The sequence below is a fragment of the Camelus ferus genome, chromosome 34 (genome assembly GCF_009834535.1).
Source record: "Camelus ferus isolate YT-003-E chromosome 34, BCGSAC_Cfer_1.0, whole genome shotgun sequence".
Taxonomy (NCBI): domain Eukaryota; kingdom Metazoa; phylum Chordata; class Mammalia; order Artiodactyla; family Camelidae; genus Camelus; species Camelus ferus.
The window spans coordinates 15,983,986-16,041,789 of NC_045729.1; the positions used below are offsets into that span (position 1 = coordinate 15,983,986).

Below are 57,804 nucleotides of genomic sequence, written 5' to 3' on the forward strand. Positions count from 1 at the left end.
ATCTTGTTTTATATGTGTTTCTGTTTAAAGACACCTTATTTAATCCATATTGTTGATTCATGAACATTGACCTCTTCTCCAAAAGCACTGTGATTCATACTTGAGTGAGATTAACTAACACATATTTTCTCTGTGAGGCACCTCTCAGCCTTCAGCACTATGCTTGGGAGTCATTTTAAACAGCAAAATCACCTACAAAAAGCACAAAAATGTGAACTTGGCACTAAACAGACTGTGCAAAGGACACTTCCTTACAGGATGAAAGATGAAACAAGAAGTCGACCTTGATTGACAGCTGAGTACGCACATGTCTGGTGATTCAAAATTTTTGCCATCCTGTGCGTAGCTGGGAGTGACTGTGAATATTGATTTGGGGGTTACAAATAAATTTAAGTGAATAGGAGATCACAAATACTGGAGTCCATGAATAACAAAGATACTGTATTTGCTAAGATCCTTGTATATTCTGTATATTTTCTGGATGGAGAGGTTAGGACAGAAGTGCATATTGGTTAAGGACCTGGGCTTGAAGACACAGATTTATGTCTGCCACTTGTGATGGACAAATCACTTAATCACACTGTATTAGTCTCTTTACCTAGTAAGCAGGGTAATAATAGTAGATACCTGTTGCACACAAGCATGTAGAATGGCACCCAGTACTTAATAAATGCTAGTCATTACTGCAACTCAACCAACAGGGGCAGGAGTCCTAATCATACATACAAACATTTAAGTATAGCGTATAGGCAGCTGTTATGTTGGTATCAGAAGTTTAAGGTTTTCTCTCCTGACACTTAAATATTGGATGAGAAAGTCAATGACCTTTCTGTATCTCAGCATATTTTTAAATAAAAATGGGGATAATACTACATACTAGGCGAGATTGCTGTGAGAAATAAACGGAATAGCGTAAGTGAAAGCATTTTGTAATCTGAAAGGCGCTATGTAAATATCAGGTAATATCATTATTGTTACACAGAATGTTTACTGTTGAAATCAATGACTAACAACTTAGTTGCTTCACATATCACCTTTTTAAAAAATTAATAATTTTTTGTTGTTTTTGTTTTGGGGAGAGGTAATTACGTTCATTTATTTACTTATTTATTTTAATAGAGGTGCTGGGGATTGGACCCAGGACCTCCAGTATGCAAAGCATGTGAGCTAGCATCGAGATACACTCTCCCCTCTAGAACTTTTGAATTGTGTAGCTCCTGCCCCCTAGTGGTACGCAGAGATGAATTCCCACCAAGACATTTTACATTTTCTTAAAGAACACTCCATCCTTGTAAAGAAAAAAGGAAATGATCATTCACTTAACAAACAAAAAAATGTATGGAGTTCCTACTATAGTCTGGAAACTATGATAAATTCTGGATAAATACAAACATGTTTCTTGCCCTTGGAAAACAGACATACCTAGAAACAGTCGAATGTAATGTGATAAGAACTTAAACTGAAATATAAAAAATGTTGTGGGAGCACAGAGGAGGGAGTCACTAGTTCTATTTAGGGAAGATGAGGAAAGCTTCTCAGATAAATTGATATTTAAATTATATCTGAAGGCATTTTACCAAAGAATGAATGGGAAGGGCATTTCGGTCTGTGCAAATATGTTGGTGTGTTTGGAAAATAATAGCAGTGTAATCAGATCAGCTAGAGAAGACATCGAAGGTGAGAGTGAGGAAGAGGGGGTGAGGGAAGTGGCTCTAGATGAGTCTGGAAGGAAAAGTTGGGGCAGATTATGAAGATGCATCTAGTTAAGGTGATTAGACTTCATTGTGTAGCCAGTGGTGCATTTGTAAGATAACTGTTTCAAAAAGCAGAGCATAATGCACATAACAATCTTAGTACATGTCCTAATTATCAAAAATACTCTAGGTCTTTCTTCATTACTATTTTTTTAACTGTAAAATGGTGAGCAATGTTAGATCCTTTTTTACTTTTTCACTGAGTCAAGATGCATTCATGGGTCTTAAAATCAATTTTGTGTGTTGAGAACAACATAAAATAGAATAAAAACATAATAAAAACTATAAATTGCCATCACTTTTAGTAAGGGTATCATTTTTGGAAAACTTTTTTTTTTCACTGATACATATTTGTGTATATATGGGTACACTGGGTTCTAATATAAAATATGCCCTTACTGTGGGTAATGATTTTTTAAAAAGACTCAAAAAAAAAAAAAAAAACTACTAAGTAATGTCTAAAGGATTCTCCTAAATTAAAGTTCCTACACTTCTATTATCTTCCAATGATTGACTGATTCTTCTGAAGTAAATCTCATTAATTTAACTTACAGGTAGTTGGAAAAGGTTCTAGGTAGTCTTTCAATGGAATGTATGAATTGTTAAAAAGTTTGAGGTCTACCTACATGTACTGACATAAAAAGGTGTCTTGATGTATTGTTAAGTAAAAAGCAAAATGTGCACAGGCTGTATAACATGATGCCATTTGTGAAAATTCATAGACTCACACATACACCCATAATGCATAATGCATAGAAAATGACAGAAAGAATATACAAAAAATTGTTTACAGTAGTTAAGTCAATGAAGAATGAAAGGAGGGTGGATCCTAAGGAGCAGGGTGGTGGACTCTGAAATTTTTAATATAAATTTTATTTAGTTATAACTCATATAATAAAATGCATGCCTTTTGAGTACACGTTTTCTTGAGTCTTGACTAATATACATACTTTGTGTAACCAACACCACAATCAAGATAAAGGATATTTCCATCACTCACTCTTCCCTCAAATAGCCTTGTATCTCTTCCTATTCAATTCTTCATTCTCTTTGGCATTAGGCAACCACTTAATTTCTGTTACTGCAGATTAGTCTTTTTAAGAACTTCATATACATGGAGTCATACAGAATATATTCTTTTGGGCCTGACTTTTTGTTGTCTTGTTCAGTATAATGTTTTTGAGATCTATCCATATTATTGTGGGTAATACTAGTTTAAGTTTTTAAACTGCCATCCCTGAGTATTCGTATTTGACCCTCTCTACTGCTATACTGTTTATCTTATTACTGTCGTATGTCAGTATGACTGTGTTCTATTACAGGGATACACCAAAGTTTGTTTATCAGTTCACCTATTGATAGACATTTAGGGCGGTTTCTTGGTTTTCACCATCTACAATTTACAAAACTGCTATGAACATTTGCATGTATGTCTTTTTGTGAACATATATTTTACTTTCTCTTGGGTAAATATCTTGGAGTAAAATGCTGGGTCATATGATAAATGTGTGTTTAACTTTTAAGAAAATACAAAGCTTAGTTTTCCAAAATGGTTGTGCCATTTTAATTCCCCACTAGCAATGTATGAATTTTGCTCCACATTCTTGACAGCATTTTGTCGTTGTCATTTTTTTTAAGCCATTCTACTAGCTGTGTCGTATTCTCATTGTAGTTTCAAATATATAAAATATATATAGCATAAAATTGTTAATAATATAAAGATGTGGAAATTTCACTTTTCATTTTATACGCTTTTAAACTCTGAAGTTTTTTGCAAAGTATATGTAGGGTCTGAAATTGGGGGATTTGGGGAAATGCCCAAGTTAGATGATTAGACTGAAACAGAAATTTTGTATTATTCAACAATTATTATTGCCTATTATGTGAAGGGCCTCACGCTGGGTGCTAAAAAAGCAAAGTTCCTGCCTTTATGGAGTTTATGGTTTAGTGGGAGATATTCGAAGAATAATAACGCATTAGGTAAAACAAAAAGGTGTAACAGAAGCAAGCAAGTGGAAGCATTAGAGAAAGTTCATCTAAAGCACTTGACAAAGTCACAAGAGGAGGTATTATCCGAGCTGATTATGTGAACATATTAATTAGTTTGCCAAACTGACAGGATAGGGTAGAGAGTTTAAGGTAGAAGATTTAATGCATGAAAGGGATGAAGACTATGAAGAGCATGGACTATTCAGGAAACCATAAGCAGTGCAGGATTACTGAAATTTTAAGTGAAAGTTTATTTTAAAAAAAATCTTGAATCCTTTTCTATGGCCTTAATATCTATACTTACTTATTTACTATCTCAAAGCATCCTATCCTAATGGACAAGCCATTAACAATTTTCTGTTGATAGACATTCATGTCGTTTCCATTTTTTTCACGATTACAAACAATGGTGTAATAAAGATTATTGTATACACTTTCTTGCACATTAATAAATTAATAAAATTAATAAAGTAATAAAAATTTCTCTAAAATAGCTATTAGTGGATTTGCTAAATTGAAGGTAATGATGTACAGAATTTTGATCAATTCTGCTAAACTTCTCTTCAGAAATGAGGTACAAATTTACAATCCTGCCAACAGTGTATGAGAGTATCTGCTTGCCCATATCCTTAGAAGGGCTAGATATTATAAATCCTTTTGAATTTTAACACATCACTTTGTCATGCACAGTAGACAAACTAGAGACAGGTTTTCAACTAGTCAACATAAAAAAGTGGTGAAGTCCTCCACTGTTGTTGTCATTTCGTATCTCGGTTTTCCAGTTGCTGTCCGTGCTAATCAAATCATTAACGTGACAGTGTTGTGGCAAATTTACATTTGGAGCCTACAAGGAACATATTTATGGAGAGAGTTCAGTAGGATTTATTATTATTATAGAACTGGGAGCAAGTAACAGCTATTAAATAAATGCTTTCCCAATTGGTTAGGAATTGAGTAGATCCCATTTACAGTTTAACATGGTCAAAATTTCCAAAAAGTTAACCAGAATACACACGGAAAGTGTGGCAGATTATTTCAACAGGTACCGTTCTGGAAACTCCTAGATAAAAAGATGCTATTATAAGGCGATATATCAGGCTGGGCATTTTTGACGTTTAGACTCTGGAAGGTTAAAATCCACGTTTACAACTGGGTCATACACTTCCTGTAGGTAGTCAACTTGGGTTTACCGACGGATGGGTACCCCTTTTCTGCAAGGAAACTAGGGTTAAGAAATGACTCTTAGAAGAAAAAAATTCGCCAGACTTCAAGATGGTCGTCGTCTTCCCAAAGGACCGCGCGCACCTGCCGCGGAGCAAGATGGCGCGTCTCCTCATCACTTCTCCGGGATGGAGATTTCCTTAACGTGAATTACGCACTTGGAGGGCATCCCTGCCATTACCCAAGATGGTGAGTCGCGCAATCTCACCGTTTCCAGGTTTCAACATGGCTCCCTCAAACTGCGCCACCGGAGCTTAATCTCAGGAACCAAGCTCAACTCGCGCGGAAGTAGCGTCAGCGGAAGTTGTTGCGTAACGCGACGCCCCGCCCCCACTCCCGCCCCCGTTCCGACGCCCCGCCCCCGGCGGCGCTGAGAGCAGAGCCAAGATGGCGGCCGAGCTGGAGTACGAGTCTGTGCTGTGTGTGAAGCCCGACGTCAGCGTCTACCGAATTCCGCCCCGGGCCTCCAACCGCGGTTACAGGTACTGACTCCGAGGCACTACGGCGCACGCGTGCCGGTCGGGGATGACACTTCCCTCCTCGGGTAGCACGCTGCCTATCCCTGCCACTGCCAGCTCTGGGTTGTCACCTTGCTAGCTTCCCCACCTGGATTATTATCGCCCTGGTCTGCTCTGCCCCGATTCTGGACTGCCATCATCCTTGTTTCCTCCGCTTAACAAAAAAGTTACCCTCCTGCGTCCTCCCACTCCTCCTCCCCCGGACCCTCTAGGTTCCCCATCTGCTCCCCATCATTCACGTCCAGTCTTGCCAGCTCCACCGCCGGTCACCTTTCGTTCGCTCTTCCCTGCGTCCTTCAGCTTGTCACCCTCATCTCCCCTTCCCTCCCTCGCCGTTTCACACACGCTTCCAAGACCCCGTGCGCATCTGTGGGTAATCATAGTGTTCTTGGCTCCTCTCGGGATGAGCTCATTTTTCTTTTGTGCTGTTCAGTCTTGCCACCAAATATCGTCTTCCATCGTATGGTTTTCCCTTCAGCTCTTTTGCCAGTGAGCAAAGGTTAAGATCCTAAGTTTTCCAACACTTGTCCAGTCCGTTACTTTTCAGTGTCTTTTCTCTGTGGCTCTGTAGTATTTGCTGCCTCCCTTCTCTCTTAACTTCTCCTATAGCCTTTGCTTCTAGAGTTAACGCAGCATTTTCTTTGTAGGGTTAACAAACCACCTTGTAATCCCATGACTGTGAGGGTCTTTGGATGCTGTAGGAAGTTGTGAAGTCATGCAGTCCAAAGAGTTAACATAACTCAGTGGGTTACATGTTTAAAAATACGAGCATGTGCCCTGGCAACTTAACAGCGATATGATTTGGGACAAATTTCTTAACCTCTCCAAGCCTAAGTTTTCTCATCTGTAAAATACGAAAACAAAGTTGGTAATAAAACCTGCTCTAGCTGTGTATCCTGTAGAAGTTTTTGGAGGGGTTATTAAAATCATGTAATAAGTGTGAAAAAAGAATCTAAAATGAATTTCCTATAAAGAATTTAGGAAAGAGTAAAGCAGTATATAAATATAAGATGCTGTTTTTATTTCTCTGACTCACATCACCATCATGATTTTCCTCTTGGCATTTATTATTACCTTCTCTGAAAAGTTATCCTCTCCTTATGTCCATTATTTTGCCTCCTTACTAGAGGTTCCTTCATGAATCAGTATCTCTGTGCTTACTGACCTGTGCACTAGACCCTGGGGGTTGTACCCTTTGGCACAGAGGTAGTCCTAATTTCAGGCTTTCCATCGGATTCCCAAATTGCTGATGAATAGGAATCTACATATTTTTGGATGGTAGTCGCAGGTACTAATATGTGTGAGTCAGCTGAGACATCTTCTTCCTTGGGAAGCCCTCCTGGATCTTCCATCCTGGCTTAGGTGTGGTCTCCGTGCGCTTCTGTAGCACCTGCTCCTTCTGCGTTGTAATAGATTGTTTGGTCTCCCATGCCTTCAGACTAGACTCTGAACACCTTGAGGTCTTTTTAAACTTTGTATTCCCAGGGTCTAGCACAGTTTCTGGCACATAATGAGGATTCTGTAAATGTTGACTGAAAGAAGAAATTAGTAGATTACACTTAATTATAAAAATTAGCATTGATTGAACTGTTAAATAAGGTAAAAAATAGCTCATGACGTCCAACTTTAGGAGCTAAGACATCCTAAGGGATATGATACACATTGAAGTGGCATTCTGTTCTTTTTCTTCCACTTCATGCATTTTTTTTTTTTTTAATGAATGTACCGGGGATTGAACTCAGGACCTCATGCATGCTGAGCTCCCCACTCTACAGCTGAGCTGGACCCAGCCCCACTTGAGGCTTTTTAAAAGACCTTTTTCTCTTGCCCATCTACAGCCTCTATCTTCACTTCCGGGTTTATCCACAGCCTTTATCCTTGTGTCAGTAACTGCACTGAGCCATCAAAGTGATTTCTTAATTTTCCTCTTTTACTCTTTTTCTCATTATCATTCTGTGTTTCCCATGCTTATTATTGGCATCTTATGCTATAAAAGGATTTTTACATCAGTCACTCTTCGCTTAGTACAGTCAGTGGAGAGAGCAGAACTGAGTTTGAGTCGTGATTCTCATTGATTTGTTGGGTTACTTTTGGCAAGTCACTTAACTCTTTTGAACTTTAGTTTCCTCATTTACAAAAATGGATATACTGTTACTAACTTTGCAAGATCCTCTCACTTAATTTTTACCAGAATGGGCATAATTCCTGGCACATAATAGATGCTTGATAAATAGCACTTTTCTGTGTTTTTGTCTGTGTCAGTCTATTCTGTTGTTTACCAGAACCCATTTTATATTATGAGCATGATTTACACTCCAGGCTGCCATTAAAGGAAAAACTCAACTTTATAGGAAGCAGGAGAGAGAAATGCTTTCTTTGAGTGACTAATAAGCTCAGAGGGAGTAACTGACTTTGATTCTCCTAGTGTATGTAAGCTGTTGCTTCCCAGACTCTCAGTGACCAGACTTACGGAAGGAAAATTTAGGTTGATGCCAAACTTATAAGTGGTTAGAAAATGGTTTCCCAATCTGTAAAACTGTTTATTTAAATTCATTATTACCTGCTTCCCCAGCTAAATCAGTATTAAACTCAATAGTGTGTTTTAATGTAATGAACAGAATGCTGGACTTTGAAGTTAGGGATCATTCCTTACTGTGCTATTGTCCTTTTCTTCATCTGGAGAGAGATGTTAGGCCTTTCATGCCTATTTCATACGACAGGCTGTAAGAATTTATTGCCAAGTAGATGAAAATTTCTGAGGTCAGTTTTGAAGACCAGTAAAACCAAGATTTCCTCAGGCTAGGTCTGGGGTGTGGGAGAGGAATTAAGGCTCAGGATGGAGGGAAACTGCTACCATGAGCATCCATTCACCTACTGAGAATTTGTTACACATTGGCCACTAGATACACAAATAAGCCAAGGAACCTGTCCAGAGAAACACATCTAGGCAGGCTTGTTCCTAATATTTTCAGTAGACCATTTATACTCTGTCTAGCTGGTGGTGGTATAGTGGAATAAGTAACAGCTCATTTAAAAAATCTAATAGACAGGGACCGTCTAGGGCGCTCTCGTCTGGATCAGATTCAGGTATTGAAGGTCTGTGACGCAGGGCATCAAGAGAGAAGGGCATGACAAAGATTTATCTTATAAATCCTATTCAGAACCTGTGCTAATTAAAATTTTCATTTCATCCTTTTCACCTTTTGCCTTCCATCTTGTTCAGCTTTTTAAACTTTTGGTGTACTTTACTGTTACCTTCCTAACCTGCAAGTATTAGTCTTCAGGCTCCCAAGGGATGAGTTGTCAGTAACTTTTACTTTGCCCTCCCTTTTCCACGCTGCTGGCAAAACAGAATCACAAGTGCAGTGTTTTGTAAAATTGGTCATAATGTCTTAGGTTAAACAATGTCTTAAATAATGTCTTAGGTTTCATTCAAATTCACTTATAACACAAATTTTAAGCATTCAGTGTTTTGTAATGTTTCCATGGACATTTGTATCACTAGTCCACATGTCTTTCCTGCATTCCAGTCATACATTCAAATGCATACTCGGTTACACATCTCAGACTCAACGTATCTGAAACTGAACTCCCAGTCTTTCTTCCCAGACATGTTCTACCTGTAGCCTTCCTCATCTCAGTTATCGGCAACTGCTCTGTTCAAGCTAGAAACCTTGGAGTCATCGTTGACTTAATCTCTGATTTCTCTCTCTCTTCTGCCTCACATCCAGTCTGTTAGAAAATCCTGCCGCCTTTACTTTAAATATATCCACAGTCCAGCCACTTCTGCTACTCCGTCTTCCTGGTCACCACCATGAGTCTCCTAGATTACTCTTAACTAATCCCCCTGCTTCAGCACATTCCTACACCCCATCTATTCGCAGCAAAGTAATCCTTTTAAATAAAAGGGAGGTCAGGTCACACCCTGCTTCAACCTGTAATGCCTCCTCTTTCACTCAGAGTAAAAGCCAGAGTCCTTACAGTGGCCTCCAAGGCCCTGTGTGATCAGCTACTCCCCCGCCTCATCTGTCACTTTAATCACCATGGCCTCCTTTCTTTGCACTCGCTGTTTCCTACACCTGGAATGCTTCCCCCCCAGAGATCTACATGGGTAACCCTCACTTCCTTCACATTTTTGCTCACATTTCACCCTGTAAATAAGCCTCCCCTGACCACCCTCTTGAGTGCCGCAGCCTGTTCGCCTTCCCACTGCCTTCCGCATCTCCCTGTTCTGCCTCTGCATTTTCTTTTTACCTTAAGCGCTTACCACTGTCTGAGATATTAATTCACTTATTTTTTTTAATTATCTATCTTCTGTTAGAATGTAAGCTTCATGAGGGCTTTATTTTGTTCCCTCACATATCCCAAGCGCCTGGAATAGTGCCTTCGGCTTAATGCACACTCTGTAAATATTGGTTGAATTCAGTGAAAGGTAAAATGTTCAGGGCTTTGGGAAGGCTTCTGTTACCCGGCGTATTTCATTTAGTGGACTTCATTGTTCCTTGATCAGTAAAACACTATTATGTAAATTACCATCTACAGTATGAAAATAGTGTCATTATGATACACTTTTAATTGCTTTTATTTGTACTTTTACATCTTTTTATTGATGCTTATTGGACTTCAGAATCCTCAAGTGGTAACATTTCTTCTCTGTGTTTTGGACTGTGTGTAACGTGAGGCGTCTGTGTAGAGGGGGTCGTGGGCTACTCTTTTTGATTACTTAATAGGTAGAAGGAGTAACGATCCAGAACAGGGAATTAGAAACATGGCAAGTGATTATGGGTAGGTTTTTAGTGTATTAAAGATGTGGACCTGAGGCCTGAGGCTTCCCATTTTCCTACCCTAGGGCATCTGACTGGAAATTAGACCAGCCTGATTGGACTGGTCGCCTCCGAATCACTTCAAAAGGGAAGATTGCTTACATCAAACTCGAGGATAGAGTTTCAGGTAACTTGTGCTGCTGACCCTCTAACATATTAAGGTGTTGATTTGGTGTTCCTTTCAAAGCACCTTCAAACTGGGGACTAGAGGGGAAATACTTGTTAACTGAGTTTCAGATTTTTGCTTCCTTTGCTCACGGAAGTCTTTTTCTTACCTGTCAGGGGAGCTCTTTGCTCAGGCACCAGTAGAACAGTATCCTGGCATTGCCGTGGAGACAGTGACAGATTCCAGCCGCTACTTTGTAATCCGGATCCAGGATGGTACTGGTAAGGATCAGGGACTTGAGTGGGATGAGCCTAGGGAAGTAGTTAATGCATTTCAGTGAAGGCGCGTCCCCATGCATTTATGTCATTTCTGTTTACTAAATTTTCTCCCTTTTCTTTAAATTTAACTATAGTTGCTAAGAGGGAAGGATTAACATGTTGTTTATAATAGATATGAATACAAGTTCAAAATGTGGTATTAAAGGTAGATATAAATCAATCAAAATGTGTATCTAACCAAAGAATTGGCACATACTGCCTGCTGATTGTTCCTGGTGATGTTTGCTGGGACTGTCTTAAATCACCTGTGTTTATGGTGATCAGTATCTTTTCTCCATAGTCTGTGTCAGAGGTTGGCAAACTTTTTCTGTGAAGACACAGACAATAAATATTTCAGGTTCCGTGGGCTGAATGGTCTCTATTGCACCTATTCAGCTCTTTTGCTCTAGGGTAAAAGCTGCCGTGGATGACACGTAAACACAGTGGTGTGTTTGTGCTCTAGTAAAACTTGATTGACAAAAACAAGCTGTGGCAGCGTTTGGCCCACGGGCTGTCTGCAGTTTGCGGACCCCCGGTCTGTGAGACAGCGCTACGCGCTCACGGACTTGATCCGGCTAGGGTAACTGCTGTGTTTTCGTTGGGCAGAGTGCGCTGCTGGGTGCTTCCTGCTCTGAGGATTCCTGTCTTTCTCACAGGGCGAAGTGCCTTCATTGGCATTGGCTTCTCAGATCGGGGCGATGCCTTCGACTTTAACGTCTCTTTGCAAGATCACTTCAAGTGAGTGACGCTGGTCCTTAGTTGCCAGGTTAAGTGTTTGGGACTGCTGCTGCTCAGTTGAGTGGGCGCTCTCTTACCTCCTGGCTTCTTTATTTGATAACTAGTTCGTCACGGACATAGATCTTCCCCTCCACTCTGTTTTCTGGCACTGTGTTTGTACCCATCCTTTCCTTGTAGCTGGGGTGTGTTTCTGATCCCTGTGCAGCCGTTGGAGATGATGCCTTTGTTTCTGCCTCTGGAGACGGGCCCTTGCTTCTAGGGGGCAGAGGGGGGCGTGGCAGTACCGCAGGGCTGCGCGTGAGCTGTGTGGGGAGCTCTGTGCGTCTTGTGCCTGGGCGGCTGACGCGTCCTGTGCCCCTTGCGGCATTTCTTCAGCCCGTTTGATTTTGGCTCCGCTGCGGTGGACGGCGGCCTGTACACTGTCAGCCTCCCACCTCGGGCAGGCGTGCCTCTGCGCTTCTGCCTCGGGACTTTCTGACATTGTGGAAGGCCCCCAGTTAGCGAGGGGGCAGCCTGGAAGGACCGAGGAGTTAACGGCACCTTGGGGACAGCCCTCAAGTGCAGGGGTGGGGACTTGTGGCTCGGTGCCCTCTTGGAGGGGCAGGTTTAACCTGCGTCTCGTGTGGTTCCTCGTGGTGTTGAGCCCCGGTTGCCCTCTCTCTTGCTTTCTTTTCTCACGTTTCATGTTCCCTTTCTCTGCTTTCTGGAATCATGTTTCACATAAATTAGCTACATTCAAATTTGTCAGACCCTATTTTCAGGGAATCCCAATTAAAATAACTTTCTCTTTTACTGAAGGTGGGTAAAGCAGGAATCTGAGATTTCCAAAGAGTCTCAGGAAATGGATGCTCGTCCCAAGCTGGATCTGGGCTTCAAGGAAGGCCAGACCATCAAGTTGAGTATTGGGGTGAGTATGGTTCCCCCACCTGTCCTTGTATTTCCGTAAACCAATGACTTCTCTTTTGCTTTCTCTTGCTCTCCTCCTTTTTTTCTTTTGTAGAACATTACAACCAAGAAAGGAGGTGCTTCTAAGCCCAAGACTTCAGGGACCGGGGGTCTAAGCTTACTGCCGCCCCCACCGGGAGGCAGAGTCACCATTCCCCCGCCGTCGTCCTCAGTTGCTATCAGCAATCATGTCACTCCACCACCCATTCCGAAATCTACTCATGGAGGTAGCGATGCAGGTGAGTCTCTCCAGGGCTTTTTAAAAATTTTACCGTTTTTCATTTTGTTTTTTGGGGGGTTGGTAATTAAGTATTTACTTATTTATCTATTTATTTATTTTTCTAACTGTTTATCTATCTATTTGACTATTTATCTTGACTGTCTGTCTCTCTGTCTATCTGTTTGTCTATGGAGGTACTGGGGATTGAACCCAGGATCTTGTCTCTACCATTGAGCTAGGTCCTCCCTCCTCTCTAGTGCTTTAACTTTGAGAAATCATATCTTGGGGTTTAATTGGGTAGCACCCATTTGCCGAGGAGAGTATTGTGGGTTTGCTATTAAATGGGCACTTTGTACTGACAGGTGATTTTGGCGGCCTCTAGCGAGGGCTTAAAGCTTTCCTAGGGAGCCGAGAGTCGTGGTTTCTGGTGGGTTCTCTGGCAGAAATTGGGTAGTTAGTAAGAAGGCTGTTTCCTTTGTTGTGCCTTGCTGAAATGCTAGGAGGCCTGAGAGTCAGACGGACTAAGATTGTGGTCATGGTGCTGCTACTTTATGTCTGAATGTGTTTGGTAACATCGTTTAAGATCTTTGAGTCTTCCATGTCCTTGCCTGCAAGAAGGAGACGTAAAACCACCCCAGGACCGTGAGGGTGGAATGAGGTGACGGCACCGAGCACAGGGCTTGTGATATAGAAGCCATTCAGCATGTGTTGTTTCTTCATCCTTTCCATTTCTTCCCAGGGGCAGTCGAGAGGAAGTGAGACAGCATCTGATTTACGAGTACATTTTCGTTTTTCCTTACTGTCTGGTGGGATAAAAGAATAGATAAAGTTATTTCCACTTAAAGAACGCAAACCTAGAACTTGGGAGGGAATTTTCCTAAGATTAGAGAATCAAGCGTTAGAATCTAGGAGTTTTAACTTTTCTCTTTAATTAATTAACTATAATTTAATTTAATGTAACTTAAGGTTTAAATTATATCATTAGTCATTTATAATTGATGGCTGAGAGCCAGCTTTCTCTTTCTGGAGTTTTTGAGGTGTAAGTGGTTATAGTCTACTTCTTTTGGTAAGTGTTGCCAGAAGGCACTGAGGATCATATCTAAGGTTTATTTATTTACATTTTTTTAATTAAACCTTTTATTTTGAGGTAATTGTAGATTCACATGCAGTTGTAAAAAAAATAGTACAAAGAAATCCCACGTACCTTTTACCTCGTTAACCTCAGTGGGACCATTTTGCAAAACGGTAATCGAATAGCCCCGCTAGGAGACTGACATTGATACCGTTCACTGGTCTCACTTGGATTTCGTCATCTCTGTGTATTCTCATTGGTGTGTATGTGTATTTACAGCTGACTCTTGAACAACGCAGGGTTTAGGCGCACTGACCCCCACCGTGCAGTCGAAAATCTGTGTCTGGCTTCACAGCCGACATCTGCAGGTTCAGTCATCCACAGATCTTGTCATACTGTACTGCGTGTTTACCGGAAAAAACCCATATATAGCGGACCCCCACAGTTCAAACCCATGTCGTTCAAGGGTCAGCTGCTGTTCTCTGCAGTTCTATTGTGTGCGGATTCCTGGATCCACCCCCGTCCCCGTGGTGAGGGTGCTGAACAGCTCCACCACTGCAAGGGTCCCTGGTCACCTTTTTATAACTGTACCTCCCCAGCCCCGTCCCCCCACCCCCAGTCCCTAACCCTTGCTGCTCAGTCACTAGTCTGTTCCCCATCTCTAATTTTGTCCCTTCAGGACTGTTATGTAAATGAAGTCATGTGGTGCATAACCTCTGGGGTTGACTTTTTCCACAGCCTGAGTCCCTTGAGACTCTCGAGTTGTGTGTATCAGCAGCTCGCTCCCGTTGACTGCTGAGTGCTGCTCCACGCGTGGATGTACCACGGTATCTTCAGTCATCACCTGTGGAAGAACGTCTGGGCTGTTTCTAGTTTTTGGCTATTATAGATAAAGCTGCTGTGAACATTTATGTACAGATTTTTGTGTGAATGTAAGTTTTCATTTCTAAAATTTTTGTAATGTTTCCCCTTTTCTTTTTCCTTTTCTCACCTCGTGTTCAGATATCCTTTTAGACTTGGATTCTCCTGCTCCCGTCACAGCACCGGCAGCAGCTCCAGTTTCCGCAAGCAGTGACCTGTGGGGGGACTTCAGCACCGCACCCAGGTATTAGCACAGGGGAGCCAGCCTGCTCCCAGCCGCCAACGGGGTCTGCGTGCGGCCAGGTGAAATCTCTGGCGTGGGGAAGCAGGGCACTCGCAGGGCATTTGGAGCCTTCGGTAGGAATTCTGGGTGAGGAGGTGGAGGAGCGCTGGGGCGGGGGGATCAGAAGGCTGCAGGGAGAAGCCTGATGGGTGTTGCAGGCCCGGGTGAGCAGGCTGCTGTGAGGCGTAGTTTCAGGGATTCTGAACAGAGATTTCCCGCAAACCGGTGAGAACAGCATTCCTGTCCTAATACGCCTTCGGCCTTCTCTCTGTTCTCCTGCCTTGCAGCTCTGTTCCAAACCAGGCGCCACAGCCATCCAACTGGGTCCAGTTCTGAAAAGCAGCGACCGGACATTAAGGACAGACTTGAAGAACAGAGATGACCTGAGGGCGCCAATCTGTGAGGGGAGTTAGGAACCCCTTCCCTCCCCAGAACCAAAATTACTGGACAATCTTTGTCACAGCTGCTCCATTGCGTTCAGGCCGGTTCGTGTCCCTCCCTTACAATCGTCCTCCGCTGTACAGCCGAGAAAGCATTTCTTACCTCCTGCTCACTGTCAAGGCGGGGGAAGAGCGGGTCTTATCGCGCTTGTGGCTGACCGCAGGGCTCGGAGGGCCAGGGTCTCTTTGAGGGGGATTGACCTCTAACATCTGTAACATTCTTCTCCGTCTTTAAATTCGTTACCTGATTTTCAGAATCATCTCATGACCCTGTGCGCCTCTTTGCGAAGCCCTGTTTAGCGATTTCAGGGGAGACAAACACCTTGAGACCTTCTTTTCCATTAACCCAAGACTCTAAACATGCACAGACCTCGGTGTTTACAGCCTGAGAATTTTGATAGGGGCGGGCATGAACAAAGACCCGTTTCCTGGGTCTCTGCCGTAGGGCGACCCTCAGGCTCGTCCTCTTCGGGGAGCATCCTGTGCGGGTGCAGCCCTGTTGCCCTCGTGCGCTTACATGTCTCTTCCTACGATAAGAGGGTTGTGTTTGCTGCATAGTGCACCATCTTTGATCAGCGGGGGTCTCGGATGATGGGGCTTCGAGGGTCTGTGTTTTCCCAGTTACATTCAAAGAAGCATTTACAGTCTTGCAACTCCGTCCGGTGGCTGGTGGCTGCATTTGAAGCACGGCGTTACGTTGTAACAGCCCCATCATCTGACCTAACGTTGAAGGGTTTAGGATTTTTAACCTGATTTGTAGAGCAGAGAGGTTGAAAGCACTTAACTCTTGTTCGGTACCCACATTGCCTTGCTGCCTGAGTGTCTGGCCCCTTTCCATGGACGTTTATTTTTTCAGTCCACTAGCTCCTCAGTGGAAAGCTGCTATGACATGTATTGTCACTTCTGAAGGGAGCTGAAGAGCCATGGCTTTGGCTGTGATAAGTTTTACCCAAATGATGGCTTTGACACCCAGGGCATCTCAAAGGCAAGTTGCTCTCCCACCACTTTCCCTTCCCCCATCCCGCCATTCCTTTTACAGTGCTGTGAAGGAGTTCCCGTTCCTAGGTGAATGGGCACCATCTATCTTGTTTGTTAATGGGGAATTTTGAGGGTAAAATGGGAAGACACCATTTCTTCCCTTAGCTCGTGTTTGGATGTGTACACTCTGGCTGAAGGGAGTCCTTACGTTTAGTTTCAAAATAGATTCTCTCGCTCTTGGATTTCCTTCTTGACTCTTTTTAACTTTGGGTCCATTTTCTTTTTTCCGTTGCTTCCCGTTTCAGGCAGCTCTATTCTTACAGAGCCATGGCAGGACATTTTAAAATTCCAATAGAAAACACTAAAAGGAAAGTCTGTAGAATCACTAGTGACTAACTACTGGGAACCTATTTTCTCAGCCTTCCTCTATGTTGTGTTCTTTGTATTCTCAAGATGATAATATATTATGTATTTGAATTGCTGAAAAACTGAAAATGAAGTTTAAGATATATGTATATAAAGCGTATGCTGTATTGGTGCAATAATGGTAATTAAAAATATGAAAAAAGGTAGTGTCTCTTTTATCTTTTAATTTACCTGTTTCATTACCTTTTTTTTAAGAATTTAATTGACCCAATAGAGATGGGCCAGTAGGCAATAAAAGGACATTTTGTATCTATTATTTTGTTTTAAGAAATAGAGCTTTTAAAAGGTCAGACCTCTGTGCTCATGGTTCTGAGCCCGCAGAGTGCTCCTTGTGGAGAGCACTTGTATTTATTATTCATTTGCTGGTACAGTTAATTTCATTTGCTTCAAATTATCTTCACAACCTAGGCCGCCTCTCACATCCTACAACCCTGCTCAGCGTACGTGAAGGGAACAGTGTACGAGGTAGAACTAAAGTGGGAGGCGTGGGCTTTGGAAGCCAGAAGGATCTCAGGATTCTCATTCAGTGATTGTCACGGAGATGTATCAGAACGATGTATGTTTGTTTGTTTGAATTTAAAGTACTGTGTACTGCTCTCTCCAGGGTCTAACTTCCCCCTTGGCCCTCCCGGGGAAGGACTTGGATGGCTTCCCGACCCGGGACCTGAGGTTGTGAGGCACTGTCACCGACAGAGCGTATCCTCGACCTCAGGTTTTGTTTGGTGGAAAATGCAAACAGTGATTTTCCCAGCTCAGCCCCCTCAGTGAGGCTCTGACACCTGCCTTCTTCACGGCTGTAACGTGAGCCCTTATTCCCCCTCTCGCCTCCGGCCTGATAAGCCAGGTAGTCGGCTTCCTCTAGCTGCCTGATTCAGCTTGTGTGTTGCCACCAGAATAATCTCCCTGAAACCAAGCCCTGCTCACGCCCCTTCCTCCCCCACTGATTGTCTCTTGATTTTCCTTTGCTTGCAGATTAAAGTCCAAAGTACCATTTCATCCTCAACTCCCAGTTTCCCCCTTCACTCGGTAGGCTCCAGCGCACTAGGGTGCTGGTCATTCTTCAGGTGCTGCCAGCGCCGTGGGCACTGAATGCTTGCAGTTCCCTCTGCCTGGAATGCCTTCCCTTCTGTCCCGGCTCGTTGAAACTACCCCCCTCCAGGAAAGCTAGCTTAAGTGCTGCTATGCCCGCAGTCTGAGAGACGGTCTCCTTGTTTTGTTTGGGTTGCTGTTGAAATTCCCTTCCTTAGTAGTTCGTAATCTCTTTGATACGAGGACCACGTCTTCATTTTTACCTACTCAACAATACTTCCTGTGTACCTTTCTAGATGGTAGATGCTCCTTAAATACTGGTTGAATTAACAATGATTTCAGCGGAGAGAGACTGGAAATGAGTAAGCTGGGTGTTTTCCTTTTATTACTCAGCCTCGTTTTGGTTGTTCCTAGCTGCAGGACGGAAGTACCCCTCATATGCTTTGTCATAGTTGCGGAAGGTCTCATTTATATACTCCAGAGTCAGTGAACATTCGAGACCAAGAGAGGAGTGATGAAGACAAATTTTACTTTGGTCCATAGACTCTATGGCCTGAGAAAAGGAAAACGGGGCATCATGGAGCGCAGCGGCTGATAAATTTGGTAGCTTACTGTCTCACTGTAATGATCACAACTGGCTAAGACTACAGTGCACTCTGGTTATGTTTTAGTTTTCTCTTTTTTTTCTTTTTTTAGCCATTTCTGTTACTGCCTCTTAACTGTACATGAGGAAATTACATACGGTCTGTGACTGGAGACCTCATCCTTGGGAGCTCCCCAGCAGCCACATGCTCTTTTGAGAAGGAAAGGGAAAAGGGAGAATTACATTTACTCGCAGGTCCCTGAAGCCTGGGGAATGGATAGGCTTGTTACGGTTTTCACAGCAACCGTGGTTGAAACCACATGGCATTTACTTCAGAATTTTGCAAGAATTGTCATTTTCGGCCCCTTTTTGAAAGTTATCAAGATACGGGGGTGGCATGTTTTGTAAAAAGCTCTAGTATACTCGAATTGCCTACCTCTGAGTCAGGAGTAAAATTTATCCACTGAGACCTCATGTCAAGCTAAGATTAGTGTCACCCCGTCAGTTAAACACAATAATGCATTAACACCCCCTATGGATGTTTTTGCTTGCTTTTCACAGTTCTCTTTTTTTGTACTATGTGTGCTCTAGCGCTGCACCTATGAAAGGAAGAAAAGAAGGTCATTGAATCAGTTTCTGGTGTATGCTTTATCTGGCTGCATATCCGCATGGGACCACTAGAGGGCGGGCTCCCCCGCAACTCCAGCGCAGCCTAGGAAATACCGCTCAGCTTTCCCGGCTGGAGAGGCACAAATTTTGCTCTGCCGCTTACTGGCTTTTTGACCTTGGACTACGTAACTTTCGTTTGCCTCAGTTTCCTCGCATTGCAAAATGAAGATCAGAGTGTCTACTTTATACATTAATTGTGAGAATAAAATAAGCTGAGAAGCCCTCCTTCCCTTTCTACCTCCCTATCTCTATCACAGTATTGTGTGCTGATAACACTTTAACTTTGATTGCATACAAAAATTTTACCCTTTGTATTCCTCCTTTTATGTTTCTTTCTTTCTTTTTTTCTTTTTGCCCATGAAGTTGATGTCCTCTGGTTCCCACCTCTCTGCCCTTTATTGTCACTTTTTTTTTTTTTTTTTGCCTATAGAGTCTGTAAATCTGTTCATTATATATATATTTTGTGGGGGGAGGGGAGGAAAGAAAAGAGCAGCTTTATTGCCTTGCCTGGCAAAGGGAGTCACAGCAGGCTAATGCCTTAAAGACTGTGAGCCCATCTTAGGATTGGGGTCTTGAGAGGTTTTATTGAAAAACTGGACGGAACAGAAAAGGTGGTAACAATCAGGGCGTTTTACAGGGAGCTCCATTCATCTTAACTTCCATGGATCTTCAGGAGGAACTCCGGAGGGTCTGTCCATTCTTCTGAGATTATCAGCCTGTTATTTCCTTCCTGGAGCAGAGCCTCTGGGTGAATGTTATCCTCAGTAAAGTATGAATCAGAGAACAGTTTTGCATCAGGGAAGTCTGTTTGTTCATTATATTTTTAACCATTACTCTCTAAAGCTTATCAAAGTAATTAGAGCAATTTAAAATTCAAATAATCCCAGAAGGTTTATAACTGAAAATTATGGAAGTCTTGATTATTATTCTTTGTGGGAGTTTAATGGAGGCATCATAAACCAGCAATGGAAAAACAACAGTTTTGATTCTTCCAATAACTGATACCAACTTATCCCTCTTTTTAAGAGCAGGGTCAGAGGAAGAAAAATATGGCAGTTGGTTTTCTTAGTTCTTTTCAATAAACACCAGTCCTTTCCAATAACTGGTTGTCAAGTCCAGCCACTGGAATGCTGGTCCGAGGGCCTTTCGGGGCTGCTGATGCTGCCCCGTCTGCTTGCCTGCCACACTTCGTGGGCTTCCACTTCTTGGGAGCACCTGGTGTCTGTGTTGTGTGCTCTCTGTGCGTGCGGTCCCGGCCCCTGCTCCGGGTTATGATGGGCCCGCACACAGTGCTCTCTCGTCTCCATTCAGTGATTCTATCTCATCCCTTCTGGATATGTTCCTTCCTCTTTAACTGAAGTGTCTCTCACAAGCTAGACCACTGACACCTCTTTTTGATCATCTCAGTGTCCTCGGTACCTCCTATCAGGAAGCATTTCTAAGTCCCTTTCTTGCTCTCCTGGAACAGGGGGTGGTAAGGGTCTCAGGGTCTGTCACTATTGCCATCTCAGCACAGGGTACTTCTCGGAGCATCAAGCCAGGAGAAACCCCACTGAGAATGGGTACTTCGCCTTGCGTTCCAGATTTACTCAACTCTCCGAGAAACTGATTGCAGCAATAACTCTGATTGGTCCACACCTTCTTGTAGAATTTGTAGCTTCTACACTGACCCTGGGCTTGACAATGAGAAATGATTTGACCAATGAAAGACAACCTAATGTGAAGCAAGCCCAGATTTGAAACATGCGTGTGCACTGGACTTGCCCTCTTGCTTCTCCTGGACCCCTGCTGGAGGATGAAAGGCCACACGGAGCCGACGTCAGCTGTCCCATTTGGGGTCATCTTAGCTGCATGCATGTCAATCTGGCATCTGACCATAGAGACATGAACTGAAATCAGCCACACCTGACTCGAACCAGAACTATCCAGCTGAGCACAGCCTAACTTGCCAAACTCTCAGGAATTTGAGCTAAATAAATTCCACAAATGGTGGTTGTCTTAAGCTACCAGGATTTGAGATGGTTAGCAAAAGGTAATTGATACTCTTACAAGTAATTCTATTTTGTAAAAAAAAAAAGAAGAAACGTAACAAAATAGAAACAGAGTCATAGATAGAACAAACAGGTGATCTTCAGAGAGTTGGGGTTGAAGGAGATTCAGCTTTCTTATAAATTTCTTTTTTCTTTAGGAGATTTTAGTAGGCTTATTTTTATTATTGGCCAATGAAAAGACTTAAGACACAGGTTACAGAGAAAACAAGAAGTATGAGATTGACAACCTGAGAAGGATTAGAATGGAATCTAAACATGTTGTGACTTAAGTGGACAGCCGTACCCTTAAAAGGAAAGGTAAGTATGCCTTTGACTGTAAAAGAAACACAGATTTTGCGTCCGATCCCAGTTTCCTAAGGATATTACCTTCCGTAGGTGATCAGTCAGTAGCCTGGAAGTCTGGGTGTTATCTGCCCACGTGGAAAGAGTCCTTTGGCTACTGTCCTTGACCACAGCCTAGCATCCAGGGAGCCACAGCAGCACTCCGGGAAGAAGGGCAGACCTTTGCTGTTGGGCTGGACGTGCTCACCTGTGGGCACTTGTTGTTTACTTGGGTTTTCTGCCCTCCGACAAGCATATTGCCACAGATCTGAGTTCTTTACTTACTCCACCAAAAGGAGAAGCTGTGGGTCCTCCCTGAGTCACTGGATTGTTGCCGTGGTTGTCATCCTGTTTGTCTACACTGGTTTCATCACCACTGTAGCTGGTGTGCATCATTCCTTTTTCTGCCTCTTGCAGATGCTTTTTTTAGTGTAGTCCAGTCATAATTTCCATACTAGAAACGTTCGTTTGTTTGTTTTTTTTCCAATTTGCTTTCCTTATTTATTCATTAATTTGTATTTCTTTCTTTCTTTTTCTTTCTTTAATGGAGGTACTGGGGATTGAACCCAGGACCTCTACGCGTGCTAAGCACACGCTCTACCACTGGGCTAATCCCTCCCCCCCAGGTGTGTTCTTACTCCCTGTGAGTCTGTGCTTTTCGCTCCTCTGTCAGTTGGTGTTTATTAGGGGCTTCTTACCTGATGAAATGCCCTTCTTTTCTCAGAGGAACTATAATCCAGTGGTTAACAGAACGGCTTCCCCGCCGCGCTCTCTAGACCTGAATTCCAGTCCTAGCGTTCTCTCCGGGGGAACTCAGGCAAGTTTTTACCTTTTCAAAGACTTGGATATGCTATTTGTAAAAGTGGGGAAATAATAGTACATACTTCATTTTGTGAAGATCATACAAGTTAATTTCTGTTTGGTATTAGAACAGTGCCTGGCATGTCAACAAATGTGAGCTATCACTGCTTTCGAGGTTTTTTCTTATAATGCGCCAAGGTCATGGCTGGCATCAGCTGGTACGCATATTCTCCCAGGTGTATTGCTTGGGTTACTTTCATGAACTCTTTTTTAACTAACAGGATTTTTTTATCCTTCCCACCAAGCTCTCTGTAGCAGTCTAAATCTTTGTGTATGTGTCCTTTTGAAAAAATAAAGTATTTCATTTTTTGATCAATCCTTGAAGTATTTCCAACTTTGGAAACTATTAATACAGTCTACCTTTTTCATTAATTTCAAGGGCACATGAAAAAGTCTTAGTGCCATCCAACGTGTGTGTGACTCTCCTTTCTTCATTTAATGTAAGAGTTCTGTTGTATCCATGGTCTTTTAATGAATTATTTTACATTAATATGTTCTTTAATTATGGCCAAGTATAATTTGGTCATCAAAAAAGAAATGATGGTTTAAAAGAACTAGGTGTTACTAAATGTGCTAAAAATACTCATTTTGTAATTTTAATTTTTTGTTTTCTTAGGGTTTTATAAATTATGCCCTTTAGAAAAATATATACATCAAAATCCCCATATTGTATCTGTAGTTATTTGATGCTACGTACATAAAATATGACACTTTCCTTGGTCCAAAATTGCACTAACCAGAATTCTGTTATGGGCACTTCAACACAGCTTGAGGAAAATGGCACAATATGATCTTGTGGTGCCTTCTGAATCATCAGAAAGATTAAATTATGCTTCATATATATTCGTTTTTACTGTGTTTCTTTGAAAACTCTCAATCTTTACTCATGAGTCATTGGACTAATTTCTTTGACCTGTTAATTTGAAGTCTTATTGCATTGCTTCAGTTCATGAGCTTCAAACATTACTCTTGGTTGGCTTTTTACTTCCAAGTAACTTCAGTGATCCTGCTGTCACTACTATTAGAGGCATTCTGGTCTCATTTGCGTGACTTCAGTATAAGAACATTTGTGCAAAAGAAACTATTTTCCTGCACAGTAATAACAGCAATGATGGTGACTATTCCTACAGCACAACATACACTGGAATGGCCAATGATAGCTTTCAAAGTTTCTTAAAATAATTTGCCTAATTTTATTTTTATGACCCCCTCATTGAGGATGGGGCGAAGAAAGAACAGAATTGTGTTTAGGGATAAATTTCAAGTGTTGACATGCAGTGTCAGGAGTGGCGGGTGTGGCAGACACCTAAAGGTCCAGTGAAAGATCTGCATAATGAGTCCAACTCAACCTGTAAGACCTTCTTGTTAGGGACTGGTCTACGAAGCATCCATTCTTGTCAGCCACTCCTTTCTCTAGCCTTTTCTCACTGTGTTTACCAATGTTGACCTCCTGCAAACTCAGTCTTGCTTAGTTTTTGTGTTGACCTGAGCAATCATACAGGACATCGGCTCCTCTAATTTGTAGGGCTGAAAAGAATTTTGCTGCTCAAAGACTTGATATCTCTAGCACAAGTTATTTGCCATGTCTATGAATTTTGAAGTTCTTTACCCTGTCTTCATAATACACTCCCCCCTCACATCAATATACCCATTTTCATCCATTTCATGTGATTAGGGTTCTGCCCCAGTTTTTCTGCCCTTAAGTCTGGCTCTGGTTTCTCGTTGAGTTTTAGATCCTGTGCTGGAAACTGCTCAATTGGCACTCAGTCCTCTCCTTTCCAATCCCCTCCTTTGGCTGTTCTCTGTACCTGAAAACATGTTTTTTATCAAGACTCTCAGTGTTATTACTTGTCTGATTTCAAATATGACCAGTGGCTTGAACATTCTCTGGCTGAGTCCTGCTGACTCCGGATTTTGATTTCCTCAGAGACTGATAATATTTTCAATCATGACTAAGTTAGATGTGCTTTCTGGACATTGTATAATTGACTCCTCATTCTTATTCCTGTGCTATAATGCACTCAAAAGAGAGGTTACCTTTGCCATTGTAATCTTTTAATTTCTAGTACTGACTTATGTACTCTTGCCAGTTTGGGTAGTGTGGAACAATAGGGAGATTGCAAACTCTGAAGTTATAAAAGCCTATTGTCAAAATATGCACAGGATGACGATTCAAATAGTGCAAAAGTGTTCATGATGGAGAGCAGGTCTCTCACACCATCCTTCTCTACCCTAGCCCTATAGTCCTATCGTGCAGAGGTGAATTGTTTTAGCTGTGGGTTTTTTGTCTTGTTTTGTTTTTTGATTTTTACTTTCTGGTGATTTTTTCTCCCCGTGACTCTAAATAACACTAGTATCTCCATTTCTGAATATTATAATCTAGTACTCCTTGCTCCCCTAATTCTTTTTCATTTTCTATTTTCACCTTCTTTCACATTTTGATAATTAAATAGTGATTATTATTATTATTACCTTTAGTTATTAATTGATTGGTTACTTTTGTACCTCTAAATAATATTTTTGTTCATTTATTTTTTGTGTTGTATCTCTACTGAAATGAAAATGGTTGCTCCTACACTCCCCTCACCTTTCTTTTCACTTGTACTTCTTACCTTTTGTCAGCCACACTTTTGATTTTACCTTGTCAAGTTTGTTAACCTTTACAAGTTCCTGTGTTTTGTACAGAGGCTGACTCTAGGCAGAAAACTTCTAGATGATCATGAGTCTCTTGGGTCAAAGGATGGGCTAAGATTATGTTTGCTTCTCTGGGTCCTACGTCTCAATTCTGATTTGTTTAAAAGAGATGGCTCCTATCACTAAGGTCAAATGGAGTCTATTTGCTTAGATTCCAGAAGTTAGTTTAACTAAAGCCACATTTTGATTTGCTTCCTGAATTGGACTCTACTTACTCATATAGCTTCTTTTCCTGGTATTGCTAATTACTTTTTCTTGGATAATTTGTTTCTGTTAAACTCTTGTTTTTCAGCTCTTCCTGTTAGCCTATCTATTACATGGTGCTCAACTTTAATCTGGTTTTCTCAGAGCCTTCCTCTGCTCCTTGGTACTGGACACATGGTTCTCTGCACCTGTTTGCAGAGCTCATCTATGGATGTCCCTTCCTGGCTCTCCTGGTTTAGATCGTTTTTGTTTTTGTTTTTAATACTGTTGTCTTTTTGTTGTTATTACAGTAGGTATAATTCTGTATACAAACTTAGGTGCGCAATTAATACCACATTCTTTTCCAAATGTTAAAATTTTATTAATTTTTTTAAAAAATTGAGATATCATTTATTTATGGCATTATGTAAGTTTCACATGTACAACACTGTATTTCAACTTCTGTATACACTACAGCATCCTCACCACTAAAAGTTTAGTTTCCAGCCGGTAACATACAGTTGACCCCCCTTACCTATTTTACCCTTCCCCTCTGGTAACCACTACCCTCTTTTCTGTATCTATGTGTTTGTTTTTGTTTGGTTTGGTTTCTTTCTTTCTTTCTTTAACATATGAGTGAAATCATACAGTATTTGTCTCTCTCCATTTAACTTACTTCATTTAGTGTGACACCTCAAGATTCATCAGTGTTGTCACAAATGGCAAGATTTCATTTTTTACGGCTTAGTAGTATTCCATTACATATACACATTTAAAAAATTTTTCTTTTTTTTAAATTGAAGTATAGTCAGTTTACTATGTTGTGTCAATTTCTGGTGTACAATATAATGTTTCAGTCATACATATACATACATATATTCCTTTTCATATTCTTTTTCATTATAGGTTACAAGATAATGAATATAGCTCCCTGTGCTATACAATATAAACATATTATTTATCTATTTCACATATAGTAGTTAGTATCTGCAAATCTCGATCTCCCAGTTTATCCCTCCACTACGTCTTTCCCCCCTGGGAACCATAAGTTTGTTTTCTATGTCTGTGAGTCTGTTTGTTTTATAAATAAGTTCTTTTGTGTCTTTTTTTTTTTTTTCCCTAGAGTCCACATATAAGTGATATCATATGATATTTGTCTTTCTCTTTTTGGCTTACTTCGCTTAGAATGACGATCTCTAGGTCCATCCATGTTGCTGCAAATAGCATTATAACAGCATTATTTTATTCTTTTTTTTATGGCTGAGGAGCATTCCATTGTATATATATACCACAACTTCTTTATCCAGTCATCTGTCAATGGACATTTGGGATGTTTCCATGTCTTGGCTATTGTATATAGTGTTGCTATGAACATTGGGGTGCATGTATCTTTTCAAATTAGAGTTCTCTCTGGATATATGCTGGATCATATGGTAAGTCTATTTTTAGCTTTTTGAGGAACCTTCATACTGTTTTCCATAACGTCTGCACCAAACAGCAATCCCAACAACAGTATAGGAGGGTTCCCTTTTCTCCAACATTTATCACTTGTGGACTTTTCTGGCCATTCTGACTGGTGTGAGGTGACACTTCACTGTAGTTTTGATTTGTGTTTCTCTGATAGTCAGTGATATATAGCATTTTTTCATATACCTATTGGCCATTTGTATGTCTTCATTGGCAAATTACTTGTTTAGGTCTTCTGTCCATTTTTGGATTGGGTTGTTTATTTTTTTGTTTTTAAGTTGTATGAGCTGTTTATATATTCTGGAAATTAAGCCCTTGTCAGTCATATCATTTGCAAATATTTTCTCCCATTCTGTAGGTTGTCTTTTTGTTTTTGTCTTGGTTTCCTTTGCTATGCAAAAGCTTACAAGTTTAATTAGGTCCCATTTGTTTATTTTTGCTTTTATTTCTATTGCCTGGGTAGACTGCCCTAGGAGAACATTGCTAAGATTTTTGTCAGAAAATGTTTTACCTATATTTTCTCCTAAAAGGTTTATAGTGTCTTGTCTTATGTTTAAGCCTTTAAACTATTTTGATTTTGGTTTTGTGTATGGGGTGAGAGGGGTGTTCTGTGCTGAGCCCTGGGGGGATAGCTGGTTAAGAAGTGTTTCACTGTTTGCTACAGTCCTTGACCTTAAGCTCCACTGGCCACCAAAGCCAGGCAATAGAGGAGTGTATCCCATGGGTGAAGTGATAAAGTCTTGGTGCCAGATGTGTGTTCAAGCTCGTTCTAGAAAGACAATGGTGACTCAGATGGCACCTGCTGGTCTCCCTGGGCTCTGAGGAGGATAGAAGTCTGTCCCAGTTGTGTGCTCAATTAAAAGCCTGACCCTCAGGCAGCAGCTCTTAAAGTTTGCCAATAGGCCTCTTTCTGGGAAGGAATGGGAGATAAGCATTTCTGTCTCTTGCTTCTGTGTTGGCTTTGGTGGGGTGGGGAGTAGCGCACAGTTTATTGAGAACTCTTTCTTTGTCTGCTGCGGTCCTGAGGGACCCATAAATGCAAACCTCGGTGACCACCAGAGACGAGCAGTCAAAGGTTGTATCCTTTGGATGGCAGCCACGAAAATCAGGGAGCCAGATATGTGCGCAAGCTCCTTCCAGGAGATGCTGGCAACCTGGACTAGGGCAACTTCACATTCCCTCTTCCTTTGCCTTAACAAGTCTATTTTCTCCCATCGGAAGATTTGGGGACTTAATCAAAGCTCCACCACCTTTTCCTCAACTCCTCAACAAAAGTTCTGTGTCTTTACAAACATTGCTGTGTAGATTTAAAGCTTTTGCTTATTGCTCCTACTGTCTTTTGTCATTTTTCATACAACTTACTCAGTTCCGAGAACTTTCTAGGGCAGGTTTACCTTAAGAACATAACTGCCTTTGAAAATTCAGTTCTCAGGGGAGGGTACAGCTCAGTGGTAGAGTGCATGCTGATTATGCATGACGTCCTATGTTCAATCCCTAATGCCTCCATTATAGAAAAAAAAAGAAGAAAATATAATATTCAGGAAAAGAAAACCTTGAGGAAAGTTCTGTTTTTTATTAGGTTCAATTATTATTCTTTTAGGGCACTGCTAAATTTTTTGTTTGAATGACTAAAAACAAATTAAGAAATTTTACATGACACATTGGCCTAGTTACCTCAACGTACTTATGAAAATTTCTACTGTTTTTGAGTGTTGCTTTCTCAGTTTCCCTTTTCCTTTGCTCCAAACCAGAGTGAATCAAAGGAAACCTCAGTCTTTGAAAAGACTTCTTCTTTTGAGTTGTCTTTTATACCGGGAACTTTCTAGTCTTACCAGAATAGGTAAGATTAATGTTCAATCTCAAGAATTTCTAAATGTATGTATTTTCTATTCACAGAAATATACCCTGTGGAAAAAATATAAACAGCTGCTCAGGCTACTGGTTCTCCCAACTACTGGACCATAAGAGATTTAGCACACAATGGGGCAAGAAGAACCACAAAATAATCGTGAGTACTTTTTCCCCTTTCAAATTTAAAGAGGGCATACTTAATTATGACAAATATTTTAAAACATGAATTGATGACAGTTGTAGTTGTGAAGATTGAAGATGATGGGGAAAAAGAGGTTGAGGGATGTGAAAATGATTTTGGTAAAGAGGAAGGACTTAGATTCATACATTTTGAGTACCAGTAACTTGTTTATGAAATGTAAATTGGGGCAAGAGAGGAGAGAACGTCTGTAAAAATGAGATGAAAAGAAAGAAAGTTGGGAAGATTCTTTTTAAGGGAAGAGAGAGAAGAAAGATACAGAAAACACACTGGCTGAGGCAGCAGTGTATCTGAGGCTCTTACTTTATCTCATTTTATGTTTTACTTAAGTGACACAAATGGATTTGTATTACAAGAACATTAAAAAATAGTTTTGAGAAATGTATAGAATGAATGCAGAAATATGTAATTTAAAAATTAATGTTTCACTTCATCGCATTACGCCACCCAAATTTCATTGACGTCATGATGTACAATGGTCCTGAAAATCACCTTTTTGTGTAACAAGATGCTTGGAGATTTTTTTTGCCAGTACATACACGTATAGTGGGTTATCTTAATTGCTGTATAGACTTTCCTCATGTGGATTCACCATAATTTAGAATCTCTGCTCTGGATGGTACGCATCCAACTATTAGATTCCAGGGATTTTTTTTTTTCTATTTCCAAAATTACTGCAATGAATATTCTTTTTATAAATAAGTTATTTCTATAGGGTGGATATCTAGAATTGAAATTACGGCAAGTGTAATGCATTTAAAATTTGATAACTGGGGGGAGAGTATAGCTCAGTGGGAGGGTGTGTGCCTAGCACTGGGTTCAATTTCCAGCACTTCCACCAGAAATAAATGAATAAAAATGTAATAACCCCCCCCAAAAAAAACCCAAAATAAAAACAAAAACCAAAAAAAAGAATAAAACAAATGCAGTACTTTAAAAAAAATTGATAAATGCTTCTAACTTGATCTGTCTAAAAGGCTTTCTAATTTACAATTCAGCAGCAACATTTATTTCCTTACTGAGTGTTTCCCTCTGCTTCACCAATACTACGTATTTTCAATTTACTTTAAAAAATCTGATATATGAAAAATCATACCATAATAATATTTTGGTTTACATTTCTCTGAGCACGCTTCTTGTTTGTTTGTTTAATGGATTTTTAAAATAATTTCAGCAAGTTAGATTTTCAGCAAATTTCCTGCTCAAATGTTTTGCTCAGTTTTCAAATTGTTTTTTGAAATTCTTTATACAGTCTGGATATTAATATTGTGACAAGATTTTTCTTTCATATATTCCTTGTGTTTTAACATTATTTATGTTATTTAGAAGTTTTGATTTCTAGGTCCCCAAATTATCAATATTTTATGATTTGGGGGTTTTGAGTCTTGGTTATAAAAAGCCTCTCCTTATTCAAAAAATCAAAAAAGTCTTATTTCTTACTTATTTATTGGTGAGCTCTGAAGTTGATTTATTTAGGAAAAATCTTTAAGCTCTCCTCCAGATCTAAAATATTTTGGATGATCCATCCTTAGTTTGCTTCTTGGTAGAATTCGCTTCCCTGGTTCTGGTGGCTAAGAACGAGACAAGCTAGTTCTCTCGTTTTTGTACAGGAGGAGGCGGCCAGCACCCCCGGCTGATCCCTTGGGCCATGGCTACTATTCTCATCTCACTTCTAAGTGCCTGTTTTATTGCAAATTGTGTGGGTAAGTTATTAGCAAAGTGGAACTCTCCTTGAATTATTTACCCAAACAACTTTTATAAAATTGCTCTGAATCTTTTGTTATCTTGATTTTTCTCCCACATATCAATCCATAATGATTTAAAATTCAGGGTCTTGGATTTAAAATTCAGAGCTACACGCTTGACCTTCTATTCTTTAATGATGCTGCTTTGTGTCAGGCAATGAAAGATGGAATTTAGACCCTTTTCAATACATGTGAAGGTTGGTGACCGTTATTAAGTGGTAAAAGTGAAGCAGAGCACAAAGTACTTTAAAAGCCATGGCATGGTTACCTTTAAGAGAAAGGGCGGGAGTTGCGTTTGGGCTCTGACAGCCACCTGGGGTGTTGGCAACACTGTGTTTCCTGAGCCCGTCATTTTTACCCAGAATACTCGCTTTACAATAACTTGATAAACTGTACACTTATGTTTTTCACTTCTTTAGATTTGGTTATATTCCAAAGTAAAAATATTTAAAAGATAAATAAATGTGTCAGGCTCATAGAACTTTGCAAGACTATCCCAGTATTCACCAAAAATCTCCACTCTAACACAAATTCTGATGGGAAAAGATGCTTAAAAACACATGCACATGAAGGTTTGCAAAACTACCCCCACAAAGCACAAAATGGACAATGTGATGATAAAAATATTAATCTTTAACAATTCCTCTCAACCAATACACCTGGAATGGGGACAAAGGAGCTGCGAGGGAAGAATAGAGAACGTGGGGGCTTTACGAGGGCATGAGCAAGTTTAGAATAGTTGGCACCGTTTCCCTAATTGAGTCGTTTCATAGGGAAAAAAAATTAAGTTTTCTTCCTCCTTGACAGTGACTTATCACAACATTCTACGCTGTGAGAGAGTCTCGGGGGTGTTCAAGCCACCAAAGTACTACCCAAGGCTGACATGTGTCGCAGAGAAATCAGCACTGAAAGGTACAGGTAACAAGGAGCAAAAAAGAGTTTCTTTCTTATTTCCATTTCCATTCACATTCATAATCTGATTTAAAATAATTTGTTAACAAGCCCGAGAGATTAAAATAACGTAAGATGAGAATCTGGCACGAGAGTGAACACCAGTAAATTGAGACAGAATTCTTCCTTATGATATAATCAGTGGAATAATTAACTGGAGAACAGAACACATTTACGGGCCCTTTTTGGCATCAAAAACATAGCATCAATTCCATTTTCTTTTCAGTCAGATATAGCGTAAGGACTGTTTCCTCTGAGAATGTATAGCTTTGCCAAAATGTCTTTATCTCCTTTATTATTCTGGAGTTTGTAAAGGCTCATTTGGGAGAATGAGGGGAAGTGCATGAGAGTTTTAGCAGGTTCTTTGCCTCCGTCAGACAAAATGTCCTGCAAGAGGCTTTATTATGGAAACACTTTAAATGTGATTGTAAATGGATGTAAGGACTGAAAAATGACCATGCCTTCTGAGAGAACAGCTTGTAATTTTCTCACAATCGCTATGTGATTCAGACACTTTTGTCTAGAAGATATTCAGAAATGTAATTTTCGGGATTTTTTAAGGGTGGGCAGAATGATTTCGGTAATCCTGGTTTTATCCTCATAAATGTTAATCGGACGTGAGGTAGTGGAATAGTTATGCAATGTGCTACAGAGGACGTGCTCCTGTGCAACTATTTTTATTTCGATTTTCACAGGGGAGGGAGCCTGGCATTGCCGCCCTGCTGGCTGGAGAGCCTTCCAGTCCAGCTGCTACATTCCACTTACCGACAACAAGACATGGGCTCAGAGCGAAAGGAACTGTATAGGACTGGGGGCTCACCTGGCCGCCGTCAGCACAGAAGCTGAGCAGGTCTGCTGGGAAGCGCACATCAGTTTCTCTGCTGGTTTGAATCTCTTTGCAGAGAAGGAGGAATTTCTCTGCTCTGCTGTGCCTGTGTGCCTTTGCTTCATCTATTCCATCCACCTGGAAAGACCCTCCTTCTTCTCTCACTTCTCTTCTTATGGCCAACCTCTTCTGGTCTTCCATGATTAGATTCATGCGTTATTTCCTCCAGAAAACTACCCGACCATCCTCCCTACCCCATCCGCCCTGTTCTAATTTGGAGCCCCTCCCGGGGTGCTCTGTGCATCGTGGGAGCGTGGCCCTTGCTCCAGCGTGTGCAATTGTCCTTTCACTACTACAGCTCTTCCAATGACTCCTCCTCTGTGGAGGGCTGGAGCCACGCCTCACTCATTTTTGCATCTCCAATGGCCTGCACGGTGCTAGGCACACTGCATAGATCTTGATAAATGTTCGGTGGTAAGTAAATAAATGAATGATTCATCAGGACTGAAATGGCTTCTCAGGATAAAACACAGGAAAAATAATTCAAATGTATGGTTGTCATTCTAAAAAAAAAAATCTCAAGGTAAATTCAATTCTGAACTGAAACTTATTTCCTCATGTAATACATTTCCATGTCCGTGCCAGGACTCAGGTTCCACTCCTTTCTTGGTTAGCAGGGTTTCCTGGATTCCGTGTTCATGGCTTTGTGACCTACAGGTTCACCGACTCTTTGAATAAAAAGGAATTTAATGAAATATACAGTTGATGAAGGCAATTTTAAAAACAAAAGTTCCTAAAAATCCAACCCTGTTAAGCACTGGGCTAAGTGACTTGAAAGCTGAGCTCAATCTTCCACAGCAATTCTGTGAAGCCGCGGAGTTGTCCCTTTTGGAGCTGAGAAAACTGGGGTTTGGTGAAATTAAAGCACTGATTAATAGTACACGATGAATGTCAGAAGCAGATTTGAAAACAGACCTGGTGCCAACGCATTTGTGCTTAACAAGTAATTTATTTGATCTCTTTCCTCTTTTTCTAACATAACAGCTTTCTCGCGGTGAATACAAATATACTTATAATAATTCACATTTTTATACAGAACTTTATTACTCAATTTTTGGATAAACGGTTTTCCTATTTCCTGGGACTCACAGATGAGAACCTTGAAGGCCAGTGGCATTGGGTGGACAAGACACCATTCAACCCACAGATGGTGTGAGTATACGGACTGGGGTGAAGGAGCTTTATAGGCAAAGGTGAGAAGACAGCAAGGGGAATTCATCTTGGGGGGAGCACACCCACGTAAGGAAGCCTGCTCAGAACAGAGCACTGTGTGCTGAGTGGCCGCCACACCAGGATGCAGCTCGAAACTGTTCCCCAGGAGCACTTTCCTTGCTTTGCCCTCTGCCCTATTTTATACACACACACACACAATTTTTTTCCTTCCAGATTCTGGCATGAAGGTGAACCCAGCAAATCTCAGAGAGAAGACTGTGTTGTCCTTGTTAATGACCAAGACAAATGGGCCTGGAAAGTTGTTTCTTGTAACGTTGAGACAAGTAGGATTTGCAAGATACCTGGAAAGGATTCAGCTAGAAACCTGTGAAGGAGTCCTTGTGATGAGGACAGGAAAGAAGAACCAATTAGTCTACGGCAGGATGTTCGTGTGTCACTGGAACGGAGACAACGTTCTGGGTCATAGAACATTTGCAGCCGTGATGGCCGTATTTACTTTTGTTTAATTCATTCAAGATAATGTGTTTTTGTGTAAGTAATCATTTTTTAGATCATTTTTTTCTACGAGGATCAGTTTTATCAACTTTGCTTTCTTGAGAGTATTTCAAGGTATTTACTTTTCAATTGGCGTGCAATGATTACGTACCTAAGAGGGCTTGAATGGTGCAGTCGCCAAGTCATTGTTTCCTCTGCCCCCGTTCTCAGCTCTTAAAATTCAAAGGTGGACTATTTCAAGTGGTAGTGGTGTACCGTTTTTTTTTTAAACCCAAATATCACAAACCCTTTAAAGGTTTTAAACATTTTTATTGTCTGATGCTTCATTTCAGACTTTTTAGTAGTTATCAGTCATTAGATTGACATCCCATGAGCAAAATACTTTCGTAACAGCAGGATAGAATAGTTGGAATTATGGTATGGCCCAGGTAAAAAACAAAATCTATTTGCCTTTCAAAAAATGTACTTCTTACTCCACTCTAAATGTCTTCCCAGAGCAGGGGGTCTCAAGCTGACAATTTCCTTTTGAGTGGAAAAGTTCCTTACAGGCCACCGTAGCTCCTCCAGTTGTATAGAAGAGGGAATGAAACCCTTGGGAAGCCAAAGGGCTCTCCTTCTCTTGGCTAGCTCATGATAGAAACAGGATTATGGCTTAGATGTATCTTTCATAGCAGGTGAAATGTATTCACTTTGACATTAGGGGAAAGTCACTGGGGGTGACATGGCCTCTTGGCCAACTGATAGATAATAGCTCTTATTTATTCATGTAACATCATATTAGTGTTTCTATACTTTTAATTGGAATCAGAAAAAAAAATCTTCAACCCATTTAGGTGAATTGTTAGCATGTTTCTTTAGAGCTATAAAGCTATGGTTTAAACTAGCAAGGAAGTCCTTTTCACAAACTGAAGTTACGCTTTTGTGATGTATGTGGTGTTAATTGTGATGCAGTCACATCCAGCATCAACAAAATATGGTGGTTTTTTCTTAAAATTTTCAGTTTGCTGATGTTTCCTGCATCTAAGCTAAAAAAAATTGCAAGTGACAACTTTTTAACCTAACTTCCTTACCACTGTCTTCAAAAAACAATACTTATTTTTTATAAATTAGTGATTTTCTGAGTTTGGAATATTAATGTTTGATTGGTTGTGTGTGTATGTGTATGTATTTAAAGCAGCACCAAGTGACTTTGTGTTTGCCATAAACTACACAGCACAAATCTATAAAACTTGTTGAAATAAATTTATGTAAATGATAGTAGGCTTTGTATAGCTAATATTACCCACTTTTAGTTTGTATAAACTGTATTTAGGCAAAGGTTCAGTTGTCAATACAATGTGGCCTCTTTGTGACTTTATACACCTGTGTCTACATCCATACTTCTAACCTATTTCTTCCAATGCTGACCATTTTTCATTCCCTCCATGGCTACCGCCACAGACCAAACTACCATCTCTCCTACCTGCATTATTGCAACAGCCTTCTGACTGTTCTCCCTGCGTCCACCCTTGCTCCTTTTCATTCTATTCTCAACTCTCATGGCACCTCTACCATTCTTCCAGTTTCTTTACGACAGCTGAAGTTAGCACCAAGTGCCTTTAATGGAGGGACTGGGGGTCAAACCCAGGACCTCATGCATGCTAAGCATGTGCTCTTCCACTGAGCTATATACCTTCCCGTCAGAGGGATGAGAATTTTATGAGAGAGAGAGAGAGAGAGAGAGAGAGAGAGAGAGAGAGAGAGAGGGAGATTCTTGTTTTTTATGAGCATGGAGAAATGATCAAATTATCTAAAATGGAAAAAAGCATTTTAGTATAAACTGTATTTGGAAACTATTAGATAGAAATAGAACCTACACTATTTAGAAACATGGAGCTCAACAGAAGAAACATCTGAGGAGTTGAGTATGGTTGCCTCTTGGACATAGGAATCAGGAGTTAGCCAAAAATAGCTATTTCCAATTATAACCCTTGTAGAAGATTTTGGTTTTTTAAACAATGCACATGTATGCACATAGTATGTGAGTTTATTGATTAATTAATCATATTAACATTTAGAAAGAGATGCTTAAGTATCACTTAATAAAATCAATAAATTAGTGTAAAACATTTAACAAACAAGGAGTAAAAGGAATTTTCTGCACAGGGCCCACCGCACACCTACAGCAACCATTAAAAACTTAATGGTAAATCACCAGAAGTGTTTTCTTTAAAGTCCAGAGCAAAGCAAGGATGCTCACTGTAGCCGCGACTATGTAGCAGTATATTGGTAGTCCCAGCTAGCTTAGAATGATCAGAAGAACTGGAAAGAAAAAACCCAAACCGTCACTATTTGTAGACCAGACCTACCCAAAAGAAATGTAATACAAATAAACAAGTGTGAGCCAGAATAAACAAGTGACACCTAATTAAATGTATAAGCTTTTGTGCAGCAAAGGAAACTATAAACAAAATGAAAAGACAACCTATGGAATGGAGAAAATACTTGCAAGTGATGTGACTGACAAAGTCTTAATTTCCAGAATATACAAACACCTCATACAATTCAATAGCAAAAACAAACAAACAAACAACCCAATCAAGAAAGGGCAGAAGGCCTAAACAAATATTTCTCCAATGGAGACATACAAACAGCGAACAGACACCTGAAAAAATGCTCAGTATCACTAATTATCAGAGAAATGCAAATCAAAACTACATTGAAGTATCTATCACCTCACACCACTCAGAATGGCCATCATTGAAAAAAAAATCCACAAAGGATAAATGCTGGAGAGGGTGTGGAGAAAAGGAACCCTCCTATGCTGTTGGTGGGAATGCAATTTGGTGCAGCCATTATGGAAAACAGTAGGGAGATTCCTCAAAAAACTAAAAACAGACTTACTATATGATCCAGCAATCCCACTTCTGGGCATATATCCAGAGGAAACTCTAATTTGAAAAGGTACACGCATCCCAATGTTCATAGCAGCACTATTTACAACAGCCAGACATGGCAACAACCTAAATGTCCATTGACAGATGATTGGACACAGAGGTTGTGGTTTGTATATACAATGGAATGCTACTCAGCCATAAAAAAGAATGAAATAATGCCATTTGCAGCAACATGGATGGACCTGGAGATCATCATTTTAAGTGAAGTAAGACAGAAGGAGAAAGAAAAATGCCGTATGATATCACTTACATATGGAATCTAAAGAAATGAGACAAAAGAACTTATTTACAAAACAAACAGACTCACAGACATAGAAAACAAATTTATGGTTCCCAGGGGGGACAGGAGGTGGGTGATGGGATAAATTGGGAGTTTGGGTTTAGCTACTATACTGTACTACTATTACAAGATAGAAAGCTACTATGTATAAAATATATAGTACTATATACTGCTGTATATAAAATAGATAAACAATAAAGTCCCACTGTACAGCACAGGGAACTATATTCAACACCTTGTAATAGCCTACAATGAAAAAGAATGCGAAAAAGGAATATATATATGTATAACTGAATTACTATGCTGTACAGTAGACATTAACACAACATTGTAAATCAACTGTACTTCAATTTTTAAAAAGTTAACAATAAAAAAAAAATTAGGGGCCGAAATAAATCTTAACAGTGGTTTATTTGATGAATACGGTCTTGGGAATATGAATGATTAATTACTCTTTTATTTTTTGTAATGTTCTGAGTTTTCTGGTTCTTACGTATTTGTGTAGCCCTATTTATAAAATGTTATATTTTAAAAGTTTCAATTGGAAGCTCTGCTTCTTAAAGAAGAATTTTCCAGATAAATAATCTAGGTTCCAATGACCTTTACTCTAACCACTATACCCTTAAGAATTGTTTCTTTCCTTGCCAAACTTTGAAGACAAAGTTGGTTGTATAACCTAAATCCTAAGTAAATGGGGAAATAGCACACATTAATATTTTTATGTCTTTCAATATTGAAATAAAATTTAAAATAATTACAGCCAACTGAAGAGTAACAACAATGAATAAAAAAATTTATCATGTTTTCAGTGTTCCCTAAATTGATGTTTACAATATGAAAAAAGAAATTAGAAATATATAATGTATTTAATATAGAAATATATAATTTGTATAAATAGAAGATATATTTATTGAATTACTTTCAGATTGAATGACTTGTTTTTAAAGGCATATTGACTTCAAAACCACAGATTGTCACTTTTGACTAAGAGAAATGAATATTTGTAAAGAAAGCCTAACATATGCGCTTGTTCTGTTGAATTTCCCCATTCAGTGATTACATGTTAATTCCAATGTATGAATTTTGAGGGTCTCTTTCTGGGACTGTGTGCAAGAAACATGGTTATAAAATCTGCTGTGTTACTTACATATTCTTGAATAAACTTACCGGTACTGACAGACTATCATGCAGTAAGTGGGCAGGCTTGAGACAGGTAAGTGTCAAGTTGAATATTCTCTTAGAATAATTTGATTGTTGGACTCTGGCTCTGGCTGAGCAATAGATACAAATTCAGGTGAGACCCAGTTAGCCAACGGAAGGGAACAGAGAGGAAAGTGAGTTTCTGGGACGAGAGGACTGGAGGACAGCCTCTTTGGAGCTGATTGTTAGCATCGCCTTTCTAAGAAGGGGCAGTAAATGCCTTTGGCCAGAAAGTCCACCCTAGTCTCTTGAGCAGGAATAAGTTTCATGACTTGATGATGTTTCCTACTCATTGTGCAGGAGAACATATTGAGGACATACGCTTGAGTAGGGGGTAAAAGACAGTATGAAATCAAGAAGAGAAGACAGACTTTTCAGAACTAGAAAGAAGACAAATTGACAGAGCCCAAATTCAGGCGATTGTTTAAAGGCACTTTCCAAAATTCTCTTCTTGGCTGGATCCTGTACTCGTTCGATGTCCCTGTATTTTCGTATGAATACTCGCAAATGAAGCAAAAGTACCAAAAGACATTCCTTTCTTCTCACAGCATTGCCAGAGAAACTTGGTAAGTTCTGAGAAACCCCAAGACTGATGTAGAGAACAACGCACTTCAGTCAGTATCATGAATTATATTTCATTCAAAACTACTCATTTTTATTGATAGCAAGACAACAGATACTTAATGATGTCCTTATAAAGTGCAATGCACGCTTTTCTCATATTGGAGCTGTGCAGCTGTTTGTTTACGCTCTTGTTACATAGTTAAGTTATGGTTCTCAGTTAAATATTTAAGTTATGCCTTCTGTGTTGGAGATTTTTCTTTGTTCAGATATTTCTTTCTGGCATTTCACAAATCCAATACATACTGAAGAAACAGGTTACGTCATTCCAACTTTGCTTTGGGTTTGAAGAGTCTCTTATGGTGGCGCAGTCCTCCACTGTGGCTATGTTGTTGGGCTCCCCTATGTCCCAGAAGCTGAAACAGACACGGGAGATTTACAGGAGGTGAAGGGACCCATTTATGAGCCAAATCCCATTTGTGTTATTTAACATCACAACACTTTGTGAGGTAGGTATTATAATCTCCTCTTTATTGATGAATAAAAGGAATCTCTGAGGAGCTAACCAGTTTCTCTATGTCATAGAGTTTGTGAGTAACGAAGCTGATCTGGGTCATTTTGACTTTGTTCTCTGATTCGGTCCCTCATGGCTTTAGACCCAGAATGATATGTTATGGGACAGACTGGTATCCTGATGGATTTCTTTCCTTCACACTCATATCTCCTACGACATTTGGCCCCCTTTATTCTACAGAGTTTGCCTTAACTGAGGTGCATACGTCAATGGTGTTACAGTGCTGGAGTGAAACAACTTTTTAAAGGATCAGAGCCTCCTACTTTTACTCCATAAGAATCTCTTATCTTTCTCAAGTCACTGCTTTTGTCTCATTTACTGCAGTATGGGGGCATAAGACCCTGCATTGCACTCTGCCTCTCCTGCATTTCCAGTGAATTAGTGTTCAGTTCCAAGCCCTTTCTCATTTTTGTCTATTATTTCCCATTCATTCTTGAGGGAGTTCCAGGAAATGGGGGAAGCAGACCCTGATGCCTCTCTTTTCCCTCTTCCACATCAGCTCTTTCCCTTCTTGCATCTACTATCACCATGGGTGGACATGACTATACCTCCTGGAACAAAGGCTGTTCCAAGAACTCCCGTCAACCGCAGTCTAACTTCAGGATTTGGGGTAATGTTACAGTTCTCCTACAAGAAGGAAATTACCTGAGAGCCTTTGTGAAAGGTGTACCATCTACCCATTGCCACTGACCCTCGGTCACCTGGTCCGTCAGTCCAATATAAAACTCTTTCTTTTTAGGTTTTGTAAGGAAAAGGAATTCCTATGGAAGATACATACAAAAATTAGGAGATCCATTATTCCAGTGCTGAACAAATGTTGAAGGTAATTGTTATTAAATAAAGAGAGAAGGTAGGATCTGGACCAGAGATGATAGAAAAATGGGCCTGAAATTGTAAGATCATGGAAGATTATCTCCTGATTTGTTTATTATGCTAAAACATATGTACCCTAAAATTAAACCAATGAAAAAGAACCATCAGTAAAGAAGGAGGTTCTCAATAACTCATTCAAAGTTTATCTACTGTTATTGGCAACACAAAACTTTATAAATCAGAACTTAAAGATAATACACAATTTTTGCTCGCTGTCTTTCATATGACATGTTCATAAACATGCTGGTCATTCTAAAATGAAGTCCCAGCCCTCTTTTTTTCCTGGCTTACTAATAAATGAACTGAATGTGGGAATTTCATTTTTTTAGTTTCTTCTAGTAGTGAAAATATATTAAAGTTGGTATTGACTTACAGAAATAGTAAGACTGGCATATATTTCAGCAAATTTTTTTAACACATAGTAATTGTATGCCCAATACTGGACACGTGAATGGAAAACAAGATGGCTCCTGTGAAGGATGCTCCACGGACACTGGAGGAAGCTGTACTCTCATTACCTGCTCCTCTAGCGAGTTGATAACCACCAGATGACTCCCCATGCTGGAGCAGTTTTTCAAACTTGCTGTCCAGGTCATGGTGTTAGTAGAAAAGAAGTAACAGCTAGACTGAAAATGCACCCAGTTCAATGGACAGCAATTCTTCAGTGAACCTGGAAGGAGAGGAGTTTCCGTGAGAGCCCCACATGAACTGGGTAAGACAACAGAAGCCTTCCTCGGGGCCGATAAAGCTCACCATTTACAGTCAGAAGTCTTGGAACCCCTCGTTCATGCCCCATAGCTCACCGTCTAAGACTTCTAGTTAAGTTCTATGTCAACAAGCACAGACAGCAATTTTCTTTTTTTTTTTTTTTTTTGAGACATAATCCTTATTTTCCAGATGTCAGTGCCAAACACAACCATATATACAATCTGCCTCGGTTATGCTATTGGTATGGAACCCTATTATCTGTTCACGGACTGCCAAGGTCAGAGAAGGTTATGCATTTTATCTGAGTGACCTGTAAGTAACCATCTCTCATGTTGGCCTATTAATGTACCCTCAACAGAATCTCCAAACTGCTTGTCCAGATGGGGTCAAGTTCTTAGAAATACAGCATTTAAGCCTTTGAAGTTTCTTAAAAATAAATTGTCCGATCTCTCTTAACTTAATGGTGAGGAAATTATAGCCCAGAGAAGGAAGTCATACTCCAGTCTCATGGGGCATTTTGTAAGACTTGGAACGAGACTATATGGAAGAGTTTAGGGGTATACTTCTGAGGTATTTCCAAATTCCCTCCTCTGTACTTTTTTTTTCCAAGCTCATTTTGGAAGTAGGTGATGAATGAAAAGAAAAAGGGTACCGCTGGGAATGACAGCTTCCTCTTCTAGATTTATTGTTCAGACATATAACTCAAATTTATTCTAAAAGTTTGCTATGATGTCCCCAAGAATTCCTGCCCCAATGCTAACTGACTTTCCAAAGTTCTAATCCCGTCCTCTTCCCAACTCCTCATTATTCTCTGACAGTACAGGCAAGATTTTGTATTTTGCTTTTGAAAAACAGAACCTAATCTGATTACTTTACTTATCCCCCAAATCAATCTAGAAACCAGAAAACGTTGATATGTAAATTTTGATGTCCAAACTTGAGGGCTGTTATACTTGATCCATCATTATAGCAGGAGAGCTCCATTAAATCCTCACGTGGCTGGACCTTTTTCCCATCACAAAGTTGAAAGATGTGATACGTCACTGTAAGGAAAGGGGCACAGTTAGTGTTCATTACTCTTGAAAAAAACACATTTTATCATTTTTGTAGCCATAACAAATGTACTAATAATTATATTTTCTTACTGTCTACTTTTCCTCCAGCTTGGAGAGGAGCTGAGATTTACTTACCCAAAGAAGGAAGAGGGAATTCACACTTCATGGTTTTCCTGATTTATGAAAATGAATATACTTTATTTCAGGCCCAGAGGCCCAAAGAAAACAAATGTGTTTTCAGTCTCTCTTATGCCAAGTCTAACCTCTCAACCCTTCCTTCCAAAAAGTGATGTGTTGTGTCCCTGGCTAAGATGGCATACAGAAGGTTACACTAATGATAGGGCTACAAAGGCAGAGGACTCAGGGCCACTAAGGAGGTGGAAGATGTGTACCATGAAAAATGTGTCTCAGGTCACTGAAATTTGGTAACAGCTTTGTGCTAGTTGGAGTTTCTGGCTTGAGGAATAACCTGGAGATAAATAAGGGGAAAAGTGGAACAGAAATACCCTTTGTGGGAGGAGGGAACCCACAGGCAGCAAGGAAGAATTTACTCCTAATATTCAGCAGGGAGATTGAATTTGACCTTCAGAACTCACCAACACATTTGGCGATAAAACAGACACTGAGCAGCAGGATGGAGACCCCAGCAACAGTCCATAAGAACACCTGGGAAGAGAAGCATCCGTTCTCTGCAGAAAGACACAAACATGGTCAGTCTTCCCTAGGAAGACACAAAAGAGATCTAAGAAATTCGTATTCAACCTTGCTCGTTTCCTTCTACTCGCTTTGTCTATATTGAGTAGTTCTCAAACTTCGGCCTGCATCAGAATCATTTGGAAGGTTTGATGAAACACAGATCATGGGGTCTCACCTCCAGAGTTAAATATTCAGTAGAGCTGGAATGGAGCCAACAAGTTCCCAGGAGCTGCAGATGCCGCTGGTCTGGGGATCACACTTTTAGAACCGCTCAAACAATCCATCCCTGCTCTTAAGACTCTGGCTCATGGACACGGGCAGATGTGCAATTCTTCCTTTCTAACCCTCTCAGATGTTTTCCCCCTGTCTTTCCCTATCTTTCTCTCTCCCTTTCTCCATCTCCCTCTTCCCTGCTTTTCTTGCCTGTCTCCTGTTCTCCTCTTTTCAGTGTCTCCTCTTCCAAGCCCTTCGTAAATCAATCAGATAAAACATTAACCATCTAGAAGTTCCTCTCTTGCTCCCTTCCAATATGCATTTTACAGACAAGGAGAGCAAGTTCCAGAGATGTGAGGTGACTTGCCCAGTGGGACACAATAAGCTATGCAAAGGGTAGAAACAGCAGTCAGGTAGCTCTCCCTGAACTCAATCTCCAGCAACCCCTCCTATGTTACACCTAGTCTTCTAACCATTCTCTTAATTTCCTTGCTTTCATTCTCTGTCTCTGTCACTCCTACTTTACTTTTCTCTTGTTCTGTCCTCAGCATATCCATCATCCCTTCCAAAAACAGGATCCTTGAAAGAAAAGGGATAGTTGCAAAGTTTACCTGTGCGTTGGGATGCTGATGATTTGGACGAGCTCATTCTTTCTTTCTCTTTCTCTCTCCTTCCTCCTCTGTGTCTCTCCTGTCTTTCTCTCCTCAGTTTCTGAGTCCGAGAGTGTTTTGTTGACAAGATTCAAAGAAAATGAATCTGAAAGTTGAACACTTCATCTGTGTTTTAGGAAGCTCAACCCTAAGACATGAGAAAATTAACTTGTTCTGTGGCTGTGTGTTTAATCAGGATTTCCTTTCTTGCATAAGGAGGACAAGGGAGTTTACTGGGCAACAAGTCCATCGCCTCACTCCACAAAACAACAAAATGGGGAAATGATGAAATGGTAAGCTTCAACAAACCAAGCCGACCTTGGGGAGCTATGATGGGCTTAAAAATGTTGTTTTACTTTGGTGCTTTCTTCCAGGCCTAACTGATGCCTGATTTTTTCCTTAACACCTGTGGAGCCCACCTTGCACTCCCAAAGTGACTTTGATCTTTACTACGACACATTTGTCAACTTAAGAGTAGACAAACTCCAAGTCTTGACAACACTTAGCACAGAGCCGGGCACACTGTATATGAATTTATACCCCAGCAATGTGAATTTCTTTTTGTCTTTTATGTCTTTTCTTCCTCTTTCACTTGCAGCTCTTGAACAGTCTACGTGGATTTATATGTCTTTTATCAAGTGCTGACCACTAGGCTGTTTTATCGCTCCGCCTCATGCCCCGCCTCACGCAGTGTGACTACACACTGTGGACCGCAGCTCAGTCTCTCACATCGTAACGCTTCTGAAGCTTCAGAGACTCAGTGGGTGGTTTAATTCCATTGTTCTGAATTATTTCGGGATCTTTGTTTTATATTGGAGCCTATTTCTTCTAATGGAGGAAGTGAATTTGAATGTTAGAAGAAGCAATTTCAATTAGACATTAGAATATAAATCTTTTCCAGGCTAGTTGGATATAGTAATGTCCCGTTACTATCAAATACTTAAGAATAAGATCAGCTGGTCCCAGCTGACTTAAGTTCACATTAGTTTTATATATGTAAGTATATATATATATATCTATCTATATATATATAGATAGATATCTATCTATCTATCTATATATCTATATATATCTCTATCTTCTCGTAATCCCCACCCCCAGTGAGTCATAGACTTCTCATGTGTTAGAAAATATCTCTGTTCTTAAGGGACTTTTTATTGTTTCAGTGTATCCCTATTCTCAAAGGGACTTTTTATTGTTTCAATTCCCTCTGCATTCTCCATTTAATAGTTACATAGGTTTATTAAAGAATGTTTAAAAATTATACACACTTATATTATAAACATAAAATATACATATTTAATGGCTTTTGACCAGTAAAAAGAAAGAAATTACTTAGTGGGTGAATTAATTATATGAATTATTATATGAGGAATCATAGTGACTACAGTCAATTATTTATTAATTATGATCAATCAGCAGGAATCAATATTAATAAACAAATTTGCATTAATAATTTAACAAATATATAATTAGATAATAATAATTAATAGCCATGTTTCCAGCCAAACTATGTGTATGATTTTATTCTTTGTTTTATCACTTTTTCCCAAATTATAAAAATAATGCTTTTATGGTTTAAAATATGAGAAAAATATGACACGTAAAAGACCACCCATCGACCCTCAGTGCACTCTTCTGAAGTCAGTCACAGTTGATGATTTCTTGTATATACTTTGAGAGACTTTTTAAAAGTTTATATATAGTGTAGTTTCTATAATATATTGTTCATTCACTTTTATCCAAATAAGATCATACCATGCATGCTTCTGTGTTTTGAGATTTACTTTTATATTCATCAGGTGTATTTGGACATCTTCCTAATTCTGCTGTTTAAGTTTTTTCATAATTTATAGACCAGGTACTTCTGAAGGATATTTAAATAATTTCTAGTTTGTTCTCCCTCTAACAAATGAGGCAATGACTACCTTTATTCGTATTTGCAGGTGCACATTTTTTGGCTCAGTGATACACAGCCAAGGGTTAACATCAATATTTGGCTTGAGCCTTCAGAAAATAACATTCTGGGATATAAAATAAATCTAAAATGTCATCTGAAAGCAATTATTTTCATTGTAACTTAATATTGAAACCTTATTAGGTAAATGTAACGCAGGGACATTACAGGGTGGGAACATTAGTTACTCGTCAGAGCAGGTGGTACTTTCTTGTGGTCACTATGCTGCAGATTTTCCATATGAGACAAACACTTTATTGTGGGAGAGCAGAGAACCACATATGTTTGGATATTTCACTTTTCTTTAATCCTTTCTTATTCATACTCTTTAACAACAGCCAAGCATACTTACTGTAACAAATATGATTTTTCATGAATTTTGTTGAACAAGATTCTGGAATTTTTCTCCCTTAATGAAATTTTGAAGTGGCAAAATGGATATTCTGCTGTTAATTTATCTTTGTAAGATGTGAAAAATTCCCAGATAGAATTCATCTTAAAAGATTTATAACCTAAATGGAAATTAAACAACAAAAATGATTTATTTTATTTTTAAAGATTCTGATGTCTAACAGAGGTATTCTGCAAAGATGAGAATGATGATATAATTAATTTCTATTACATTTGTATTCAAATTTTATAAATGTGTGTTAACTATATATCTAAATTTTTATGGATGATTTTATTAAAGCTATCTAGATATTTCACTTTTTAAATATTTGTACCTACTATAAATTTCCCTATTAATTTTATAATTTTAAAATAACTTTTATAATAACTACTACTTAATATTAGTTATACAATTTTTAAATAAAGTTCTTGATATTTGACTTTGTATATAAATTTAACAGCTTTTCCAAAAGCATTATTGTAGTATTTTATTCTTTTTTTGGTAGCATTTTTATTCTTGACAATATATATAGATTTATATTTCATCACACTGCAAGGAGTTTCAATATAGAAATCACATAAAGAGATTTTTTTATTCAATTTATAGGTCAAATACTTGGTTATATTTAAACAAAGACACAAATATTAACAATAAATCCAAACAAATGCTAAGTCTGTATTATTGATATTGATTAAATAAGATGATTACCTGTGTGATTACATGAGCAATAATGACACACAAGTCAAGGGAGTCCAGAAATGACCTACAGGCAGACATCCAGCTACTTGGCCTTCCACAGCTAGACACTGAGGTCTTTGTTAAAATGCAGATTCTGGCTGATAAGGTAGCCTAGAGCCACAGGCACGTTCCCTACCTTTGTATGCTTGTTTAATTTCAGTCCCCAGTTAAATTGCTAACAGGAGGCTCGCCTTATGCAAAAGTATGCATGTTTAAAATTTATAGTAGATAACAATACATTGTCATTTAAGACTTTTATACCAAATTACATGCTCACCTAATGGTAAACAACATGCAAGTTTCTCTAAATCCTTACCAACACTGGGCACTATCAACATTTAAAATATCCAATCTGAAAGGCAGAAAATGATACCTCAAACCTTTTGTTTTTTCATTTCGTTAACTACAAATGACGTTAATCTTTCAGTTTAAGGGGGGAAGGTATAGCTCAAGCAGTTGAGTGTATGCTTAGCATGCATGAGGTCCTGGGTTCAATCCCCAGTGCCTCCTCTAAAAAAATAAATAAACCTAATTATCTCCCCCCACCAAAATAAAAATGAAAATAAAACGAAACAAAAAAGGTCTTTTAGTTTAATTTGTTTATCTTTATTTTCTTAGAAACTGTTCATAATTGTAGATAATTTTGGGGAGGGTATATTTCATCTGTTTCTTACTGATTTGTAAAAGTTCTTTACATACTTAGGAATTATCCATATATTATTCATACATGTGGCAAATATTTCTCCCAGTTTGTTGTCTTTGGCTTTATTTATTTATTTAGTGGTCGAATAGAAGCTTTTATTTTATTAATTCTAAGAACTTTTCATACGATACCTTTCATCACCTGTATCCCACATTAAGTTAAAAAAAAAGAGAAAACTTTTTTTTTCTTTTCTGTTTTAGGGTACGTTTCCTTTTCTCTTCAAACTGTTTCCTCCAATTTTAGCTGACGAGATCAAGACTTTGTGTCCCTCTTGCCATATTCTTACTTTGACTGTGAATTTCTTATGGATCAATGTTTGAATGAAAATGCTAACGTTTCTCCTAAAACAAAGCAACATGTCCTAACCACAAACTAGTCCAAAACCACATTTAGAGGGGCAATCACGTACTGTAGAATGTTGGAAGGGACTTTTTAATTACTGATGAGAATGAGACATGGCAGTTATTCCTGTATTGTACAAAGGGAGAGACAGCAGACCACTCACAAGTCTGGGGATATGTGAAGGGACCCATGAAGTTGAGAGTTAACATTTATTCATTCAACAAACACTTATTGATCCAGGTGTTATTCTAGGTGGCAGGAATACTGACGTGACAGAGCAGACAAAAACCCCTACTTTCATGGCAGATATTTTCGAGTGGGTGGAGAAACAATGGGTAACACCACAAAGAATTTAAGTAAACTACAGAGTATGTTAGGCGATGATAAATAATATACAGAAAAAATACAGCAGGAAAGGAAATAGGAAATCTCTACTCGGAAGGGAGGTTAAATTTTAAATAGGGCGGTCAAGGAAAGTCTTACTGAGAAAGAGATCATCAACTTGACAGAAGAGGCAGAGGGAATACAAAGCCCCAGGTCAGAAGTAGACCGGCAGGTCTGAGCACCAGCCAGAGGAACAGGCAGGAAGCGGAGGAGCGAGGGGCGGAGGAGGGAGGGGCAGAGCAGCCGCTGTTGAGGTCCAGGAAGTAACGAAGCGCAACATCTCAGAAAGCTTTGTCGACTGTATTTGAGACTCTGGCTTTCGCTCTGACTTAAGTGCGAAACCACTGGAGGTTTTGCAAAGAGCAGCGTCCTAATGTGTTTTTTTTTTTTTTTTTTTTTTTAACCTTTTAACAAGATCACTGTAGCTGCTGCATTGGGGGGAAATAAACCAAATCGCGGAAGTCATTTATACGTTTACTGTAATGATCCATATTACAGATGAGGCCTTATCAGGCCAGGTGGCAGAGTAGAAGGCAGTAAGAAATTTTAAAATGCCACATGTATTTTGAAGTAGGACTACTGATGAATAGGTATGAATTATCAAGGAAAGAAAGGAGTTAAGGAGATCTCCAACAGTCCAGCCCTTTGGCTTGAGCATTTACAAGGTTGGGGTTGTCCAACTGGCCATATGGTACCCATCCCTCTTATATAAGAAGGGGTCTGAACAGAGAGGGATATGTAAATATTCCGTCCGCCTTTTTAAAAGTCATTTGATCTTTTAGGAGACAGCCATATATGCAAATGGCTAAAAGCTTATTTCTCAACCAAGTTTTGTATTAATTTGATGTATTTCCCTGATTCTCACAGTCTGTTTTCTTGATCTTAATTCTTAGAGTTATTGTAGCATGGTTGAATTTTATTTATTCTTTTTTTTAGTTTCCTTTTTACCTATTTACCTCTTGTCTGCTACATGAGTTTCATAGCCTTCATAGCCTTCAGCTAGATCAGTATGTCCTTAGGACATACTCTTCGGTCTCTATACCTCTGTATCAGTACAGGACGGGGTCCATTTGTTCACTGCTGTTTACTCACATGGATCACGCTGACTTGTTTATAATTGTTGCCCAATAAATGTCGAAATTCTGAATGCCTGTGTAGATTACATAGGTATTTTAGTGGAGTGGTATACGACTCTTGGGGAAACTAGCCAGGCAGCTTTTCATTTTGGTCAGATTTACCACGTTTATTGTCTAAGAACACAACCTCATTTAGGTGTTCATGGTTAACGAGTACTGGTCATTTATGTCAATTGGAGACTGATTCTTCAAGGCTCTACTTTTCCATCCCGAAGTGGTTAGCTAGTGTCTGGCAGCAGGAAGTGGTTTCCCTTTTCTTCGTTTCTCAGCTCGTTGCTCTAATCAAGGCAGCGCTACTAGGGGTGACGTGAGGGCGGGGTTACCAGACAGTATACAGGATACCCAGTTAATTTTGAATTTCACATAAACAGTGGAACTGGCTGTCGTGCATTTTTATTTGCTAAATCTGGCAGCCCTCTACAGGGGGACACCTGTGCTCCTGTTCACAATGGTTTTAGTGTCACACTGAGAGTTAACAGAAAAACAGGTTCCCAACAAAATCCTTGTTTGGGGGACCTTACAAAACAGCACGGCAACATTTAGAAAATTAATCTCCCTGACCGTAAAGTGTGCTCCCCTCCCCCGCCTCTGGTTAAGTGACACCAAAATCTGAATCTGGCTGCTTAATGCAGGAGGCTACCAGCTCCACTTTGTAGATTTTCTTGGTTAGGTGAGCCTTCCTGCCACAGTGAATTTCGCTATGACTGTCCTGCACGGGAACCCACGTGATGGGACCAGCGAAGCCAAGCATTACAGGGTTGCAGTGCCCTCTAGTGGACGTCTGGTTTCCCACAGGGACCAAGGCCTCGGGCTGCCCTGAAACAGCTCTATTCCCCCCTCCCCCTCCACTGCTGTCTTGAGGGGCTGCGCGTCCTACCAGTCTAAGGAGACAGGAACTAGGAAATCTAAATGTCAGAGACCACAGTAATTCTTAACTTTGCTTCAACATTTCCAACTTCATATAATCTTTTTTATTTTTTACAAAATGGGTATCACAATGGTTTCCTTATCAATTTGTAAGGTAGTTTTGATGGTTATGGAGGAAACGGACAGGTGAGCCTCTAGCACTGTTCTAGCTAAACTTCAGATAATTTGGACTCCAAAGAATTTAGTGAATGACTGCCTTGTGCCAACTGATGTTTTAAGACAGTTGAATGCTATGGAATTGAACAGAATAAAGGAAATGATGAGGAGAGGATAAATAACAAATCTTTCCACCAATTCTTTGTTTTTCTATTTTCCCTTCATCATAATAATTAATGCTACTAACTTCTGATGAAAAGACTCCTTTATAGAAGAATGTTTTTTTTTTTTACCAGAATTTTTTTTTACCTTCTAAAATGCAAGAATATGGTACGATTTCCATGGGTGTGGGCGTGATATTCTCAGATCCTCATAATAGAATGATTTGTTCCTTTGTCCACAGATTATTTCAAAGACTCAGGACAAGTTGTGACATGGGTGAACTCTCTCCTTTTTTCTCTCCTTTTAGTCCCTCTCATCTGTTTTTCAAGATGCCAGTTATTTTGTGATGCCCTGATGGCTCCTTCATAACGGAAATGGATACCTTTCCAAAGACATTTATTTCTGTCGTAAAGTTGGTTTTCTAACAGTGAAATTTTAGTCATTTGGCCACAGAGAATGTATAATGTCTACCAGGAATTCCTGAATGACACCACTGAGCTAAGCACTTACCTGGTGCATTAACAATACAACAGCAATTGTATATTGTGCTGAGAAATTGTGGTTAGTTCTTGCTCGGTAATAATGTCTCAACACGTTTCTCTTTGGGCCTGGTTTTGCCTAGAGAGGGTTTTTGGATTTTTTTTTCTGTTTGTTTCTTTTTACTAATTTGGGGTTAAACAAATCAACAATCTCAACCAATAGGCTCTTCCTCAAACTTATATTTTGCGGGGTTGGGAGAAGATGAGTTATCTTGTAATAGTTTTGTTCTTGTTCAGAGAGAAAGAATTGTTTCATAATTAACTTGTGCTTCAACAGAAATAGTACCTAGAATATTTTTCTGTTGGAAGTAAATTTACCAATCAATCAGGCTGAACCGTTTAGTCTAAAAAATATTTGCCTACTTTGTTTTTCATTGTCCTATTGGATTGTCCATGGTTTGACTGAATTTACTACATGATGACTTTGGATTGGCGATTCAAAGTTGCTCACCTTTAACTTGTACTTTGTGACCTTTTTTTGACTTCACTCAGCATTGGCTGCCAAGCAGCAATCTGAAACTTTAGGCGTGTTGAAGCTTGCCGGAAGAAATCCAAATTCCCAGTCACATCTCTCCCCTGGCTTCCTACTTGCCATCGGCAGTGGCCTCCCTTTAGAGGTTTGGAATCTTCCAAACATATTTTTATCCACTGTCTCTATTGTAACTGAAGGCAGGTGCAGGCCCACAGGGCAGAAACTTTTTAATGACTGTAATTTTTGTCTGAAAGCGAAAGAAGAAAAAAAAAATAAAGAGTAAAGTTAATTAAATGATTAAAAGTTTTCATTAATAACAGTGGAAGTCACAGGCCCTGTGGGAAGTACCAGCTCCTGCATTTGTTTTCAGCAAAGGGCTCGAGAATATTCTCAGAGGAGGCGTATCCTTAGGCATAATTATGAAGTTGCTAAAGTTTGTTTCAGCAGAATCATCACTGTCATGGTTGACTTTCTGATTATTAGCAAGCGTTTTCCCAGCCCTGCCTAGAAACTTTATTTCTGTTCTAGATCTTTCTTTTTCTTTCTTTTTTTTTTAATATACATTTTTATTGAAGTAGAGTCGGTTTACAATGGTGTGCTATTTTCTGGTGTACAGCACAACGCTTCAGTCATACATGCATGTACATATATTCATTTTCATATTCTTTTTCGCCATAGTTACAGCAGGGTATTGAGTATAGTTCCCTGTGCTCTACGGTGTGAACTTGTTGTTTACCTGTTTTCTGAATGTTCAATATCTTTCTAATGCCTCGTGGACAAGCAGGCCCTGTCTTTAGAAGCGACACCCCACGCCCTGGTCTCTATATTACTTTAAATCAGAACAGACAAAAGCAAGCCTTTAGATGAAATTAAACTAAATTAAATTAAGCCTTTAAATCAGAACAATTGACTGTATGTTTCTGTTCCTTCCAGGCTGTGTCCACAGACTAAGCTGAGATGTTCTCTGTGACAGACACAGAGGTACCCACGTCCAGCTTAGGACAGGCCCCCAAAGCACTAATCCAAGAAATTGTAGGGACGTCAGTCATGCCGATAGGTTGGTAGGAAATCAAAGTTTTTCCACTGAAGCTTGCTTGGGCACCTACTAACTCATATTCTTTTCATTTAAAAAACCTTTATTACTTTTTTTACTTTGGGGGAGGAGGTAATTAGGTGTTTATTTATTTATTTGCTTATTTTTTAATGGAGGTGCTGGGGATTGAACCCAGGACTTTGTGCATGTTAGGCACGTGTCCTACCACTGAGCTACACCCTCCCTCCCAACTCATTTTCTTTTAAAGGATATCTTTTTTATTTTTACTTTTGGCAGGGGAAGGAAATTAGGTTTATTTATTTATTTTTAACGGAGGCACTGGGGATTGAACCCAGGACCCTGTGCGTGCTAAGTGTGCGCTCTACCACTGAGCTCTACACTCTCCCTTTATATTCATGTTCTTTTTGTTGAAGTCTGCTCCTCTCGCACATGCTGTTTGCCCTCTCCCCAAGTGTCCTGCACTGGCTGTGAGCTGACTCTTAGTGACCGATTGTCTAGAAACCTATTGACTTGTCTGCCTCTAAAGAGATTTCCCACTGAGTAAAGGACAGAAAATTGGGTGAATATAATCATGCCTCACATGCACCATCCTTTCCTGTGAAACACCATCGTTATTGCAACTTCTAATTATAGTTCCTTCCGCAAACCACTGTAATTCTAGGTCCTGGGATATGATCTGTTACGCTAAGGAGACAGGAACAAAGAGACCGGTCCTGGGGTACAGGTCTTCCTGTGGGAAACACAACAGAGTGTTTCATTTACAAGATACAACACATAGATTTTTCTTGTACTTTTGAGCTGTCCACTCATGAGAGCTCATAATCTAAATTTTAAAAATGAAGTATCTCTAGGATCTTGAGACTCTCTGGCAAAATGTGAATTTAGATGACCAGAGGAAGGAAGGAAAGTAAAATTTAAAATATGTAGTAGCACACAAATAAAGTATAAAAAATCCACTTTATGTTTTCCATAAACTTAGCTGAGAGAAACAGTATATAAATGAAGAAAAGCAATGAGAACTGACTTCTTTTGCAAGCCTTATCATTAGCCAGACATACAGATGAAGGTGACCAAATATTTGAGTAGATACTTGGTTTTTGGAAAGTATTACTAGTCTTATTTTACAGATTAAAATATTGAAGCTTAAAGAACTAAAATGATTTGGCATATATCATAGAGTTAGTTGGAACTGCCCAGATTCGGGGCAGGAGACCTTGAACTCTGTCCTAGCCTGCCTTTAGTGAAACCTTGGTGTGTTATATTGTTGCTGCGAGAAGGTAAAATAATAATTATGCCATCAAGGTCCAACACTGGTGACAAATATAGAGGTGATGGCAAAGGAGTTGGCTAAGAGAAATAAATAATTTGCTCTCTCCATCTTGCTGTGGCTTATTAGGGATACAGGTGAGGTCAGACTCCATACCCAGTCATTTTATTTAAAATCTATCAGTTATTGATTAAGGGTAAAACTACCTAAGTAGACAAAGTATCCATTTACAAGCTAATGTTGGATCAGTCCACTCTCACCTAATGTACTGTGCATGTTCTTTGTCCCCAGTCATTGTTGATGGATACTTAGGTTGTTTCCATGGATTGACTATTGTAAATGATGCTATCTTTTCAAGTTAATGTTTTCACTTCCTTTTGGATGAATACCCAGAAATGGAATCGCTGGGTCATATGGTGGTCCTATTTTTAATTTTTTTGAAGAAACTCCATACTGTTTTCTGTGGTGGCTGTATCAATATGGTACAATATGTCTGTACCATTACAGTCCCATCAGTTATCCGCAAAGATTCCTTCTTATCCATATCCTCATCAGCACTGGTTACTTCTTGTCTTTTTGATAGTAGCCATTTTACCAGGAGTGAGGTGTTATCTCATTGTGGTTTTTGACTTGCCTTTCCCTTCTGATTAGTGATGCTGAGCACCTTTTCATGTACCTGTTGGTCATTCACATATCTTCCTTGGAGGAATGCCCATTTTTAAGTTGGATCATTTTTGTTGTTGTCGCTTCTATTTTTTGTTTTTGTTTTTGCTGTTGAGTTGTATGAGTCCCTTACATATTTTGGCTATTACTCCTTTGTCGGATATATTTGTGAATATTTTCCCTATTCTTTAGGTTGCCTTTTCATTTTGTTGAAAGTTTCTTTTGCTGTACAGACACTTTTTTATTTATTTTGTTGCTTGTGTTTTAGGTGCCCTATCCAAGAAGTCACTGCCAAGACCCATATCCAGAAGCTTTTTCCCTACGTTTTCTTCTAGGAGTTTTATGGTGTCTGGTCTTACGTTTAAGTCTTTAATTCATTTATAGTTACTATTTCTTTATTCAGACAAGCTTAGAGATTCTACTGATACCTTTGAGAAGATAGGATAGAAGGCCTGGGAGTTAAGCTGTCACTGTACTCCCTAATACTTATCACCATCTCATATATATTTTACTAACTGATTTTGATATTTCGTTATCTCTCCCAACTAGGATACAAATTTCACAAGGTCAAAGGTTACTATTTTTTTTCTTTTTTTGTCACTGTTGCTTATTGCTGTATTCCTAATGCTTAGAACAAAGTTATGATAGTAACTAATGGTCATAGAACAAAATTACGTCAATAACTAACAGTTATAGGGTATTTACCATGTGCTTTGTAACTAGGATGATTATGTAATTTATATTGCAAACTGGGACTGTTTTTAGGCTAAAAGGGAGGTTCTATTAATAATTATGAAAGGACAATCGGAATCAAGAGTGTCTAAGGCAAACTAGGATTCACAGTTACTCTGTGTACATCTGTTCTACACAAATTGTACTTGTGTTTTACAATTATTTCCTCATTTAATCTTCATTACAACGCTTGAGGTGCTTACCATTGTTATACCCATCCTGCAGATGAGGTAGGTATCATTGTTGTCTCAGTTTTACAAACGAGGAGACCATCGCACAGAAAGACTAATTGTTTAGTTACGGCCACCCAACGAGTGTATTGAAAAGCCAGGATTTGAACCCAAGTAGTGTTCTGGTCTCAGGGGTCATGATCACTCTGGTATATTAACTTGAAAAATATCTGTGGCTTAAAGAATAAACCGCACTCTCTCTGATACCCTCTGTAGTTTCAAGTACTCTCCACTGGGACACTCGAAAGAGAGATGACTCAGGATTTTTTCTTATAAAGCATAGAATAGCTCCGTGATTCATGGATAGTTCTGTACAAACAAGAAAAAAACCCAGGCCCTTAGTGTGAGATGGTATATACCAATAGCAGACTCATATATTCATTTATCCCAATGCAAGAATTATATTCTGACTATGGATAAATATAAAAACAGATACAAGTTAATTGAAAACAATTTTATATTTACTATATAAAGTGTTTGGTTAATTATTTGGATAACATTTTAATGCCATTTACTAAAGCTCTTTTTAATAGAAGATGAAGTCTATCCCATGTGATACACTTCCAAGGACATGTGCAGTGATCATCTCAGGTGTAGAATTGATGGAAGAGAAATGGGAGTGAGCTAGAGGGAGAAAAATAGATTCTCATTTTTCCAGTTTTTGAGACTAACACAGTCACTGTCTCAAGATCACTTTTACTGACTTTCTGGAGAAAATTTCCTTCAATTTAATGTTTAATTTTGTTTATCAGCTGGTCTATGTCCAGATCTCTCTGTGATGAAAAACATTAATAGCTACATTCACAGCATAGGTGCTTTTTTCCTTCCTTCCCAATATACAAAATTACATTTGTTCAGGACCTTCAGAAAACAGGTATCTGGCTCAGGAGAAAGGACAGGACACTGATGTTTTTTAAATCCTCTTCTCACCAGGAGACCAAAAAGTTTAACTTCCTAACATTTTTATATGAATTATATTCACTTTTTTTCTAGAGCTCTGAAAGAACACCGAGACACATAATGGGCAACAGTGTTAGTCTGTTATCCTCACCTAGGAAATTTCAGCAGAGAAGCACAAATAAACAACAATGACAAAGATGGAGATTTCACTATAGTTTCACTAAAGAGGAACAATGTAGTGAATTTTGGAAAGTCCACGAACTTTGGAGTCAGACCCTGAATTTAGGCTGTGTAATCTAGCTTGTTTTTTCCATTAAGCCTGCTTCCTCACCTCTAAAATTTATGATGAAAAGACTATCACGGCCGTAGCAGAGCGATCAAGGTTGGTATCACTGAGTAATATGTATCGACATCAACTGCCCGTGGATGCGGTGCCCTGAGGAGAACCACACCAGCTTGCGCATCCTCCCCACTGCCTCGTCACTGCGCATCCTCCCCCCGTGCATCCTCCGCACTGCGCATCCTCCCTACTGCGCATCACTTCAAACTTATCATGAGAAACCATCAGGAAACTCACACTGGGGCATACTCTACAAAGTAACTGATGAACACCTGTCAAAAGTGACATGTCAGAAAGGCAAGGAAGAACTGAGGACCTGTTATAGTTTGGAAGGAACTAAGGAGGCAGGACAAAACTAAATCCAAGGTGCAATCTTAGATTGGATCCTGAAGCAGAGAAATGATGGAATATCTGGTGAAATTTGAATCAGTTCTGTATTTAGTTAATAGTATTGTACCAGTACTATTATGTACCATATTATGTACTATAATTTCTTACTTTTGGTAAATATTTTATGGTTATATAAGATATTAACATTAGGAGAAGCTGGGTAAAGGTATATGGGAACGCTGGGCTATTTTCACATTTTAAAAATAAATCTCAAGTTATCTTTTTTAAAAGTCTGTTATGAAGACTTTTAGGAATAAAATATCCTGGGATATCTTTAGTTTGATTTTTATTTTTACTGCTCTTAACTGAGCCTAGTTTGTTACATCAGTGAGCCATCAGGGCTATCTTGTTTGCAGGAACTTGCCAGAGTTACTTTTTCCTTTTTTTTTTTTCAACTTTCCTAACTTACTTGGCATCTTGAGCCAGGCCATAATCTGAATTGCCAGGGGCCTTGGTTTTGCTGACAATCCAAAGGAGAGTACAATTTCGCAGCTCAGAACTCTTCTGAAGTCTTAGGCTTAATGAGGACGTCAGCGTACCCCTGGAGGTTTGCATTAAGTCCAAACATATTTTTCACCTATTGCTTCCGGACTAATTGGAGGCAGGTGCGGAACTAGAGGCCATTAACTTCTCAAGGACTATAATTTCTGGTTGATAGTGAAAGAGGAGAGAGGTGACGCCAATGCTAATGAATGGACTCAAACTTTTCATCATAACAATAAAAGCAAAACCCCCTTTAGGAGATGCCCGGTTTGACATCTGATCTCAATATGGTATCAGGAGACC

The 57,804-nt window shown here is 39.5% G+C and overlaps 3 protein-coding genes across 4 annotated transcripts; 2 read left to right on the forward strand and 1 right to left on the reverse strand.

The window, feature by feature from the left end:
* The first annotated feature begins 5,291 nt into the window (after positions 1-5,291).
* NECAP1 (NECAP endocytosis associated 1) lies at positions 5,292-16,834 on the forward strand. The gene is made up of 8 exons (XM_006192156.3): positions 5,292-5,446; positions 10,332-10,432; positions 10,588-10,692; positions 11,385-11,466; positions 12,265-12,373; positions 12,467-12,650; positions 14,706-14,808; positions 15,135-16,834. Exons 1-8 carry the CDS (start codon positions 5,352-5,354, stop codon positions 15,181-15,183), a joined length of 828 nt encoding a protein of 275 aa, XP_006192218.1. The 5' UTR covers positions 5,292-5,351; the 3' UTR covers positions 15,184-16,834.
* Positions 16,835-28,134: 11,300 nt separating this feature from the next.
* LOC102517988 (C-type lectin domain family 4 member D) lies at positions 28,135-36,560 on the forward strand. 2 transcript variants are annotated; one of them, XM_032473131.1, is made up of 6 exons: positions 28,135-28,557; positions 30,210-30,302; positions 31,152-31,262; positions 31,991-32,145; positions 33,218-33,333; positions 33,568-36,560. In XM_032473131.1, the coding sequence occupies exons 1-6, from the start codon at positions 28,530-28,532 to the stop codon at positions 33,722-33,724; spliced, it is 660 nt and encodes a 219-aa protein (XP_032329022.1). In that variant the 5' UTR covers positions 28,135-28,529; the 3' UTR covers positions 33,725-36,560. The 2 variants fall into 2 exon arrangements, with proteins under 2 accessions (XP_032329022.1, XP_014420983.2); XM_014565497.2 differs by having other exon boundaries at positions 31,152-31,256.
* A 2,289-nt stretch (positions 36,561-38,849) lies between these two features.
* LOC102518233 (C-type lectin domain family 4 member E) lies at positions 38,850-43,729 on the reverse strand. Its single transcript, XM_006192195.3, has 6 exons — positions 43,557-43,729; positions 42,633-42,725; positions 41,935-42,024; positions 40,792-40,943; positions 40,046-40,161; positions 38,850-39,242 (listed from the first exon to the last, which is right to left on the reverse strand). Exons 1-6 carry the CDS (start codon positions 43,591-43,593, stop codon positions 39,092-39,094), a joined length of 639 nt encoding a protein of 212 aa, XP_006192257.1. The 5' UTR covers positions 43,594-43,729; the 3' UTR covers positions 38,850-39,091.
* Positions 43,730-57,804: the final 14,075 nt, after the last annotated feature.

Excerpts from the sequence above, each read along its gene's own strand:
- LOC102517988 (XM_032473131.1), top strand. The coding sequence starts at position 28,530 with ATGGGGCAAGAAGAACCACAAAATAATC. Across the intron at positions 31,263-31,990 it reads ATCAGCACTGAAAGGTACAG|GGGAGGGAGCCTGGCATTGC; the intron begins GTAACAAGGAGC and ends CGATTTTCACAG. Across the intron at positions 33,334-33,567 it reads CCATTCAACCCACAGATGGT|ATTCTGGCATGAAGGTGAAC; the intron begins GTGAGTATACGG and ends TTTTCCTTCCAG.
- NECAP1 (XM_006192156.3), top strand. The coding sequence starts at position 5,352 with ATGGCGGCCGAGCTGGAGTACGAGTCTGTGCTGTGTGTGAAGCCCGAC. Across the intron at positions 5,447-10,331 it reads GCCTCCAACCGCGGTTACAG|GGCATCTGACTGGAAATTAG; the intron begins GTACTGACTCCG and ends TTCCTACCCTAG. Across the intron at positions 12,374-12,466 it reads CCATCAAGTTGAGTATTGGG|AACATTACAACCAAGAAAGG; the intron begins GTGAGTATGGTT and ends TTTCTTTTGTAG.
- LOC102518233 (XM_006192195.3), bottom strand. The coding sequence starts at position 43,593 with ATGAGCTCGTCCAAATCATCAGCATCCCAACGCACAG. Across the intron at positions 42,726-43,556 it reads ATCAGCATCCCAACGCACAG|AGAACGGATGCTTCTCTTCC; the intron begins GTAAACTTTGCA and ends GTCTTTCTGCAG. Across the intron at positions 40,944-41,934 it reads CTGCTATAATGATGGATCAA|GTTCACTGAAGAATTGCTGT; the intron begins GTATAACAGCCC and ends CTCTCCTTCCAG.